This window comes from Castanea sativa, chromosome 6 (genome assembly GCF_040712315.1).
Source record: "Castanea sativa cultivar Marrone di Chiusa Pesio chromosome 6, ASM4071231v1".
Classification (NCBI taxonomy): Eukaryota; Viridiplantae; Streptophyta; class Magnoliopsida; order Fagales; family Fagaceae; genus Castanea; species Castanea sativa.
In genome coordinates, this window is record NC_134018.1 from 17781923 (window position 1) to 17854011 (window position 72089).

Below are 72089 nucleotides of genomic sequence, written 5' to 3' on the forward strand. Positions count from 1 at the left end.
AGATGTTAATTTCCCCAAATTAGAAGGTATGTGGACCCGGCATAACTAAGGTTTTGTTCAAAAAATATTGGGATATCAATTTCCACAATGTATGTGGTCCGAGGACCATCCATGACCAAGTTTCTGTTTGATACTTATTAATATATCAATTTCCACAAGGTATGTCGTCTGAGGACCATGCATGACCAAGTTTCTGTTTGACACTTAATAATATATCAATTTCCACAACGTATGCGGTCCGAGGACCATGCATCACCAAGTTTCTGTTTGATACTTAATAATAGCAACTTAAGATGTTAATTTCCCCAAAGTAGAAGGTCTGTGGACCCGGCATAACAAAGGTTCTGTTTAACAAATAATGAGATATCAATTTTCACAAGGTATGTGGTCTGAGGACCATCCATGACCAAGTTTCTATTTGATACTTAATAATATATCAATGTTCACAAGGTATGTGGTCCGAGGACCATGCATAACCAACTTTACGTTTGATCTTGAATAATATATCAATTTCCACAAGGTACATGGTCCGACGACCATGCATCACCAAGTTTCTGTTTGATACTTAATAATATATCAATTTCCACAAGGTATGTGGTCCGAGGACTTTGCATTACCAAGTTTCGGTTTGATACTTAGTAATAGTAACTTAAGATGTTAATTTCCCCAAAGTAGAAGGTCTGTGGTCCCGGCATAACTAAGGTTCTGTTTAACAAATAATGGGATATCAATTTCCGCAAGGTATGTAGTTCGAGGACCATGCATGACCAAGTTTCTGTTTGATACTTAATAATATATCAATTTCCACAAGGTATGTGGTCCGAGGACCATGCATGACCAAGTTTCTGTTTGATACTTAATAATATATCAATTTCCACAAGGTATGTGGTCCGAGGACAAGGCATAACCAAGTTTCTGTTTCATACTTAATAATAGTAACTTAAGATGTTAATTTCCGCAAAGTAGAAGGTTTGTGGACAAGGCATAACCAAGGTTCTGTTTAACAAATAATGAGATATCAAGTTCCACAAGTTATGTGGCCCGAGAACCATCCTTGACCAAGTTTCTATTTGATACATAATAATATATCAATTTCCACAAGGTATGTAGTCAGAGGACCATGCATCACCAAGTTTCTTTTTGATACTTAATAATAGTAACTTATGATTTAATTTCCCCAAAGTAGAAGGTTTGTGGACCCGGCATAACTAAGGTTCTGTTTAACAAAGAATGAGATATCAAGTTCCACAAGGTATGTGGCCCGAGGACCATTCATAACCAAGTTTCTATATGATGCATAATAATATATCAATTTCCACAAGGTATGTGGTCCGAGGACCATGCATCACCAAGTTTCTGTTTGATACTTAATAATATATCAATTTCCATAAGGTATGTGGTCCGAGGACCATGCATGACCAAGTTTCTGTTTGATACTTAATAATATATCAATTTCCACAAGGTATGTGGTCCGAGGACCATGCATCACCAAGTTTCTGTTTGATACTTAATAATATATCAATTTCCACAAGGTATGTGGTCCGAGGACCATGCATCACCAAGTTTCTTTTTGATACCTAATAATAGTAAATTAAGTTGTTAATTTCCCCAAAGTAGAAGGTTTGTGGACCCGGCATAACTAAGGTTCTGTTTAACAAAGAATGAGATATCAAGTTCCACAAGGTATGTGGCCCGAGGACCATTCATAACCAAGCTTCTATTTGATGCATAATAATATATCAATTTCCACAAGGTATGTGGTCCGAGGACCATGCATCACCAAGTTTCTGTTTGATACTTAATAATATATCAATTTTCACAAGGTATGTGGTCCGAGGACCATGCCTCACCAAGTTTCTGTTTGATACTTAATAATAGTAACTTAAGATGTTAATTTCCCCAAAGTAGAAGGTCATTGGACACGGCATAACTAAGATTCTGTTTAACAAATAATGAGATATCAATTTCCACAATGTATGTGGTCCGAGGACCATCCATGACCAAGTTTCTGTTTGATACTTAATAAAATATCAATTTCCACAAGGTATGTGGTCCGAGGACCATGCATGACCAAGTTTCTGTCTGATACTTACTATTATATTAATTTCCACAAGGTATTTGGTCCGAGGACCATGCATCACCAAGTTTCTGTTTGATACTTAATAATAGTAACTTAAGATGTTAATTTCCCCAAAGTAGAAGGTCTGTGGACCCGGCATAACTAAGGTTCTGTTTAACAAACAATAAGATATCAATTTCCACAAGGTATGTGGTCTGAGGACCATCCATGACCAAGTTTCTATTTGATACTTAATAATATATCAATTTTCACAAGGTATGTGGTCTGAGGACCATGCATGACCAAGTTTCTGTTTAATACTTAATAATATATCAATTTCCACAAGGTATGTGGTCCGAGGACCATGCGTGACCAAGTTTCTGTTTGATACTTAATAATATATCAATTTCCACAAAGTATGTGGTCGGAGGACAATGCATCACTAAGTTTCTGTTTGATACTTAATAATAGTAACTTAAGATGTTAATTTCCCCAAAGTCGAAGGTATGTGGACCCGGAATAACTAAGGTTCTGTTTCACAAACAATAAGATATCAATTTCCACAAGGTATGTGGTCTGAGGACCATCCATGACCAAGTTTCTATTTGATACTTAATAATATATCAATTTTCACAAGGTATGTGGTCTGAGGACCATGCATGACCAAGTTTCTGTTTGATACTTAATAATATATCAATTTCCACAAGGTATGTGGTCCGAGGACCATGCATGACCAAGTTTCTGTTTGATACTTAATAATATATCAATTTCCACAAGGTATGTGGTCCGAGGACAATGCATCACCAAGTTTCTGTTTGATACTTAACAATAGTAACTTAAGATGTTAATTTTCGCAAAGTAGAAGGTTTGTGGACCCGGCATAACTAAGGTTCTGTTTAACAAATAATGAGATATCAAGTTCCACAAGGTATGTGGCCCGAGGACCATTCATAACCAAGTTTCTATTTGTTACATAATAATATATCAATTTCCACAAGGTATGTGGTCCGAGGACCATGCATCACCAAGTTTCTGTTCGATACTTAATAATATATCAATTTTCACAAGGTATGTGGTTCGAGGACCATGCATCACCAAGTTTCTGTTTGATACTTAATAATAGTAACTTAAGATGTTAATTTCCCCAAAATAGAAGGTATGTGGACCCGGCATAACTAAGGTTTTGTTCAAAAAATAATGGGATATCAATTTCCACAATGTATGTGGTCCGAGGACCATCCATGACCAAGTTTCTGTTTGATACTTATTAATATCTCAATTTCCATAAGGTATGTGGTCCGAGGACCATGCATGACCAAGTTTCTGTTTGATACTTAATAATATATCAATTTCCACAACGTATGCGGTCCGAGGACCATGCATCACCAAGTTTCTGTTTGATACTTAATAATAGTAACTTAAGATGTTAATTTCCCCAAAGTAGAAGGTCTGTGGACCCGGCATAACTAAGATTCTGTTTAACAAATAGTGAGATATCAATTTCCACAAGGTATGTGATTTGAGGACCATCCATGACCAAATTTCTGTTTGATACTTAATAATATATTAATTTCCACAAGGTATGTGGTCCGAGGACCATGCATGACCAAGTTTCTGTTTGATACTTAATAATATATCAATGTTCACAAGGTATGTGGTCCGAGGACCATGCATAACCAACTTTCTGTTTGATGCTGAATAATATATCAATTTCCACAAGGTACATGGTCCGACGACCATGCATCACCAAGTTTCTGTTTGATACTTAATAATATATCAATTTCCACAAGGTATGTGGTCCGAGGACCTTGCATTACCAAGTTTCGGTTTGATACTTAATAATAGTAACTTAAGATGTTAGTTTCCCCAAAGTAGAAGGTCTGTGGTCCCGGCATAACTAAGGTTCTGTTTAACAAATAATGGGATATCAATTTCCGCAAGGTATGTAGTTCGAGGACCATGCATGACCAAGTTTCTGTTTGATACTTAATAATATATCAATTTCCACAAGGTATGTGGTCCGAGGACCATGCATGACCAAGTTTCTGTTTGATACTTAATAATATATCAATTTCCACAAGGTATGTGGTCCGAGGACAAGGCATAACCAAGTTTCTGTTTCATACTTAATAATAGTAACTTAAGATGTTAATTTCCGCAAAGTAGAAGGTTTGTGGTCAAGGCATAACCAAGGTTCTGTTTAACAAATAATGAGATATCAAGTTCCACAAGTTATGTGGCCCGAGAACCATCCTTGACCAAGTTTCTATTTGATACATAATAATATATCAATTTCCGCAAGGTATGTAGTCCGAGGACCATGCATCACCAAGTTTCTTTTTGATACTTAATAATAGTAACTTAAGATTTAATTTCCCCAAAGTAGAAGGTTTGTGGACCCGGCATAACTAAGGTTCTGTTTAACAAAGAATGAGATATCAAGTTCCACAAGGTATGTGGCCCGAGGACCATTCATAACCAAGTTTCTATATGATGCATAATAATATATCAATTTCCACAAGGTATGTGATCCGAGGACCATGCATCACCAAGTTTCTGTTTGATCCTTAATAATATATCAATTTTCACAAGGTATGTGGTCCGAGGACCATGCATCACCAAGTTTCTGTTTGATACTTAATAATATATCAATTTCCATAAGGTATGTGGTCCGAGGACCATGCATGACCAAGTTTCTGTTTGATACTTAATAATATATCAATTTCCACAAGGTATGTGGTCCGAGGACCATGCATCACCAAGTTTCTGTTTGATACTTAATAATATATCAATTTCCACAAGGTATGTGGTCCGAGGACCATGCATCACCAAGTTTCTTTTTGATACCTAATAATAGTAAATTAAGTTGTTAATTTCCCCAAAGTAGAAGGTTTGTGGACCCGGCATAACTAAGGTTCTGTTTAACAAAGAATGAGATATCAAGTTCCACAAGGTATGTGGCCCGAGGACCATTCATAACCAAGCTTCTATTTGATGCATAATAATATATCAATTTCCACAAGGTATGTGGTCCGAGGACCATGCATCACCAAGTTTCTGTTTGATACTTAATAATATATCAATTTTCACAAGGTATGTGGTCCGAGGACCATGCATCACCAAGTTTCTGTTTGATACTTAATAATAGTAACTTAAGATGTTAATTTCCCCAAAGTAGAAGCTATGTGGACCCGGCATAACTAAGGTTTTGCTTAACAAATAATGAGATATCAATTTCCACAAGGTATGTGGTCCGAGGACCACCCATAACCAAGTTTCTGTCTGATACTTATTAATATATCAATTTCCACAAGGTACGTGGTCCGAGGACCATGCATGACCATGTTTCTGTTTGATACTTAATAATATATCAATTTCCACAAGGTATGCAGTCCGAGGACCATGCATCACCAAGTTTCTGTTTGATACTTAATAATAGTAACTTAAGATGTTAATTTCCCCAAAGTAGAAGGTCTGTGGACCCGGCATAACTAAGGTTCTGTTTAACAAATAATGAGATATCAATTTCCACAAGGTATGTGGTCTGAGGACCATGCATAACCAAGTTTCTGTTTGATACTTAATAATATATCAATTTCTACAAGGTATGTGGTCCGAGGACCTTGCATTACCAAGTTTCGGTTTGATACTTAATAATAGTAACTTAAAATGTTAATTTCCCCAAAGTAGAAGGTCTGTGGACCCGGCATAACTAAGGTTCTGTTTAACAAATAATGGGATATCAATTTCCGCAAGGTATGTAGTACGAGGACCATGCATGACCAAGTTTCTGTTTGATACTTAATAATATAGCAATTTCCACAAGGTATGTGGTCCGAGGACCATGCATGACCAAGTTTCTGTTTGATACTTAATAATATATCAATTTCCACAAGGTATGTGGTCCGAGGACAATGCATCCCCAAGTTTCTGTTTGATACTGAATAATAGTAACTTAAGATGTTAATTTCCCCAAAGTAGAAGGTTTGTGGATCCGGCATAATCGAGGTTCTGTTTAACAAATAATGAGATTTCAATTTCCACAAAGTATGTGGCCCGAGGACCATCCATGACCAAGTTTCTATTTTATACATAATAATATATCAATTTCCACAAGGTATGTGGTCCGAGGACCATGCATCACCAAGTTTCTGTTTGATACTTAATAATAGTAACTTAAGATGTTAATTTCCCCAAAGTAGAAGGTTTGTTGACCCGGCATAATTAAGGTTCTGTTTGACAAATAATGAGATATCAATTTCCACACGGTATGTGGTCCGAGGACCATCCATGACCGAGTTTCTGTTTGATACTTAAAAATATATCAATTTCCACAAGGTATGTGGTTTGAGGACCATGCATGACTGAGTTTCTATTTGATACTTAATAAGATATCAATTTTCACAAGGTATGTGGTCCGAGGACCATGCATCACTAAGTTTCTGTTTGATACTTAATAAAATATCAATTTCCACAAGGTATGTGGTCCGAGGACCATGCATCACCAAGTTTCTGTTTGATACTTAATAATATATCAATTTCCACAAGGTATGTGGTCCGAGGACCATGCATCACCAAGTTTCTTTTTGATACCTAATAATAGTAAATTAAGTTGTTAATTTCCCCAAAGTAGAAGGTTTGTGGACCCGGCATAACTAAGGTTCTGTTTAACAAAGAATGAGATATCAAGTTCCACAAGGTATGTGGCCCGAGGACCATTCATAACCAAGCTTCTATTTGATGCATAATAATATATCAATTTCCACAAGGTATGTGGTCCGAGGACCATGCATCACCAAGTTTCTGTTTGATACTTAATAATATATCAATTTTCACAAGGTATGTGGTCCGAGGACCATGCATCACCAAGTTTCTGTTTGATACTTAATAATAGTAACTTAAGATGTTAATTTCCCCAAAGTAGAAGCTATGTGGACCCGGCATAACTAAGGTTTTGCTTAACAAATAATGAGATATCAATTTCCACAAGGTATGTGGTCCGAGGACCACCCATAACCAAGTTTCTGTCTGATACTTATTAATATATCAATTTCCACAAGGTACGTGGTCCGAGGACCATGCATGACCATGTTTCTGTTTGATACTTAATAATATATCAATTTCCACAAGGTATGCAGTCCGAGGACCATGCATCACCAAGTTTCTGTTTGATACTTAATAATAGTAACTTAAGATGTTAATTTCCCCAAAGTAGAAGGTCTGTGGACCCGGCATAACTAAGGTTCTGTTTAACAAATAATGAGATATCAATTTCCACAAGGTATGTGGTCTGAGGACCATGCATAACCAAGTTTCTGTTTGATACTTAATAATATATCAATTTCTACAAGGTATGTGGTCCGAGGACCTTGCATTACCAAGTTTCGGTTTGATACTTAATAATAGTAACTTAAAATGTTAATTTCCCCAAAGTAGAAGGTCTGTGGACCCGGCATAACTAAGGTTCTGTTTAACAAATAATGGGATATCAATTTCCGCAAGGTATGTAGTACGAGGACCATGCATGACCAAGTTTCTGTTTGATACTTAATAATATAGCAATTTCCACAAGGTATGTGGTCCGAGGACCATGCATGACCAAGTTTCTGTTTGATACTTAATAATATATCAATTTCCACAAGGTATGTGGTCCGAGGACAATGCATCCCCAAGTTTCTGTTTGATACTGAATAATAGTAACTTAAGATGTTAATTTCCCCAAAGTAGAAGGTTTGTGGATCCGGCATAACTGAGGTTCTGTTTAACAAATAATGAGATTTCAATTTCCACAAAGTATGTGGCCCGAGGACCATCCATGACCAAGTTTCTATTTTATACATAATAATATATCAATTTCCACAAGGTATGTGGTCCGAGGACCATGCATCACCAAGTTTCTGTTTGATACTTAATAATAGTAACTTAAGATGTTAATTTCCCCAAAGTAGAAGGTTTGTTGACCCGGCATAATTAAGGTTCTGTTTGACAAATAATGAGATATCAATTTCCACACGGTATGTGGTCCGAGGACCATCCATGACCGAGTTTCTGTTTGATACTTAAAAATATATCAATTTCCACAAGGTATGTGGTTTGAGGACCATGCATGACTGAGTTTCTATTTGATACTTAATAAGATATCAATTTTCACAAGGTATGTGGTCCGAGGACCATGCATCACTAAGTTTCTGTTTGATACTTAATAAAATATCAATTTCCACAAGGTATGTGGTCCGAGGACCATGCATCACCAAGTTTCTGTTTGATACTTAATAATATATCAATTTTCACAAGGTATGTGGTCCGAGGACCATGCATCACCAAGTTTCTGTTTGATACTTAATAATATATCAATTTCCACAAGGTATGTGGTCCGAGGACCATGCATGACCAAGTTTCTGTTTGATACTTAATAATATATCAATTTCCACAAGGTATGTGGTCCGAGGACCATGCATCACCAAGTTTCTGTTTGATACTTAATAATATATCAATTTCCACAAGGTATGTGGTCCGAGGACCATGCATCACCAAGTTTCTTTTTGATACCTAATAATAGTAAATTAAGTTGTTAATTTCCCCAAAGTAGAAGGTTTGTGGACCCGGCATAACTAAGGTTCTGTTTAACAAAGAATGAGATATCAAGTTCCACAAGGTATGTGGTCCGGGGACCATGCATCACTAAGTTTCTGTTTGATACTTAATAAAATATCAATTTCCACAAGGTATGTGGTCCGAGGACCATGCATCACCAAGTTTCTGTTTGATACTTAATAATATATCAATTTTCACAAGGTATGTGGTCCGAGGACCATGCATCACCAAGTTTCTGTTTGATACTTAATAATATATCAATTTTCACAAGGTATGTGGTCCGAGGACCATGCATCACCAAGTTTCTGTTTGATACTTAATAATATATCAATTTCCATAAGGTATGTGGTCCGAGGACCATGCATGACCAAGTTTCTGTTTAATACTTAATAATATATCAATTTCCACAAGGTATGTGGTCCGAGGACAAGGCATCACCAAGTTTCTGTTTCATACTTAATAATAGTAACTTAAGATGTTAATTTCCGCAAAGTAGAAGGTTTGTGGACAAGGCATAACCAAGGTTCTGTTTAACAAATAATGAGATATCAAGTTCCACAAGTTATGTGGCCCGAGAACCATCCTTGACCAAGTTTCTATTTGATACATAATAATATATCAATTTCCACAAGGTATGTAGTCCGAGGACCATGCATCACCAAGTTTCTTTTTGATACTTAATAATAGTAACTTAAGATTTAATTTCCCCAAAGTAGAAGGTTTGTGGACCCGGCATAAGTAAGGTTCTGTTTAACAAAGAATGAGATATCAAGTTCCACAAGGTATGTGGCCCGAGGACCATTCATAACCAACTTTCTATATGATGCATAATAATATATCAATTTCCACAAGGTATGTGGTCCGAGGACCATGCATCACCAAGTTTCTGTTTGATACTTAATAATATATCAATTTTCACAAGGTATGTGGTCCGAGGACCATGCATCACCAAGTTTCTGTTTGATACTTAATAATAGTAACTTAAGATGTTAATTTCCCCAAAGTAGAAGCTATGTGGACCCGGCATAACTAAGGTTTTGTTTAACAAATAATGAGATATCAATTTCCACAAGGTATGTGGTCCGAGGACCACCCATAACCAAGTTTCTGTCTGATACTTATTAATATATCAATTTCCACAAGGTACGTGGTCCGAGGACCATGCATGACCATGTTTCTGTTTGATACTTAATAATATATCAATTTCCACAAGGTATGCAGTCCGAGGACCATGCATCACCAAGTTTCTGTTTGATACTTAATAATAGTAACTTAAGATGTTAATTTCCCCAAAGTAGAAGGTCTGTGGACCCGGCATAACTAAGGTTCTGTTTAACAAATAATGAGATATCAATTTCCACAAGGTATGTGGTCTGAGGACCATGCATAACCAAGTTTCTGTTTGATACTTAATAATATATCAATTTCTACAAGGTATGTGGTCCGAGGACCTTGCATTACCAAGTTTCGGTTTGATACTTAATAATAGTAACTTAAAATGTTAATTTCCCCAAAGTAGAAGGTCTGTGGACCCGGCATAACTAAGGTTCTGTTTAACAAATAATGGGATATCAATTTCCGCAAGGTATGTAGTACGAGGACCATGCATGACCAAGTTTCTGTTTGATACTTAATAATATAGCAATTTCCACAAGGTATGTGGTCCGAGGACCATGCATGACCAAGTTTCTGTTTGATACTTAATAATATATCAATTTCCACAAGGTATGTGGTCCGAGGACAATGCATCCCCAAGTTTCTGTTTGATACTGAATAATAGTAACTTAAGATGTTAATTTCCCCAAAGTAGAAGGTTTGTGGATCCGGCATAACTGAGGTTCTGTTTAACAAATAATGAGATTTCAATTTCCACAAAGTATGTGGCCCGAGGACCATCCATGACCAAGTTTCTATTTTATACATAATAATATATCAATTTCCACAAGGTATGTGGTCCGAGGACCATGCATTACCAAGTTTCTGTTTGATACTTAATAATAGTAACTTAAGATGTTAATTTCCCCAAAGTAGAAGGTTTGTTGACCCGGCATAATTAAGGTTCTGTTTGACAAATAATGAGATATCAATTTCCACACGGTATGTGGTCCGAGGACCATCCATGACCGAGTTTCTGTTTGATACTTAAAAATATATCAATTTCCACAAGGTATGTGGTTTGAGGACCATGCATGACTGAGTTTCTATTTGATACTTAATAAGATATCAATTTTCACAAGGTATGTGGTCCGAGGACCATGCATCACTAAGTTTCTGTTTGATACTTAATAAAATATCAATTTCCACAAGGTATGTGGTCCGAGGACCATGCATCACCAAGTTTCTGTTTGATACTTAATAATATATCAATTTTCCCAAGGTATGTGGTCCGAGGACCATGCATCACCAAGTTTCTGTTTGATACTTAATAATATATCAATTTCCATAAGGTATGTGGTCCGAGGACCATGCATGACCAAGTTTCTGTTTGATACTTAATAATATATCAATTTCCACAAGGTATGTGGTCCGAGGACCATGCATCACCAAGTTTCTGTTTGATACTTAATAATATATCAATTTCCACAAGGTATGTGGTCCGAGGACCATGCATCACCAAGTTTCTTTTTGATACCTAATAATAGTAAATTAAGTTGTTAATTTCCCCAAAGTAGAAGGTTTGTGGACCCGGCATAACTAAGGTTCTGTTTAACAAAGAATGAGATATCAAGTTCCACAAGGTATGTGGTCCGGGGACCATGCATCACTAAGTTTCTGTTTGATACTTAATAAAATATCAATTTCCACAAGGTATGTGGTCCGAGGACCATGCATCACCAAGTTTCTGTTTGATACTTAATAATATATCAATTTTCACAAGGTATGTGGTCCGAGGACCATGCATCACCAAGTTTCTGTTTGATACTTAATAATATATCAATTTTCACAAGGTATGTGGTCCGAGGACCATGCATCACCAAGTTTCTGTTTGATACTTAATAATATATCAATTTCCATAAGGTATGTGGTCCGAGGACCATGCATGACCAAGTTTCTGTTTAATACTTAATAATATATCAATTTCCACAAGGTATGTGGTCCGAGGACAAGGCATCACCAAGTTTCTGTTTCATACTTAATAATAGTAACTTAAGATGTTAATTTCCGCAAAGTAGAAGGTTTGTGGACAAGGCATAACCAAGGTTCTGTTTAACAAATAATGAGATATCAAGTTCCACAAGTTATGTGGCCCGAGAACCATCCTTGACCAAGTTTCTATTTGATACATAATAATATATCAATTTCCACAAGGTATGTAGTCCGAGGACCATGCATCACCAAGTTTCTTTTTGATACTTAATAATAGTAACTTAAGATTTAATTTCCCCAAAGTAGAAGGTTTGTGGACCCGGCATAAGTAAGGTTCTGTTTAACAAAGAATGAGATATCAAGTTCCACAAGGTATGTGGCCCGAGGACCATTCATAACCAACTTTCTATATGATGCATAATAATATATCAATTTCCACAAGGTATGTGGTCCGAGGACCATGCATCACCAAGTTTCTGTTTGATACTTAATAATATATCAATTTTCACAAGGTATGTGGTCCGAGGACCATGCATCACCAAGTTTCTGTTTGATACTTAATAATATATCAATTTCCATAAGGTATGTGGTCTGAGGACCATGCATGACCAAGTTTCTGTTTGATACTTAATAATATATCAATTTCCACAAGGTATGTGGTCCGAGGACCATGCATCACCAAGTTTCTGTTTGATACTTAATAATATATCAATTTCCACAAGGTATGTGGTCCGAGGACCATGCATCACCAAGTTTCTTTTTGATACCTAATAATAGTAAATTAAGTTGTTAATTTCCCCAAAGTAGAAGGTTTGTGGACCCGGCATAACTAAGGTTCTGTTTAACAAAGAATGAGATATCAAGTTCCACAAGGTATGTGGCCCGAGGACCATTCATAACCAAGCTTCTATTTGATGCATAATAATATATCAATTTCCACAAGGTATGTGGTCCGAGGACCATGCATCACCAAGTTTCTGTTTGATACTTAATAATATATCAATTTTCACAAGGTATGTGGTCCGAGGACCATGTATCACCAAGTTTCTGTTTGATACTTAATAATAGTAACTTAAGATGTTAATTTCCCCAAAGTAGAAGCTATGTGGACCCGGCATAACTAAGGTTTTGTTTAACAAATAATGAGATATCAATTTCCACAAGGTATGTGGTCCGAGGACCACCCATGACCAAGTTTCTGTCTGATACTTATTAATATATCAATTTCCACAAGGTACGTGGTCCGAGGACCATGCATGACCATGTTTCTGTTTGATACTTAATAATATATCAATTTCCACAAGGTATGCGGTCCGAGGACCATGCATCACCAAGTTTCTGTTTGATACTTAATAATAGTAACTTAAGATGTTAATTTCCCCAAAGTAGAAGGTCTGTGGACCCGGCATAACTAAGGTTCTGTTTAACAAATAATGAGATATCAATTTCCACAAGGTATGTGGTCTGAGGACCATCCATGACCAAGTTTCTATTTGATAGTTAATAATATATCAATGTTCACAAGGTATGTGGTCCGAGGACCATGCATGACCAACTTTCTGTTTGATGCTGAATAATATATCAATTTCCACAAGGTACATGGTCCGAGGACCATGCATCACCAAGTTTCTGTTTGATACTTAATAATATATCAATTTCTACAAGGTATGTGGTCCGAGGACCTTGCATTACCAAGTTTCGGTTTGATACTTAATAATAGTAACTTAAGATGTTAATTTCCCCAAAGTAGAAGGTCTGTGGACCCGGCATAACTAAGGTTCTGTTTAACAAATAATGGGATATCAATTTCCGCAAGGTATGTAGTACGAGGACCATGCATGACCAAGTTTCTGTTTGATACTTAATAATATAGCAATTTCCACAAGGTATGTGGTCCGAGAACCATGCATGACCAAGTTTCTGTTTGATACTTAATAATATATCAATTTCCACAAGGTATGTGGTCCGAGGACAATGCATCCCCAAGTTTCTGTTTAATACTGAATAATAGTAACTTAAGATGTTAATTTCCCCAAAGTAGAAGGTTTGTGGATCCGGCATAACTGAGGTTCTGTTTAACAAATAATGAGATTTCAATTTCCACAAAGTATGTGGCCCGAGGACCATCCATGACCAAGTTTCTATTTGATACATAATAATATATCAATTTCCACAAGGTATGTCGTCCGAGGACCATGCATCACCAAGTTTCTGTTTGATACTTAATAATAGTAACTTAAGATGTTAATTTCCCCAAAGTAGAAGGTTTGTTGACCCGGCATAATTAAGGTTCTGTTTGACAAATAATGAGATATCAATTTCCACACGGTATGTGGTCCGAGGACCATCCATGACCGAGTTTCTGTTTGATACTTAAAAATATATCAATTTCCACAAGGTATGTGGTTTGAGGACCATGCATGACTGAGTTTCTGTTTGATACTTAATAAGATATCAATTTTCACAAGGTATGTGGTCCGAGGACCATGCATCACTAAGTTTCTGTTTGATACTTAATAAAATATCAATTTCCACAAGGTATGTGGTCCGAGGACCATGCATCACCAAGTTTCTGTTTGATACTTAATAATAATAACTTAAGATGTTAATTTCCTCAAAGTAAAAGGTCTGTGGACCCGGCATAACTAAGGTTCTGTTTAACAAATAGTAAGATATCAATTTCCACAAGGTATGTGGTCTGAGGACCATCCATGACCAAGTTTCTGTTTGATACTTAATAATATATCAATTTCCACAAGGTATGTGGTTCGAGGACCATGCATGACCAAGTTTCTGTTTGATACTTAATAATATATCTATTTCCTCAAGGTATGTGATCCGACGACCATGCATCACCAAGTTTCTGTTTGATACTTAATAATATATCAATTTCCGCAAGGTATGTGGTCCGAGGACCATGCATCACCAAGTTTCTATTTGATACTTAATAATATATCAATTTCCACAAGGTATGTGGTCCGAGGACCATTTATCACCAAGTTTCTGTTTGATACTTAATAATAGTAAGTTAAGATGTTAATTTCCCCAAAGTAGAAGGGCTGTGGACCCGGCATAACTGAGGTTCTGTTTAACAAATAATGAGATATCAATTTCCACAAGGTGTGTGGTCCGAGGACCATCCATGACCAAGTTTCTGTTTGATACTTAATAATATATAAATTTTCACAAGGTATGTGGTCCGAGGACCATGCATGACCAAGTTTCTTTTTGATACTTAATAATATATCAATTTCCACAAGGTATGTGGTCCGAGGACCATGCATCACCAAGTTTCTGTTTGATACTTAATAATATATCAATTTCCATAAGGTATGTGGTCCGAGGACCATGCATCGCCAAGTTTCTGTTTGATACTTAATAATAGTAACTTAAGATGTTAATTTGTCCCAAGTAGAAGGCCTGTGGACCCGGCATTACTAAGGTTCTATTTAACAAATAATAAGATATCAATTTTCACAAGGTATGTGGTCCAAGGACCATGCATGACCAAGTTTCTGTTTGATACTTAATAATATATCAATTTTCACAAGGTATGTGGTCCGGGGACCACGCATCACCAAGTTTCTGTTTGATACTGAATAATATATCAATTTCCACGCATCACTAAGAATGTAGTTGCTGATCTAACTAAGGGAGAAAAACTAGATGGAACCAACTATGATACGTGGCATAGAAAAATTCAATATTTGCTTAATGAACAATAGGTCCTTGAAAGCCTAACCAATGTGATGATGCGACCTGAAAATGGGAATACTGCCCAACATCGCTGTGACTTAGAGGCCTATGAGTCTTGGGTTAAGAAAGATCATTGTGCACGCTTCACTATGTTGAGTAGCATGCACAATGATCTTATTGGGGAGTTTGAGAACTACCCAAATGCCCAAGAGATGTGAAACCAGCTTAAGATTGCCTATGGAGGGACTTCAGCAACTAGGTTACGAGCTCTTACTTTGAAGTTTGAGCAATATGTTATGGATTCAAAACATAGCATAGCTAAACATCTAAGAACAATGTCAGCATTGATCCATGACCTAAAGGCTGCTGGCAATAATCTCTCTGATGAACAACAAGTCACAGTCGTCATACGTTCACTGCCTGAACCTACTTGGGGGCAAATGTAGCTTGTTTTGACACATAGTGAGAATATCAAGACTTTTGCTGATATTTCTCGTCATCTCGAGCTTGAGGCAGAGTGCATTAGGGCGCACCAAAACACCCTCCTTGTCTCCCAATCTGGGCAGCAGAAGGCATTCAGGCCTAAACGCAAAAGACAAGGGAGGAATGCCAAAGGAGCTAGTAACCTTGGGCCTAAAGAAGGCAAGATAGCAAAACGCCAAAAGGGCAAGCGTGCTAAGAAGGACAAGGCAAAGATCAAGTGTTACAACTGTGGTAAGAAGGGTCACTTCGCTCGTGAGTGCACTGAGCCGAAGAATGTATCCTTTCTTAACAACTCTGCTATTACTTATTTTTGTACACATGTTTTTGTTGCTCATACTATTCCTGGGTGGATTGTAGATTCAGGAGCAACCAAACATATAGCCAGAGATAGAGTTGGGTGTGTGGATTACAAAAAGATACCAACAGGCACACAGAACGTTATTTTGGGTAACGGAACTCAAGAAGAAGTCATTGGAGTTGGAACCTACCAGCTCAAATTGCGTCTGGGACGTACATTACATCTTCATGATGTACTTCATGCACCTGGTGTCCAATGTAATCTATTTTCGATACTTACTATGCTTAGACTTGGATTTAGTTTCCATTTCGATGGTCCTCAGTTGGATTTTTATTTAAATAAAACCTTGTATGGACATGGTTATTTATCTAATAATTTCTTTATGTTGGATTTAGATTATTTCTCTTTTTCTTTTATTGCTCATAATGATGATGTTTCTGATTCAGTAATGTGGCATGCTAGACTTGGACACATAGGAAAAGATAGATTGGCTAGACTAGCTAGAGAAGGCCTATTAGGGTCTATCACTAATGTAAGCCTTCTTATGTGTGAACCTTGTCTAGCTGAAAAGGCCTATAGGAAGCCTTTTGGTAAGGCTCCAAGGGCAACTCATCCTTTGGAATTAGTCCATTCGGACATATGTGGACCTATGAATGTGAAGGCACGCCATGACGCCTCTTATTTTCTCACATTTATAGATGACTATTCACGTCTTAGTTATGTCTATCTAATCTCCCATCGCTTTGAAGCATTAGATTGCTTTAAGTGCTTTGTGGCAGAGGTTGAGAATTAGAAAGAAAGGAACCTAAAGGTTTTTAAAACTAATAGGGGTCGTGAATATTTGTCTAAACAGTTTCAGGAACTGTGTGAGGAAAAAGGGATACGCAGGCAATTGACGATTCCTGACACTCCACAACAAAACGGTGTTGCAAAGAGAAGGAATCGTACTTTATTAGAGATAGTTAGATCGATGATGGCGCAAGCTAACCTTCCAATTTCGTTTTGGGGGGATGCATTGTTGACTGCTGCCTACATCCTTAACCGTGTGCCTTCTAAGTCAGTTCCCACAACACCTGGTGCAAAATCCAATTTGGAAAACTTGCAGCCTTGGGGCTGTGTAGGTTTTGTTCACAGTACTTCCCACAAGTATAGGAAATTGGGCCCTAGAGCAAGTAAGAAAATCTTTATAAGATATTCATAAAGCTCAAAGGCGTATGTAATGTATGGTGAACATTCTGATAGTGGAATGACTGAGATAGAGTCTCGTGATGTCAACTTCATTGAAGATGATTTTCCAAGCATCAGTGAAGCAAAACAAGATCTTCAGCTTTATGAGCTGCAAGAACTTGAAGGTGTCATACCATCTTTGGGTGAGGGTGGAGAATCACAACTTCATCCTGAAATCACCAAAGATAGTGGGAGTGATTTGGCTCCTAGTGGGAGCAAATTGCTAGATAGTGACACACAAGGATCCAAGGTACGTAGAAGTGAATGTGGAACTATTCCTCGTCGTCATTTTGAGATTAAGGGGGAATTTTTTATATGTGATTCACTGGACCTTGATGAGCCTACTTCCTATGAGGAAGCATTAGCTTCACCTGCTTCACATGAATGGATAGTTGCTATGAGGGATGAGATGGATTCTATGGCAAAGAATCAAGTTTGGGAGTTGGTTGACCTTCCGCCTAGGTGCAAGACCATTGGAAACAAGTGGGTCTTAAAAATAAAGCGCAAGGCAGATGGATCAATTGACAAATATAAGGCTCGTCTCGTGGTGAAAGGCTATACCCAAAGAGAAGGGATAGACTATGAAGAGACTTTCTCCCCGGTAGTGAGATTTGTCTCTATTCGCCTTATTCTAGCTATTGTTGCACATTTGGATTCGGAACTCTTCCAAATGGATGTGAAGACTGCATTTCTCAATGGAGAACTAGACGAGGAGATCCATATGGATCAACCTATTGGCTTTGAGGTCAAGGAACAAGGGCGCAAAGTGTGCTGCCTTAAGCATCCCGTTTATGGCCTAAAGCAAGTGTCTAGACAATGGTATTTCAAATTTCATAAGGCTATTATTTCGATTGGCTTCGAAATGATGGAAGAAGACCATTGTGTGTATGTCAAACAATCAGGAAAGAGTTTACTTATCCTATCTTTGTATGTGGACGACATTTTGTTGGCTGGAAATGATATGGAGATGATTGTCACCACCAAAAGGTGGTTGTCCTCTATTTTTGAAATGAAGGACAGAGGTGACGCTAATTATGTGCTTGGAGTTAAGATCTTCAAGGATCGCTTAAAGAAGCTTCTTGGTTTGTCTCAAGAAACTTACATAAAGATGATCTTAGAGCTATTCCATATGCATAATTCCAAACCCATAGACACTCCAATTGAGAAGGAACATACATTAAGCTTTGAAAATTTCCCTAAATCAGAAAAGGAAAAGAGAGAAATGGAAAGAGTTCCCTATGCAAGTGCAGTTGGAAGTCTGATGTATGTTATGTTGTGTACTCGACCAGACATCTGTTTTGCAGTTGGTATGGTTAGTCGTTATCAAAGTAATCCAGGACCTGTTCATTGGTAAGCAGTTATGAGGATTTTTTATACCTTCGTGGGACATCGGATCTCATTCTTTGCTATTAGGGTGGAGATTTGAGATTGAGAGGTTATTCTGATGCTAACTAGGCCAGTGATAAAGATGAGCACAAGTCCACTACAGGTTATGCATTTCTACTTAGTGGTGCAGCTATCTCTTGGTGTAGTAAGAAACAGTCTTGCATTGCTTTATCCACAATGGAGTCTAAGTATGTTGCTTGTTTAGCAGCAGCACAAGAAGCAGTTTGGTTAAAGAGATTTTTCCAAAGCCTAAAGGTGACATCTCTTGCAGATGAAGCTGTAAATATGTATTGTGATAGTATGGCAGCCTTGGCTCATGCTAAAGATCCTAAGTATCATAGCAAAAGCAAACACATACAGACTCGTTAGAACTACATTCGTCTTGCTATTACACAAGGAGAGGTGATCCTCCAACATATCTCCACTAGCAAGATGGTGGCTGATCCATTTACTAAAGCCATTGCTAGATATGTCTTTCAGGCTCATGTTAGGAGTTTGGGACTTTGTAGGATTTGATATGTTTTTTGGATATCTTATGGACATTTATGTTTATTCATACTTTATGCAATAATGATGTTATTCATTTTGATTCATCTTGCGATGTGATTGATATTGCATACTGCGCACACATTATTTGAGAATATGTCACCAGGCTTAGATCGGTCTACTCACATAGACGATCACCCTAGCGCTTAAGTAGCGAGCAGGATGAGACATAGTGATCACTTTGTTTTTCTGTATATCAAGTAAGTGATCATCTTGACGCTTAGGAAGGCGTTCAAGATAATATAATGAATGTCGCCTTCGCTAGGCTAAGATGAGACTTATGGGAGTCGCACTTGAAGTGTATCCACAACTTCATGAAGCCTGAATAAAGCCAAATGTGAGATCTTGGACAGGAACTTGTGTGTAACTGTGCTGAGAAACTCAGGTTGGTTACCTTTTGTGGCAATTGGACTAAAATTTGTACGGTGTTTGAGTGTGACAAGCCTAGTTGAGTGGGAGCTCCACCGTAGCACACAAATTATACTGTATGTGCTATAGTCGACCAATTAAGGGAGTGATTGGATAGATCCCTACTCCGTCACTATGTGAGCCCTAGTCGACCATTATATGGTCCATTCTGTGCCCTTTTTTGACCTAGAACTATGTCAAGAAGTGAATGCTTGATGTCGCTACTTTAGCATGTCATCTCAGGGCCATGATATATACGGTCTTACGCAGCATGTCTAGGAAAGTGGTCAAGTGTGAATGAATTGACATGAGTGTCTGGGAAAGATTATTTAGAACACACCATTTATTTTATGGCTCATAGCCCGGGCGATTATGAGGAATTTGTTTTTCAACATAATCATAAGCATATTATATGGTATAGAATCAAGTGTTGCTTTGAGTTTTTTGAACTCATGAGGGATTAAAGAAACTTGATTAGGTGTGATCAAATAATCTGGGGCATAGACGAGATATTATGAGTGATGTACTATGTTAGTTTAGATGGTGACTTAATATAGTACTCCTGCCCTACACCTTCTTGTTAGGTCACACACTCCATTTTTTTGTATAAAGAAAGGATTGGACAAGAGATTGAGAGAAGCCATTTTTTACTGTAGTGCCCAGTGTGGACGAGTGCAAGATGTTAGAAATTGGGCTGTTTTTTACCCAACCCATAAACCATGGCCCATGGATCGTCCACATGGGTTATCTGATAAGTTTAAATTTAAACTAACTGATATTGATATGAGTTATCAATATCAGTAGTGGTGTAATTTAAACTTAATAGATATTGATATGAGTTATCAATATCAGTAGAAGAGTAATTTAAATTTATCAGATGAGATCTTTTAGGGATCACATATATCTGATAGTAAGTGAATCTCTACTAGTATTTAAAATACTCCTATATCAGTTAGAAAAGAGATGATAGACACAGTGAGTGAACATACGTATAGTTTTGAGTACTCTCTCAAAATAAGCTATCTCTCTAGGACACCATCAATTGTTCCCTAGAATTTGGAACATGGAAATTAGGAGAAACTCTAGTCTCCTCTCTTGCGACTTGGAGGTGTTCCACAAAGGAGATCGTGAGGAGTTCGTAAAGTAAGCAAAGGATAAGATCTGAGTATTTGGTGATCTATTCCACCAAAGGTATGTGTCTATATGGCCTCTAGGAAAGTATATAATTATTCAACAGGTTGAGATAATTGAATGTCAAAAGCTGAAGAGACTCCCTCTCTCTCTCTGCCGCTTCTTAATGGACAACTATCTCCTTCCCCTTTTCTTAAAGAGATTGAAGCAGATAAAGAATGGTGGGAGTCGTTGGACTGTCAGGACACTAAGAATGTCCGTCAACCCTTCTTCTGGGATCCGAAGGAACGGGATAAACAAATGATAGCATATTTAGAGGTATGTCTTTCTCTTCATTCTCACATGTTTTTTTTTTTAAATCTTTTATGGACTCATCTTTAATCTTTCTTTTATTTTCTCTAATCCATTTTCTAAAATCCTTTAAATAACCCTTTTTGGATTGGGCCAACCAATTATTTATCACATCTTCCCTGTAAGTATATGCTTTATAGTTACTGTAAAATGGTTTCGCGAGTGGCTTCTTTTGCTGTTTTGGTCTTCTAAAGGATTTATGGCTAAGGAATTTTTGTGTGATTTTATTCTTTTTTTTTTTTTTTTTCATATTTGCTAATTAATATGAACTTTGCTGTGTTATTAACGCGTGCTCCTCTTTGACTAAGTGTGACAATCTTCTGTAGTAATTGATCCTCTGGCCGAACCTGACGTAATTCTTGTGATTTTGTTCTTATTTGCTAATTATAAACTCTTTTATGTTATGAAGTTGTGTTCCTCTTTGACTAACTGCCACAATCTTCTGTAATAATTTATCTCTTCTGCCTAATTTCTTTTGATACCCACTTTCTATCTGTTTTCAACATTTACTTGTATCCTTTTCTTCTTCTTCCTTTTCTTCTCTGTTCGCCGGTGGAGGAGAACACAAAAATAGGGAATTGTTTTATGTTGTGTACATTTCGGTTCTAATAAATCTTTTTACATTAAATATGGTGAATTTACTCGAGCATCTTTGGATACCTTGAAACATTGATTTTGCAGTGATTATAATTCCAATTATTTATTTATTTATTTTCGCTGAATATCAGATCTTGTGAGTCCTCTATAATTGGGAAAAGGTAGCACTGTAGCAGCATGTACCTTGTCGTCAATGTACAAAATTGTTAAATTGGTGCACATCTTGCGAACATCCATTCCATTGTAACTTTTGCTGTCAACATGCTCTATATGGGTAGTTTCATTATCTAGGAACAAGTATGCTTATGATACAAGCATCTTGGTCATCAATATGGCATACTTTTTGCTTCATGTGATAACCAGCTTTCCTTTTGGGTGTTTGTATTCGTCATTGAATATATAATTTGTTCCCATTCCTTTCCCTTTCTTTCTTGTCCTTTTCTACTTTCTCTATTCCTCCCTCTAATAGAGATGGATTTGTGAATTACATGATATTGAATTTGGTTTATCTCAAGCTAATGGATGTAAAATCATTCTCAAAACATCCAATGCAAACTTTGTAGAAGTTGGTATTCTTCAATGTGGATATTTTATTATTGCCATAAAAAATTTCGTCTGCGTTCAATTCAAGAATAAATCAGCAATCCATTACTCAACCCAAGAGACAACATATCAATCTTGAAATAATCAGAACTCATTTTAGATGAAAGGCTATAAAAATGAGTCACCTCATTTGAGAAATGCAGCATTGTTCATTTCAATAATATTAGTTGAACTATTTTTAGTTATTGATAATTTTATTTATTTTTTTTTTAAAAAAAAAAAAAGGTGAAAGGGAGAAATGATTACAAAAATGATTACGTTAGTAAATTTTGTGCTTTATTTTTTGATGCATGTATTTTTGCTCCTCATATAGTCACAAAATTTCTCTCCACTATTTATGTGGAGAACAAGAAGCTTAAAGAAGATGAAGATAGTAATATTCGAGATTTGCATAATTTTAACACAGAAAATTTGCTTTTCAAGTTGATATGACCTGTTTTACTAGAACCTATGCTTCATTGTTATGCACATGATCAGGCTTTGAAAAATATTTTCTATTGAGTACCAAAATGTGTTAAGCAGGGATATAACAATCAAATAAAATATTAACTTGTTTTTCCTATTAACGACGTGAGTAAATATTAAAGAGAAAAATCAAATAGATTGTTAATTTTCCTTATATTTTGCTACTTTTTCCATTATTTGAAAAACAAGCTTTCAGGAAAGGCTACTTGAATGTTCTGTGAACTTTCATTAAGTTTTTAGTATCATTTTCAGTTCTTTGTAAGTTAAATATTGCTGCTTGGTTCACATTTCTCACAGTGCAACATGCTTCATACGCTATGAAAATGCTTAATCATTTAGGAGGCCTTTCATTTAGAATTATTTTATTGCTCATCTGAATCAATAGATGCACCTTGCATACCCTAGTATTGTCCTTTGCAAACTTGTAACTCTAGAATACTTAAGAATTTAAAGGACCCTCATGTGTTTGTGAACCTGTTGTATCATTTCTCAACCTGTAACTCTAGAGTGCTTAAATATTTATGGTTTGTTTGGATTGAGGAGAAGGGAGAGGGAATAGAGTAGAATTAGCTCAAAATTAACTTATTTTCCACTAACCTTTTCCCTCAATCCAAACGAGCCCTTAAAGAAATCTTGTGTGTTTGTGAACCTCTTGTATCATTTTTTTTTATGAACGAACCTCTTGTATCATTTTTGAAAGTCTTGGTTTTGGGAGGATTTGTAAGGTCTTTAAAATGCGTTAATGATCAATCTTATGCTAGAGTTTCTCTTCATATGTGCCAGAGTCATGAATCATGGTTTTAAGCAGTAAATAAGTTATATCTGGTGTACATTTTTTTTCCTACATTTTGAATTGATATAAATTTTTTTTTTTTTTCGGTTGTTTTTGTTGCAGATCCACAGATGAAGGATTTCTCTATCCCTCTAAAGGCGTGGTCTATTCCTCGTGCATAATTTACAAAGTGTTGGACACTTCTGGCATGTTGATGTTTGATGGTTGTAAATATCTTTTGTTGCCATTCGGCAATTCCTATCGACATGCACTGTATGTATTGTTTGATAATCTGGGAACGAGTATGCTAATGAAACAAGCTTTCCTGATCATCAATTTGGGGTTAATTAGTTGAGAATCATCCAACAAGAAGTCACCACAATTTTCTCCCTTTATCTTTGTTCATTGTGTGTTAAAAAGCAGCCTTCCTTTAGGCCTTGAGTTCGAGGACAGGACTATTGTCTCGGTTGGGCCATATTTTACAGGATGTAATTTGTATGCTCAATAGACTTAGCTGCCTGCAGGTTCTATTTGTCAAAAGGAGTGCTAATAATGTTGCCCATGTTTTAGCTAGATATGCTAAGGACCTAGTAGAGGATGTTGTTTGGATTGAAGATTCTCCTCCCCTAGCTGAGGAGGCTCTGTATTTTGATTCTATGGCTATTTAATGAATTTGAGGATGTTTTCCTCTTCAAAGAAAAAAAAAAAAAAACCAGCCTTCCTTTTGGCTGTGTAACGTATTCATCAAGATATAACGCATGTCATCCAGACATTATACATCTTTAAATAGCATTATCTTTATATTTTAATCCATTCTGTTTTTTAATTATTTTTTTTAATATCTTACTCTATGATTCAAATTTGGTATAATCACAATTCACAACTTGGTTGGTTGTATAATCTATTAAGATCTAGACCATGGCCCAGTTGGTATTAGATCTCAATCTCGCAACTATTGGGCCTTTGAAGACCCAGACCATGGGACTCCGGGACTTGTGAACGCACAGATTTCCTAATGGCCTAAGATTCGATCCAAGCATAGTCCAACAACAACTAAGGCACTTACCAAAACGGTGCACCGTGCACCAAAAGGGCAATCAAATTGACACGTCAAACACTCACCATTTTCCCTAAATTTTGCCTGTGATTTGAACTATGTTTCTTTCTTTCTTTCTTTTCCTTGATCTTTGAACCAGTTAAAATGACCAAATACCATCTTTGGATGAAATATTTAGAAATCTATCGCTGTTTGTAAAATATTTAGCAATTTATCACTGTTTTGAAACTCGAGTTCTATAGGACTCGAGTTTATGAAAATCGAGTTTTAGAAAAATGTGACGTGGTGGCTGAAGTTGATCTGGTATTTTATAATTTAAATGTCCACGTGGAACTCGAGTTTTAAAAAATTTGAGTTCCCTCTAATATGAAACTTAAGCTCTTGAAGCTCGAGTTCCTTTAAAAATTTATCTGGCCTTATACTTGTGGGACATGCTGAAGTGAAGAAAAGAATTAGACTAAAGAAAGCACAAGTGTGGGACACGATGAACTCGAGTTCCAATAAGAGTGAAAGAGAAAGCAAGGATGATGCCCATACCCTTCAAGGTATAATTAAATTGTACCCTTCAGGTGTGTGCAAGTGTAGTGAAGGACAGGTGAAGTGTAGTAAAGAAAGCAAGGATGATGCCCATGCCGCGTGACTTGTGAATTGAAGGACAAGTGAAGTGTAGTAAAGAAAGCAAGGATATCGCCCATGCCGCGTGACTTGTGAAATGAAGCGTCTCACAGGTGAAGTGAAGTGTGTAACTAAAAAGCACAAGTCAGTCATAGTGTGTACCTCTAGAAGTAAGGTGTTGTAAAAGTTGTCTAGAAGTAAAGTGTTGTAAAAGTTTTGTTCAGTTTTGTTTTATGGTACTCAAGTTTTATAAACTCGAGTAACACATTACAAGTAACTTAAGATTCGCAAGCTTGAGTTCTACATAACATTTTTTAATTAAAATAATCCATGTTAGCGGGTGCCACCATGGTAGTTTTTATGAAACTCGAGTTTTTGAAACTCGAGTTACATTTCAAACTCGAGTTTTATGAACTCGAATTTTTAAAAGGTGGTAGATTGCTAAATATTTCACAAATAGTGGTAGATTACTAAATATTTCAGCCAAAGATTGTATTTGGCCATTTTGGCCTCTTTGAACCCACACCCATAAATAGAATTTAATAGATTATTCAACCGAATTCAAACATATATGATTGTATTGACCATATAAAGTACAAATAATTTTATATTTTTCCAAGATAATTAAATTTAATATTATGCTGTGTTTGAATTTAATTAAGAGACCGAATGTTATTTACCTAAGGAATCATACCTATTTTTTAACCCTAAAATAGAAAAGAGTCCACCTATTTTTTAACCCTAAAAGAGAAAAGAGTCCATGGACAGTATTTTGCAAATATAAGCTCTACAATGTAAAAAGCAAAACCAATAGTAGTAGAAACAAAATTTCTTAGTATTCTCAAAAGAAAAAACAATGGGTTAATCCCACATGGGGAAATAAATGTGAGTTATAGAGGTTTAAAGCTTGTGTTGTATATCCAAGAATTAAACCCTTTTGGATATACACCACTATTAGTTTCTTTAAAACATTCTCATCTCTCCTCTTGTGTGTTTGTTAAAATAATTTGTATTCTAAAAAAAAAAAAAAGTAGTAGAAACAAAATTTCTTAGTGCATAAAAAATAAAAAATAAAAAAGTCTTTATTTGATTTTCACGTCCAAGTTTTGCTTGAGAGGAAAATATTGAATTTTTCTCATTTCAATGCTTTGGTAGGTATAAAAATTTTATTTTCCTTTTGTGTTTGATAGTAAAAAAGATTGAAATTTCCTTATTCCAAAACGTAAAACTAACCCTCTAACTTTTACATTTTTTTTTATTTCAATCCTCTAACTTTCAGTTTTGTCATTTCAGTCCTCTAACTTAATTTTTGTCAATGCAGGATTCCGTTAGAACTCAGTTAGTGGCTACCGTTAGAACTCCTGAAACGACGCCGTTTTGCATTTTTTTTTTTTTAAATTCGAAATAAAAAGAAAATAAGAAAAATCTATAAAATAAAAATAAAAAAAACATTTGGGGGTCAGTTTGAGAGAGAGAGAGTGGGCTGGTTTGAGAGAGAGAGAAAGACTGAGTTGAGGACTGAAATCACCAGCTACCTTATCAGTAGTATTCAAAGAAGGAACACTGGCCCACGTTGCAAGCTTCTGCAAATGCTCAATTAAGCTTTAACATGGACTTGGAATTGATAGAGTTGCCTCCTTTTGTTTGCTTTTTTCTAGTGATCTCTTCTCTCAATGAGATTGGATTGTGAAACCCATTCGAAGATGACAACTTTTGCGCTGATTTCTTGTTCCTGGAACCTCCTCCTCCTCTCTTGCCCATGTTGCCTTGTCTTGTGTTCTGTTCTTTCTTTCTCTTAGGAATTTTGACAAACATATGCAATGCAATTATGCAACTCCCGTCTCCTTCTTTTTATGCTACTACTTCCCTAGCTTGCAATTTATGTAAGCCGTTGTTCTTCAAATCTTTGTTTTGATTTCAAGGGAAGGGGAATGACGTCAATGTTTTTTTTTTTTTCAGATTTTTATTATTTTCTTTTAATTTCGAAAAAAAAATGCAAAACGGCGTTGTTTCAGGAGTTCTAATGGTAGCTATTAACTGAGTTCTAACGGAGTCCTGCATTGACAAAAATTGAAAGTTAGAGGACTGAAATGACAAAACTGAAAGTTAGAGGACTGAAATGAAAAAAAGGTGAAAGTTATAGGATCAGTTTCGCATTTTTGCCTATTTTTAATCTCACAAGGATTCTTGTCTCATGAAATTCCTTCTTTTGAACACACATACTCTCGTTGACGTACACCATTCTTTGAGTATATTATTTTATTTTTCCTTATACTAAACCCTGTTTGCATGGCATATTCATTATATAACTTATAAGCCTCCCTTTTCACTGTTCACAACCATTCCAAGTTAATTTTCACTTTGACCTTCATGATTTACTATCATAGAATTGTCTCTCATGCTAGTTTTTGTAGTGTCATCTTCTTTATTTTCAATAGCAACTACATGTTAAATATTTCACAAATATGAACATACTTAGAAAAAAAACTGAATATAAGAAATAAAAACAACTAACTATTTACATTTTTTATAACAAGATATTATCATAATAAAATATTATAGCCTTGAAATAACTACTAGATCTTATCAACATCTCCAAAAAAAATTACATGTGATACCTAGCTTGCGCCATCTACAAACATAACATCATTTTGATTTGTAGTGTTGATTAGATATGAGGTTGTTAAGGGTCTGTTTGAGTACCGCTTATTGCTGAAAATTGAAAACTGAAAACATTATAACAAAATAATTTTTAAATGTGTGAATAGTACCTGGAATCCAATTTTAAAGTTTTTTTTGCTGAATAAAGTACTTGTGGATCTCGTGAACAATGCACGGGACCCACTGAAAAACGCACAACGCAGTTGAAAACACTTTTCAACTCTATCCAAATGTTCACTAGATAAGGCAGTGTATGATCCTATGTAAATTAAATCTATAGGCTCTATTCTCAACCAAACAAGAAAACTAAAGAGAATTTATGTCCCTACGTTGTACAAATTGTACAAGATGAATTTTAAGGATAAAATGGGAAAATGTCCATTTCGTGCAAAAAAAAGGGCAAATACCCCTCTTTTGAAACTCGATTTTCTCAAAATTGAGTTAAAAAAAAAATTTCTGGAGCCTTATAGCGACATTTGAAGGACCTATAGCAGTGTTTTGTAACTCCAGCTCCATAAAATCGAGTTATAGGTTTTTTTTTTTTTTACCTATAACTCGATTTCATGAAGCTCGAGTTCTATAGGCTCCTTAAAACGTCACTATAGGGCTTAACTCGATTTTGAGAAAATCGAGTTTCAAAAGATGGGCATTTTTCTAATTAGTTTGAAAAATGGGGCAACATGCTAATTTTTTTCCCCGAAAAGGGCAAAAGCCCATTTTCTCCTGAATTTTAACCCCAAAAGTATTAGCAATAGCACTAGACAATCAAATAGTGGCAGACAAAGGAAAAACATATCTAGTCAAACGCTACAAATCAAAACTAGAATATAAACTAAAACGAAGGCATTTGAGTGTCCAGTGCAGTACGAAACCTACAAAGGCAATGTATGATCCTATGTAAATTAAAATTGAAATGACAACACCAAAGGAAAAGCATACCTTCATCAGCCATTGACAAAAGTGTACCTCCATCAGTTATTTGAGTGTCTATTGGTGCAGTGTAGTAATAACTAATAATCAAGAACTGTATTCACTGTTATGATAAAATGAACAAACAACTTTTCACCTTAACAACAGCCCTTAAAAAAGAAGGAAGTTTTCCCTTCTTCTTTTTTTTGGGAGCACTTAAACAAGGAAGTTTTTCCTCTTAATTTTTTATTGTTTACACGATTCTCTTTTAATTTTGATTTTAAATAGATAGTTTTTAAACGTGTTTATCTTTTACTTTAATTTTTATCATAAAATGAGTCAGCAAAATTTTAAACAAGTGAGAGTCTTTTAGTAGAATGGTGGACCACTAGAAAAAAATGATGTGATCCACCATGAGGACCTTATAATTTCTCAATAACCGAAATTATTACAAAAACTAATGCACTGAAACGATTCTTCTCTTATGGAGTGTTTTTAAATTACCACTTAATTTTTGTGGGATCATTTTGCTTGATTGATGTTCTGATTAAACGGGTTTACGATTTTAAGGAGGATTCGAGCAAAATAAAATATGGATCTAAGATGTCATCGGATTAAATTGAGTGCATGTGTGTAATCGAATGGACCTATAAATTGGACTGCCCCCACTTGAAAAAAAAAATAGTACGAACATTAAGAATAACAATCTTTTATTGTCATAATTTTCTTTTTAAAAAAAAATTGGATAAATTTGTTTGAAGACATGGATTAGTAGGAAAGTATCCTATTTTGTAGGCATTTTAAGTGAAGTTAAAGATATATTTTCACCGGATTACTCTCAAGTTTTTTCTTTGTTAAACGTAGGGTTTAGAGATATTTTTGAAGCACATAAAAATCGAATCTGAAAAGGGAAATCCTATAATAGATAATATAGATTTAAAGATTTAATTTTATATTAGCCCATTTCATATGCTAAAGTTATATTAATTTTTCTATATATATTAATAGGTGAAATAGTAATGACATTTCTTATCAATTTGATGTGCAATTTTGAAATATAAATATTTTAAATATCAAATCTACTTTTTAAAGTTTAGAGAAAATGTTATATCCACAATATTTTCACAACATTAACACAAAAAATCCTAGGTGGTGGGTTGTTATTGGTTGCTATAAGTGGGAAAAAAAGTAATTTAAGTTGTAAATTTAAATTAGAACCTATAACAACTTACCAACTATGATTTGTTATGAAAATGTTGCAAACGTAACTCTCCTCTTAATTTTATTATAGATTTTTCCTAATTATTTTTATTATTAGAGCTTTATACATATAAAAAAGTGTCAATCTACTAATAGGTGAAATAGCAATGTCATTCTTTACTAGTAATTGTACTTGATTTTGTTAGAAACCCTATCTTAGTAAATGACATTACTTGTGACATTATTTTTTCATCGGATTGAATTGAGTGTATGTGTGTGTTAATGACATTACTTGGATCTAAAAAGGTATGTTAATGACATTACTTGTGATGTACAATTTTGAAATATAAAGAATTTCAATGTCAATCTATTTTGTAATTTTTTTTTTTTTTTGAGAAGATACATTGTAAGTTCAATGCAAAAGTTTTTATAATTATTTATTTTATTATCAAAGTTTTATATATATAATGAGTTTTGTGGGTGTTTAAAGAATTCAGTAATATATCGGTGGATTTCCTTGGATTCTAAAGTTAAGGACCGATTTTCTTTTGGATCATTGTTCTTGTTAGGGTTGACCTACATGGACTACCATTGCCTAATTTATGTGTGAGGTAGTCCTTAAATGTTTTTGAGACAAGTTCTATTGCTTAGAAGTTTGAGGTCATCAATTTCTTTTCTATGGAATTGGACGATTGTTTAATATCCTAAGGAAGAAGTTTTGATGCAAGAAATGTAATTCTTTGATTTTAACTGATATGAGTTAATGGATTGACTCAATAGAACACGAAGTGTGTAGAACGCAATGTTGTGGTATACTAGTATTATAAAATTGGATTAGTAAACCATGTTTTGATTGGATATTGATGGATTTGGGTGGCAAGAGAGTTTACTTTGAAGACTATTACATTTTGAATTATAGTCAATTGTGGTTCCTTTTGTTTTATTTAGGCAGATGGTTATAATTATTAAGTTGCATTATACTCTAAGTTCTAGGCTGCTAGGATAATATTATCTACAAGGTGAAAAAAAGAAAAAGAAAAAGGGGTTTGAGATATTTCATGGAATTCCCTCCTAGCCAATGTAAACTTAGAGATTATGGTTTCATAATAAGCTGTATATTTATGAGGAATTCAACTCTTCAACGAGTTCAAACCAAGCATCATCCGGAGGTTAAAGGTGAAACAAATTTTGCTTAATTGCAAAGATAATTTATATAATTAAGATAGACATTCTATAATATACCCTATATAAATGCTCAATTGTTTTTTATGGAGACTTTAGAAATTTATATTTTACAATTTTGAGGAAGGAAAAGTCTACACATATGTTGTGAAATAGTTTTGAACTTATATTAATATTTTGGTAATTTTTGGTAATTTTTGTGTTGTCCACTTGTTTATGGAACTTGTGTTGTATTGTGATAGCAGGGAACTTGTTTCTTTTCATAAGTTGTATTGTGTTGGAAACTTGTGATAGCAAGAAACTTGTGTTGTGTTGTGATATACAGTAGTTCCTTGTGTTGTGTTGGAAACTTGTGATAAGTTGTGTTGGAAACTTGTGTATGGAGGGAAGTTTACTTTGATAAGTTGTGTTGGAAACTTGTGTACGGAGGGAAGTTGTTTATTTTGATAAGTTGTGTGCATTATTTGGAAACTTGTGATAAGTTGTGTTGGAAATTTGTGATAAGTTTTGTTTGAAACTTGTGATAGCAGGGAACTTGTGTTGTGTTGTGTTGTGATATACAGCAAGGAATTTGTTTATTTAGATAAGTTGAGTTGGAAACTTGTTGAAGTAGGGAATTTGTTTATTTTGATAAGTTGTGTCATGACAATGATTTGGAAACAATTTGAAGTTGTGTTGGAAACTTGTGATAGCAGGAATAAATCTCATTCAATGAAGCTGTGATAACAGGGAAAAGAAAGAAAAAAAACAGGGAAGAGGAAAAAAAAAAAAAAAAGAGAAGCTATAGCCGCGTTTTTAAAAAACGCGGCTATAGCTTTTTTTTACCTTCTTACCTGACAGAGGGCTATAGCCGCATTTTTTATAAACGCGGCTATAGTTCCGAGCTTCTGAGCTGACAGAGGGCTATAGCCGCGTTTTTTAAAAACGCGGCTATAGCCCTCAGCCTATAACCGCGTTAGGAAACGCGGCTCAAGCGGGTCTATAGCCGCGTTTTTCTGAAACGCGGCTTCAGGCTTGGGCTTTAGCCGCGGTTATAAAAACGCGGCTACAGACCCTTGGGGTCTGTTGTTGCGCCACTTAGGCGTGGGTTGTAAACACGGCCATAGAAAATGCAGCTATAGGTTATAGCCGCGTTTTTGGGGTCTATAGCCGCGTTTTTTAAACGCGGCTACAGGTCCCCCTATAGCTACGTTTTTCCACCCTATAAGCTGAGATTTATAGCTGCGTTTTGTAGAAAACGCGGGTAAGACCAGCTTACACAAGGTTATAGCCTGGACCTGTAGCTGCGTTTTATAAAACGCGGCTATAGGCTAAGACCTGTAACCCAGTGAAACCCAGTGACAAAAAAGTGAATCTAAATATAAACTAGCAAGAAACAACAAATAGCAGTAATGTAGATATGTCAAGGTTTAAACTTTTCTTCAAAATAATTAACATGTCATACCCTTCTCAGAAGAACATCCCTATCTCATTGTGTACAGGGACACTGATAAAAAATTTCACGTTAATTTACATAGAAAATTATGGGGAGAAACCCTTTGTTCAGAAATTTTGGTTCTCTCCTCATAACACAAGTATCATTATCTAACAAGCATAAGCATATACACATAAAATATTAAATTAAGATAAATTAACAAGACTATGAATATTAAATTAAGATCAATTGAATTAAGCTAGCAGTACTACAATGTTTTTTTTTTCCTATGATAGCTTCACAACTACTTTTTCTTTTTTTTGGGGGGGGGGGGGGGGGAGAAAGAAAATAAAATATTATTAACAAAAAAATTCAAGGAAAAGATACAATGCATAAAACACTTCAATCTCATATGAAGAACAACTGCTTTTTCTTACATGTTTGGGCTCATGACAATCACCATATTTGATGCTCCTGAGAGAAAGAGGTTGTTGGGCTGCAAAACAAGAAATGTTCAGTCCAACTCCTAATGCACTAATCTTTTAAAAAACAAAAATCGATGTTGAAAAAGAAAAAGGATGAAAATTTCCTACATGAGAAAGAATTTAATACAAGCAATCAAATCAATAAAAATAGAACATTACCATATGGCATCCTCCCGTATGGCATCTAAAAGTGCTGCATGTCATAAATTACCATAAATAACTTTATATCCACAAAACATTACAACAACTGAAACATATAGGAATAATACCAAGGGCATAAAGAGTTTTAAAAGAGAGGTACATAAGTTTAAAGACTTTGTTTTAAATATTTTCTCAAATCTTCAAAAAATTTAATGTATAAACGCCAATGGTAAAACATATATCCCAAGTCCACAGATTAATGGATTTGTAAAATCGGCATAGGATTGCAATAAGCTTTTGATGGTGTTTACAGTGCATTCATAAGATGCTAATTGCACAAATAAAGGAGTGTTTAAAAACATATAAACCTCACTATATGGCCAAATAAAAAATAAAAATAACTTGTAAATAAATCATATGCATTACAAAGGACATGAAAAACTAGTGATCTAATAACCTACTGCATATGAGAACATAGTATCAAAAAGTTACCAGTGTTTTGACACAAAAAGGTCTGGAAAGCTTAATGTAAAATCAATTTAAAGATACACATTAATATTATTATGGAGTTCAAATATTATTAATATTAGCTAATTCTAATAACACTCAATTCCCTAGAAATAAAATCTCTTGACACAAAATTTATGTTAAATTTTGATCATGTGGATTTTCCTTCATCATAATCTTGGAGGCTCTTTCACCATTTAGAATTATTGGAGATTATCTATTGAAGAAATATCATTTTTAATGGGTTTACTTGAACATGTAGGTTTTGAAAATTTTATTCGCTGTGGAGGTAGTTTGTAGAGCAGTTTGGGTCAAAGTGATAGGTATCTGAAAGAGATTTTTTTTTTTCGTAGTTTAATTGCTCTTGAAATATAGTGATGAGTGACAAATTTGTATAAACTGATACAATTGTGGCTTTAAAGTAGCCCAGTGAAAGTGTGATAAATTGGCTCAGCTTGGGATGAATTCAGAGGCTTGAATTCTTGTAAGTTAGGGAGATTGTGATATTCGGTTCAAAAAAAGATAAAAATGAGATTTTTTTTATAGGGGCAGCTTAGTAATTTTGCTATTAGGTGACAAAATTCCAAAATTTACTAAAATTAACAAAATTGAGTTAAATGCAAAATCATAAATTACTGACCGTAAGGCTCATCCCAAAACAGATGGGACCTTATTCTGACTTTTAAACTAAAAATAATAAGGAAAAAAAATATTATTATACATAGCAAAAACACTGTTTATAGGGCTTTAACAAAGGAATTTACCTAAATTAGGCGATGCTTATGGCATTGGTCTTTAGCCTAGATCAAAATGTCATTTCCCTTCAACCTATTAAATTTCATGCAATTTTGACATTGTTGCCCTAATGGCCACTACTAGCTCCCCCTTTGATTTTGCGTTGTGACTTTCGTGTCTCTACTGCTCCAGGAAGGCGTATGTTGTCTGTTCTACATCACCCTTGCTTGCATATAGATGACTTGTAATGACTATATGTTAGACAGTAGTTGATGAAACTATGTCACCTTCCATGGCTGCCTTACATCTGAATTTTCGTAATGGCCAGAGAGTAGCTGAAGCACTATAAAAAAAAACCATCCAAAACATATTGTTCAGCATATTACTAGTCAACCAGGTAGATACCCCGAAGCCTTAATGAGTTTGGGAACTTAGTTATCGACTAGGATTGTTAATAAATCACCAAACCACACAGCCCGAGCCAAAGAACATAGGCTTCAAATATGACCAAGAGTTTCCTCACAAGCCTTACATAGAGGACAGCCGTGAGAAACGACAATGTCCCTCGTAGGCACATCATTCACCAAATATTTTTCAAAGCTAAAGCAATAATCTTGTAGGGTATCTTACAAAATTCCACCCTAGCCTCGTAAGAACCTAACTTAGTATAAGGCCAGAATACTTCATCAGAGTTTGGCAAAGGTGTATCATACACGGATAATACTAGTTGCTGATTCCAAGACCAGAGGTCTTGTCCATCTGATCAGTCACCCAAGCAAGTTTCTCAGCCTCTGTGCCTTTGTTCCCAGCTCTGGAACTAGGCCAAAGAAATGGTCAATTGGAATGTTAGTACCATCCCCAAGATCCCACTTAACCTCAGTTAACTGTGTCCCTCTAGACCAAAGGATACTCCTCCTAGATTAATAAGAAATATAGGTAAATCTACACTCAAGTGGAGTGTTGAAATTAAAATATTTTTTGTTTAAGAACGTCATTCATGAAAAAAAAAAATTAGGCTTGGCAACAAGCGTCCAAAAGTGGTGTACATTTCTGAATCACTAAATATACAACATGAATCATGGTTTTATGCAAGTAAATAAGTTATATCTCAAAAAATAAAAATTAAAGTTCTGTTGTACATTCTGTTCTACTTTTTGATGCTAAATCTTGTGAAGAAGCTTGGTCTCCTCCCTAAAATTTTAAACATTCCTTTTGCGGAGACTATAAATCCAATTGATCTAATTTGTGTTTTTTGTCGCAGAATCATAGGGCAAGGACTTCTCTATCCCTGGAAAGACATGGTCTATATCTCTGGATATGGTGTTTAGTGATTGTAGATATCTTTTGTAGATATTCCTATCAACATGTCTGTTTGTATAGTTTGATAAATCTGAGAACTAGACTTCTAATGATACAATCTTCTCTAATCAATTTGGGTTACTTCATTGCTTCATAGTTTCAGTTCTTTTGGGATTAATTATTTGCTTCATAGTTTCATTTTAAACTATTTAATAATTTAAATTTTCTAGGCTACAAAAATAATGAGAGCATCATTTTATTGGACAAACTAAGCATGCATGGCAAGTTTGTGGTACTTAACAAAAAATATGGTTGTATGGGCAACTAATGCAAACATAACAGAGCTTCATTAGGTAAAATCTAAATTTTGAAACTTCATGATGTAGAATCCAAACACCCCCAAACTTTAGGGGTGTGGTTTGCAAATTTAGCCTCAAAGATTAGTATATTAACAACATAAATCATTCCTAATCACCCTATTCTGCCACATCGAAACAAAGGCCAAAGAGGTGGTTTAGGGGGAGGGGACAAAGAGAGAGAGAAAAGAATAATTACACAAAGTTGCAAAATCTGAGACATACAAATTCTTATTATCCAAATACTTAATAATAAATATATCACTCCAATACTTAACAGCATATATCATTCCTCATCACACCCAATTCTGCCACAACTCAAAACAAACACCAAAAGAGGGTGAGGAGGGGGGTTCCGCAATAATTACACAAAATCTAAGACATAAAATATTTATCATCCCAATAGTTAACAATTATTTCATCACTCCACCCATCTTGTCTCCTTGAAATGAAATTGTCTTCTACTTAGACTTCATCCTAATTATTCTGACGGTAGGAACTATCAAATCATCCAAAAATTGCCTACCTATAGATTCCTTCATCATAAAGACTCTGATTGCATCCTCTGGTTTTATATCCACATTTGGTTCGAAGGAAGAGCTCTTCTCTGGCTTGAAATCTGCAAAAGGCTTATCTATCTCTGCTCGTTCAATTAATTTCTTGTATTCTGTGAATTCTTCCTCCATTTTGCTTAGCTTAGCTTGCAATTCCTTTGTCTCTACTTCATTACCCCCATACTTCTTTTCGTCATGGAGAGATCGTGAAAGAATCTTATAAAATAACACTCCACCTACAAATACAGTAGAAACACAAGAAGATTATGACAAAAGAACAAAATGTAGGAGGATAATAAGGATTTGGTTCTCCTGAATCATATGTAAGCTTATTTTACTCACACAAAAGACTAAAATAATAATCTGTCCGTAGCACACAATTCCAATCTTGTTATGGATGGTGGTCAAATCGTTTTAATATGATTCAATTGCTACAAGGCTTGTAGCAAAGTATTCAATGCAATTCAAACTTAATGTGAATGCTGACATCTTGTATGAATATCTTGTGAGAGGGTTATAGTACATTTGTGTTAATGAATAATGTACTCCGAATATCTTCTCTACATATACATGTGAATCTCATCATTTACATTATTAATCAAGGTATTATGATAATGGCCATGAAGGACATTTTACTTAATGTCATAAGAATTCCAAAAACTAAGCATATAAGTATTTCATTTGAGATGCCAAGAGCTTTGTAACTCAATTGACAATTCCTGGTGTTTATAACGGAGACGTCTAGTGTTTAAATTTCCCCTCCCCCAACTTTTGAATTATCAAAACAAATAAAAATAATATTTCACTTGAGATATAATTGGTGTAGTTTATATAAATCCAATTGCTTTGATATTTGCGAACTTGATATTTATGATAAATAGGCCTTTTCACGAAAGTAGTTTTCTAAAATCAAAATTATTGGATTCATTTAAAGTACTCGCTTCATTATATACATACAATTAAGAATTGAAAGGGTGTAATACATTATCCTCCAAGTATTGAGAAGTTGAAATATGGGTGTATTGCATTCAAGAATGGAAACTGACATGTTCAACATGTAATTTTTTTAATGAAGGAACCCAAAAAATCCTATAAAAATAAACATGGTGGCTAAGCACTTTGTGAAAATAAAGAGTCTAGCCATGAAGCCAAAAAACCACTAGACATCCCATGTGTTAAACCTCACAATTCTAAACTATGAATTTTAAGCTCGGGAGATTTATATGGTTGTTAAAAGAGATAAATGACTTAATAAGAAGAGGAAGTGCATGTTTATGTGATGTTTTGATGGTATTGTAATAAAAGATTACAAGGTATTAATACATCCATGATAAGTAGAGACCATATCTTTCTCGTAAGCACCATGTAATTCCACGACAAGAATGGTAACATAAGTATATATGCTAATCAAGAAACCAAAAAGTAGCAAAAAGTAAGAAAGAAGAACCTAATGGATTTTCCCCCAAAAACCTTGTACTTTAGTGGCATTTCTTGATCTCCTTTCTGAGGAAAACCAAGGTTCAAGTCCCCCTCCTCCACTATCAACAATCAAATTATCAAATAACCTAATGGATTTTCACTTCAACAATGTTTATAAAGGTGCAAAATGCCTTACGGCATATAACTAAATGTATATACAGTATTGATGGTGATGAAAATAGGTTGTTTGACAAACTAATTACTATCTATTATTTGATGGACTAATCCTTTATATTGGAATGGGTAAAGAGTTCTCCCTTGCAGCTTGTCGTTCTCACATAAATAGTGTAGAGAAATTTCATGAATACAAAGTAAATGTACACGCATCAACAAATGCAAAATGCACCAACCTAGAAGTAATTTTTATCAAGTTTTATCAACAAGTGCAATATCAAATATTGTAACTATTGGCGAAATCCCACTGCATATCAAATATTTTCATGCGCACAACACCACTCTATATCGATTATCGAATATCTTACAACCGCACATTACCACTGCCCTATATCATGCCGTAGCAAGAATATGTAACTGTCTTTCCCAATTCCTCTTCTCAGCAACAAAAATTTTAATCTTGTTATCTCTAGAATTTTTTTAGTTGATTTCTTAATATATTTCAATTTTCATTCATATTTGAGTCTCTACAATATACATTCAAAATAATGTTCTTACTTCACTATATTAATGCTAAATTCTTGATTATATCTAATACTATTAAATCTAACTAAAGTACCAAGAAATAGGATTTATTTTTTATTATTTATTAATCATTATGATGATTAAACCTTTAAAAGTTAAGTATGGAGAAGTTAGAACTATCTATACATTGATCAAAACTAAACCTCTTTTTTTTTTTTTACGGAGCACAACAAAATTAGGGGGGGGGGGGGAAGTGTGATAGTGTAGGTAGTTGTAGTGATAGACCTGGGATGGTTTTGAGGCCCTCCTCGAAAGCAAGAAATGTAGCGCCTTTAGCAAAGTTGGTAGCAATCCGACCGATCTTGGAATGGGCTTCCTCGTCTTGCATGAACTGGATCACCTTCATCCTGACGACGTCATCAACCTTGGCAACAGCAGCCCAGCCATAACCATAAGAGCTTGAACCCCACCCCTTCACAGTCGTTAGATCAGGTGCGCTTTGTATCACCGAATTGCTTGTAGAGGAAAGATAATCCCAAATCCCCATATGATATCACTCTCTCTCTCTCTCACTCACTTTTTTTTTTTTTTAGAAGAACCCTCTCTCTCACTCAAAACGCAGACTGTTTGATCTAGCGCTTCAAGCTAAAGTAAGGTCAAAAGATCTAGGCAATGAAAACCCGACCCGCGGGTACCCGGCCCGGCCCGATCTTAATGGGCCAAATTTTACCCGATTGATAAATAATAAGGCCAGATATAGATTTTTTTTTTAAACCCGGAACGGATCCGGGTCGGGTCTGGGTTTTATGCATACCCAGACCAAACTCGACCCGTATACAAAACCCTAGATATAAATACTCTCTCTCCCCTATCACATTTTATTTTCCAAACCCTAACCCTCACTTCTCAGCCGCCCCCCTCTCTCTTTCTCTCACTCTCTCACAGAGGCTCTCACACACTGCCGCCGGCCACCTACAAACCCTAACCCTCACCTCTCAGCCGCCCCTCTCTCTCTCACAGAGGCTACCACACACTGCCGCCGGCCACCTACTTTTGCTGATCTTCGAACAAACCTCAATACAAATCCAAATCCTTGCTGCCACCGTTATCTTTCATCGCCGTCGTCGTAGTCATCGTCTTCGAATCATTACCAACATTAGACCATCATCTTCATCGCAAATCTGACAGCGAGATTAAAACGACGCCGTCGCAGCATAGAGCCTCCAAATTCTTTTTTTTTTTTTTTTGAATTTTAGCCACGGGGTGATTATCCTTGTGAAGTAGCACTGTTTTAGTTCTATACTGTGTTGTGTAGTTCAGTTTGGATTCAGATCCCTGTACAATACATTTCTAATGCGAGGGCTCTTTTTCAATTGATGATTCCATTTCTTTTATTTGGTGTTCTGTTGGCTTTGTGTGATGAATGCAAACCAAAAGGGTCAATGGTTTAAGACGGCATACGCACATAGAGTAATGTTCTTTCTGGACAGATGACTGATAGCAAAACTTGATATATCATATTGAAGATTGAAAATAGTTTGTTTGTGATTTGTATTTTTTTTTTTTAATGATTGGATCGGATTGGGCTTCTGAATGGGGCCCGGTGGGGAGGGTTTGGAGCCCGCAAAAAATCCATTTAATAATCGGGCTAGGTTCGGGTCGTGAGTCCGAGCCCACAAGTCGGGTCTGAGTATTAAAAAATCCGACCCGAACCTGACCCGCCATGCAAGTAAAGTCTTATTAAAGAACGAATCTGGACTAACTTTATTACCACTCGCCAAAGTAAAGATTTTTTATTATTATTATATTCCCACTCACTAAAAAAGATAAAAATAAAACCCCACAGAAGTTTTCTTTTTGATAAAAATATTAAGTTAAAAAAGAAAAAGAAATCGGACAGAAGAATTCAAATTCGCCTGCCCAAAGTTCTAGTTGATTAGGGTTAAGATTAATCCCACATTGGATTTGTATGGGGATTTGGGATTATATTTCCTCTACAAGCAATTCGGTGAAGGGCTTGTGTGTGACCTCTTATGGTTACGGCAGTGCTGCTGTTGCCAAGGTTGATGCCACCAACTTTGCTAAAAGCGCTGCGGTTCTTGCTTGCAAAGAAGGCCTCAAAATCATCCCAGGTCTATCACTACAACTACATACAGTATCGCACTCCCGCCCCCCCAAATTTGTTATGCTCGTAAAATATTTTTCCGAATATGTTTTCTCATTTTTAAGTGTTTGTTTGCAGTTAAAATATAGTTAAATTTGTAAAATATTTTCGGTTTCCTTTATAATTTTATCTTTGAAAGTAGGTTTCCTGGTCCGAGTAGTGGTGTCTCTGACGATCGATGCTGCTGTCCAATGTCGTTTTTGTCATCCTAATAATAAACTCAAGAACTTACTTTGGTGGCCAAATTAATTATATTATAATTAAATTTATTTTTCTTTTTGTATACTATATATTATGTTATATATAATAGTAAAAAAAAACGAAAGAAAAAAAAAATATATATATATATATATAACTTAAACTTTAGTACTTTTAGAAAACTAAAATAATTAAGTATCAAATTTGAGTTAAAGTTTTCATTTCTCAACAATTTCTCACTTAATATAGTGTGTGTTTGGCTCAGCTTAAAAAATTAACTTATTTTACTATTTAGTTTCTTTTTGTTACTATTTATGGGTCCTATTACACTTTTTGGTACTATTCATGTGTCCCACTATACTATTTATGGGTCCTATTACACTTTTTGGTACTATTTAGCTAACTTTTACTTTTATCTACAGTATTTTCAGCAAAAAATTTTCAGTTTCAGCAAATTAAGTGGATTCCAAATTGGCAACCAAATTATCTATTAAAAAAAAAAATCATAGATTTGAAAGGACACTATTTGGGAATTGAAAATTCATTATTGGAATCCAAAGTTATATTGCTTTCTAAATTGTTTAGTTTTGACCAATGTATAAATAGTTCTAACTTGTCCATACTTAAGTTTTAAAAGTTAAATCATCATAATGATTAATAAAAAATATAAACAATCCTAGTTCTTGGTACATTAGTTAGATTTAATAGTATTAGATATAATCAAGAATTTAGCATTAATATAGTGAAGTAAGAACATTATTTTTAATGTATAGACTCAAATATGAATGAAAATTGATGTATATTAAAAAAAAATCAACTAAACAAATAATAGAGATAACAAGATTTTTTATTTTAATTTTTATTTTATGAGAAGAGGAATTGGGAAAGAAAGTTACATATTCTTGCTACAGCATGATATAGGACAGTGGTATTGTGCACTTGAATTAAAGATATTCAATATAGAGTGATATTGTGTGCATGAAAATATTTGACATGCAATGGGATTCTGCCAATAGTTACAATTTGCAAATGCAAATTGTAATAGAAAAAATAAACTATCCTTTTTTTTCCAGATTTTATTTGAATGGATAAATCCAGGTATTTTCACTTTTATCTCTTTATCTGATTTGATTGACAAATGTACGTTTCATGAGTCTTAGATTTGGTGTTTTTCTGTTTCCTTAGCACACACTGCCTGTGTGCTTGGGTTCTTTGTATTCCAACATTTTTTTTCCCAATGAAGTTTAATTATTTATAAGAAAAAATGTTGTAAACAAAAAATAGGGGATGGTTACGGATTGAGTTGGATCGGATTTGTGTACAACAGCCTCTCGACTTGATCCCTTTGGATGGCACACTCTTTCACCCACTACCGGAGTGAAGGGTTGAATGAAATTGTCCACACCTTACGTTTGGTTGGATGGTTAGCATAGGACGGGTGATCAGTTTTAAGATCTATGCACATGGGCAAAAAAACATTCAAAGTCCTCGGTCCTCCAATAAAAAGTAACACAAATCTAATACATCAGATTTCCTCAAATCTATATCCCAACAACCAAAACACAATTCTATGTTCATAAGTCTAGATTTAGACAAATCACAAATCTCAATCTCATGCAAAAAGATTTTTTTTTTTTTTAAATCTAACTAATCATTAGGTTTCCACATTTACATCTTCAACACTCCAAAGACAAAAATCTAGGTTTGTGCATTTTGCACTTGTTGATAAAATTTGATAAAAATTACTTCTAGTTTGGTGCATTTTGTGTTTGTTGATGCATGTACATTTACTTTGTATTCATTAAATTTCTCTCCACTATTTATGCAAGAATAACAAGCTTCAAGGGAGAACTCTTTACCCATCCCAATATAAATGATTAGTCAATCAAATAATAGATAGCAATTAGTTTGTCAATGTACGTCTTTAGACCTCTTATAACACAAGTTGTTTAACCTAGTTATTTAGCCAAGTGATTACTTAGGTAAATTATTCAAATTTAGGTTAACACAAGTAAATCATATCAAGTAAACAATGCGGAAAATAAAGAACATCACGATATGATAATATAGGAAAACCAAACTGGTAAAAAACCTGGGGAGGATTTAACCTAGCTATCCTCATGGTAAAACAAATCTACTATGAAATAATTGAAATTTTACAATAGCGACTTAGACTACTAACATCCTATTACTACCTGGAGTAGAAAACTTATTACCATGACCACGTGACAGTTCTGAGTCCACAGACTACTTCTTTCTCAGATCTACAGCATCCACAAGTATACCACTTGTTTTTCTTTAAGCTCTTTATGTAGCAACTGAAATGATTATTAAGCTCTTGACTTCAATTTCGATCTTGATAACCCTAAGTATTTATGAAGACAAACACCTTTAGATCTCACAAGAGATTCACACACATAGCATAAACAACAACCTCAAAACGTGGCTAGGGTTTTTCTATTTATATGAGACATAAAACATAAAACACTACACGTCATATGGGCTTAGGCTGAGTTGGAAATTCTGCAGAAAAAATATTCTGCACGAGTTTCGATCGACCGAGTCTAATTTTCATTCGATCAACCCTTGCAGAAATTGAACAGTAATTTTTTGCAATTACTTGATTCCAACTTTACACATACATCACTTTGAGCAGCCTAAATTTAGACTTTAAGTTTTGATCATGGTTTGCCAACATTACATACTGAAGTTCTAAAAACATTTAGATCCTAAATCCTTAGAACCTAACAGCCAAACAACCTATTTTCATCACCATCAATACTCTACGTACATTTGGTTATATGTTGTAAGGAATCTTGTACCTTTATAAACATTGTTGAAGTGAAAATTCATTAGGTTATTTGATAATTCGATTGTTGAAAGTGGGGAGGGGGACTTGAACCTTGGTTTTCCTCATAATGGAGATCGAGAAATGCCACTGAACTACAAGGTTTTTGGGTGAAATCCATTAGGTTATTCTTTCTTACCTTTTGTTACTTTTTGGTTTCTTGATAAGCATATATACTTATGTTACCCTTTTTCTCATGGAATTACATGGTGCTCTTTCGAGAAAGATATGGTCTCTCAATATCATGGATAAATTAATACCCTATATTCTTGTATTACAATATGATCAAAGTATCACATAAACATGCACTTCCTCTTCTCATTAAGTCACTTATCCCTCTCAACAACCATATAAATCTCACAATCCTGAACTTAGAATTCACATGTTAGAATTGTGAGGTGTAACACATGGGATGTCTAGTAGTTTTTTGGCTTCATGGCTGGAATTTTTACTTTCACAAAGTGCTTAGCCACAATGTTTATTTTTCTAGGATTTTTTGGGTTCCTTCATTAAAAAAATTACGTGTTGAACATGTTAGTTTCCATTCTTAAACACAATACACCCATATTTTAACTTCTCAATACTTGAAGGATATTGTGTTACACCATTTTAATTCTTAATTGCATGTATATAACGAAGCGAGAACTTTAAATGAATCCAATAATTTTGATTTTAGAAAACTAATTTCGTGAAAGGACTAATCTATATATTACTAAAAGCTGAAGCATGGAGTTTAATGTTGCTGCTCTCACACTGCGCCACGTCAGTTGCCATGTCATTTTCTTTATAAAAAAAAAAAATTTCCTTCAATTTTAAAATGGTTTTTACAATTTTCAGTCCTATAAATCTTAGCCCTATAAATACAGCCCACTACTTATTTATTTACTCCCACTATCACCCTATAATAAATTTGTATAATTAATCCAGCCCACCTTTTATTTATTTAGTTCCACTATCAAGCCCAACTCAAAGCCTTTTCAGTTCAGCTTAAAGGAAAAAGAAATTAAAAAATAGAAAACGTTCAAGCCGGTTTAAAAAAAAAAAAAAAGAAAAAAAAAAGAGAGGAAGCATTCAGGGTTTTACGTTCAAGCAGGTTTGGAAGAGAGAGAGAAAAAAAAAAAAAAAAAAAAAAAAAGAGGAAGCGTTAACATGAGCAAAGAGAGAGTTTGAAAGCTACTTACCTTCCTGTTCTACCGTTTCGCAGTAACCACTGCCTATCTGATTTCCTTCATCCCTTTATTCCTTTCCACACGGTGTATAAATACTGACAAAACCTCCCTGCTTTGGTTGAGGTATCTCCACATCTCAATTCTTTTTTTGGGGGCAAAACTTTTATGCTCTGTTTATATTAATATGAGACCTTTTTTTTTTATTTTTTATGTTTGTGTTTATATTAGACGAGCATCCTTGGCTTGCCTTTGATGTGTTTGTGAGATTGCCTGAATGTCGTTTCAAAAATAAAAGGACCTGTTTATGTTGCTCAACAGTGCTAGGATCAAAGCAAATTTTTTTGGGTGTTTCAATTTTTGCGGTAAGTTTTCTACATAATTTTACTGCATAACAGATCTATATGTACCTAAAGATTTGAAGCATGGTGGTAGTTGAGCTTATCTATAATGGAAATCTAGCACTGGGAGATATCATTGTCGCTAATGATGATAATAGGACATTTATAATTCATATATCAGATATTATCTACTATGTCTGTTCTACTTGATACCTTCCTTGATTTTCACTGGCCAACCCACAAAAGTAGTGGGGGAGAAGATAAATTTAAAGTCCAAAAAAAAAAAAAAAAAATCTGTATGACCAAATAAAGGAGAATTTCTGAGAATTTCTCTTGGGTCTAAAGTTCAGCTAATACAAACTGCTTATTAAAATGTTGTGATTTTGTTTTGGGAGACAAAGAAACTGGCTGATAGTTTCCTTCTATCTTTAATTTCTTTCTTCATGGCATAGGTAGCTTGTGTGTGTGACATAACATTGAGCAGGGCTCTTCAACACATGAAACATGTACTCGATTCTGGTCATTAGAATTTAGAACTCCTTGGTCGGCAATGAAGCATTTGCAACATCATTCAATGTCTTAATTTTGTTCCTCTTTTTTCTTGATTTTATTGCAGTCATTGGTTGGTTAAGACTGTCCAGTCACTATCTAATTCTGATGCTTAGTAATCTAAGTTGCTGCACTTGCTTTGTGATTTACAAATGGGTTTATTTGATTTTGATTGGCCCTTTTTCTATTTGCTCCTGAGAACATGTTGGAAAACCAACATCAAAAGAGAAAGAATTAGAATAGTTGATATATTTAATTCTTTTTTGTTCATGGTTATAAAACTTACTGCTGTATTTCAACTTTTTTTTAAAGGAAAAAAAATCATAATGTTTTTTTTTTTTTTTCTTGCTTGTGTAAGGTTGCTAGGAACACAACCCAGCAGGTGAGAGAATTAGTGGTTGTATTTACTTTAATTGTGAAACTTATATAATTATCTGTGTTATAGTGTTGGTGTTTGTATTGATCCCCCTCTTTTTGTTGTGTTTTATTTGTGTGTGTGATTTAGATTGGTAGTAGATTGAGTTTGAGAAGAAACTATGGGGTCAAAGATAATAAATTTGGGGTGGATGCCTAGGCTCTTATGCTAAAGGGTGTGAAGGAAGCTTACTTGTGTTATCAAGGTCACCTTACTTCATAGCTACTTAACCACAAAATTTCTTAATAAATATTTACACTCTTGCTATCTATATATACATCTCATATCTTAAAAATCTTTCATTTATAATAAATATATTTCCTTGGTGGAGCTTAATATATAAATATATTTAGTACCATTTAAACACATTTCATAATATATTTAGTTTTCTTTGCCTTATAAGAAAGATTAAATTCTTTATATATGTCATTAGATATCTATTTTTTAAAAGAAAAAAAGTATATAAAGTTATAAAGAATTTTGCCAACAAGAAAAAAAAATCTGTATAATTTTAGGATTTTATCTATATAATTTCATCTATACATTCGGCCTTATAAGATAAAATTACAATGTAATTTTAGGAGTTTCTCTCTTAACCTATTCTCTTTGTGAAGCACTTTGGTTTACTAATATTTTAAGATTATATTTTCTTTTAATTCAAAGTATTGTTTTGTCTTTAGCTTTTTTCAATTCAAAGTATTAGCTCTATTAAGAAGCTTGGCTATTCTTGGCTCTATTTAGATTATTGGCTCTATAGCTTTGTATTATAGATATTGTGGGGAGTGAAAGAACCTAAGTGGGTATTTGGGTCTTGGGCTTTATCAGTGGGCGCTAGTTCGTTCTTGACTAAAGGGCCTTAGGGCCATGAGTTTGCTCATGAGCCGAAGGTCCGAGGATTCATCCGAGGAAGAGTCACTCCTCGGACAGATCAGTGACTGCTTCGAAGCTTACTAGAAAGATCAGGGCAGAGTTCTGGAAAGATTGTAGGTTACGGAGGGAGTCCAAATACCCTCTAGACATTTCGTTGTAAGAGAAATATCTCAAGAAAAGGCTGCTGCCTCCACATTAAAGACCCTGCACCTACCTCCCTGGCCGCATTAATGGGGAAGTGACCCCTGAACAGTGGAGTTCAGCCTTCTGGCTAGTATTTAAAGATTTCAAGAAGGTGGTAGAAGAGGATTTTGGGGTGACACGTGGATAAAGAGAGAAGGAAAGGAAGTATATAAGGGGAAGAAGGAGGAACTTAAGAGGGAGGAGAAGTTGTAACCTTTATAACAAAAAAGAGAAATAATATACAAAGGGTCCTCGGCCTACGTCCGAGGAGGTTCATTTTTCTCTATTTGTCCATTGTTTATAAATATTGTAATATTTTGGCCCGTTCATCAAGTTTCGAGCACCATCGAATTAGATTGCGAACCTATACTCTACAGGTTGAATTGTTTAAGGCTCATTGGGCCTGAGCCCACGTATATTTTTGGGTCCAGGTGCAATTGTGCACTTACAATTGGCGCCGTCTGTGGGAAATCGAAGGGTGGAAGAACTCGAACGCCATGGCAGGCTTAGGTGCGCACCATGCAGAATCTCAGGGATCGCAACCTGAGAATCTTTTCGAGCGTCTTGAGCGCCGGAGGGATCGAGAGGGTAGTGTTCATACCGAGTATCCTAGAGCAAGTCATACTCACAGTGGAGGGGTCAGTACCGCCCATGAAGATGGTACTAAAGCCATGCAGAAGGAGATTGATCACCTTAAGAAGAAGTTGCGTCGCGTTAGGCGGAAGCGTGCCTCACCCTCATCCAGTACCTCTTCCGAGAAATCCCGGGGAAGTAGTTACAGTTCGAGGTCGTGGTCGCCCCCCAGCAGAACATCTTCTTGCGAAGAGGATAGTCTATCGGGTCATAGGAGCAGGAAGCTCCCCTTCAGGGGCTTAGGGAACGATGCCATGAGCCGGGCGTTGCACCAGCTCTCCAAATTGCCATTCTCGCGCAGGATTGAGAATGGGAGGCTCCCCAGGAGGTTCACCCAGCCCACCTTCACCATTTATAACGGCCGGACTGACCCGGTGGAACACGTGAGCCACTTTAACCAGAGAATGGCTGTGCATTCTCACAATGAGACCTTGATGTGCAAAGTCTTCCCTTCTAGCTTGGGACCTGTCGCTATGAGGTGGTTCAACGGTCTCAAATCAGGGTCCATAAGTTTGTTCGGGGAACTGACCAGAGCATTTGCGTCAAGATTTATTACATGCAGCAGAGTTCCTCGATCATTGGACTCACTGTTGTCTATGGCTATGAAGGAGGGCGAGACGTTGAAAGCATACTCCGACAGGTATTGGGAGATGTTTAACGAGATAGATGGTGATTTTGATGAGGTGGCGATCAATACTTTTAAGGTGGGCCTTCCAACTGATCATGACTTGAGGAAGTCCTTGACCAAAAAACCCGTACGGAGTGTACGTCGCCTCATGGACCGTATTGACGAATATAAAAGGGTCGAGGAAGACCAACAGCAAGGGAAGGGTAAGGCAAAGGTTATCCCGTAGGAGAGAAGGGATTTCAGGTCGGACAGGTATCACAACAACAAGCCGAGAAGAGATTATTCCGGGCAGTCTGGCTCGGTGGCACCTCAGACAGTTAATACTGCATTTCGAGAGCCGGTGCACCAGCTACTAGAGAAGGTCCGTAAGGAACCCTACTTCAGATGGCCCAGTAAGATGGCGGGGGATCCTGCCAAAAGGAATCAAAATCTCTTTTGTCAGTACCATCAAGACGTGGGTCATACTACCGAGAACTGTTGGACTCTCTGGAATCACTTAGAGCAGCTCGTTAGCGAAGGAAAGTTAAAGCAGCACCTGTACCAACCTAGCAGGCAGGGTAGTCAGTCTGGCTCGAATAATCAGAGGAATAACTCATCTCAGCCTCCTTTAGGAACAATCAACGTTATCTTTGCTGCGCCGGGCAGGACTGGCTCATGTCCTACTAGGGTGATGGCCGTTTCAGACTCCCAAGCCGAGGAGGGGGGCTCCAAGCCGAAGAGACTGAAGTTAAGTGCGCCCGTCTTGGGATTTTCAGAGGAGGATAAGGTTGGGACCATCCAACCCCATGACGACGCCCTAGTGGTTACTCTCAGGATAGGGAATTATAATGTGAGAAGGGTAATGATTGATCAAGGCAGCGGCGCGGATATCATGTATCCTGACTTATTTAAGGGGCTAAAGTTGAAATTGGAGGACCTCGCCCCTTATGACTCGCCGTTAATAAGTTTTGAAGGGAAAGCCGTTATACCAAAGGGACAGATTCGGTTGCCCGTGCAATCTGGCTCCGAGACGGTCGAGGTGGATTTTATCGTGGTTGATGCGTATTTCCCATACACAGCCATCCTTGCCCGGTCCTGGCTGCACGCTCTGGGAGCCGTTTCCTCCTCCTTGCATGTTAAGGTTAAGTTCCTTTCGGGGGAGTGCATCGAAGAGATTCTCGGCAGCCAGTTGATGGCCCGGCAATGCATATCGGCTGCAGTGCTGCATCAGACCGAAACGCAGTCCTCGACCTCGGCTGTGAAAGACTTATAGCAATTAACGACTCTGGATGCGCTCGACGTGGTGACAGCAGAGGAGGTCATATGCGAAGACCTTGAGAAGTTTTTGATATCGGATGATCCCGAAAGGTTCTTCCAGGTTGGGGTATGTTTACCACACCAGGAGAAGATGGAATTGGTGGAGTTTCTGAAGAGCAATGTCGATGTTTTTGCCTGGGACCCTTATGAGGCTCCGGAGATTGACCCAAGCTTCATTTGTCATCATTTGAATGTCAATCCTGCTATTCCTCCTAGAAGGCAGCCCCCTCGGCGTTCCTCCAAGGAGCATTCTGAAGCCGTTAAGAAAGAGGTGCTCAAGCTCAAGAGGGCTGGGGCTATTAAGGAAGTTTTCTATCCAGAGTGGTTGGCGCACACGGTCGTGGTCAAGAAGAAAAGTGGGAAATGGCGAGTATGTGTAGATTTCACAGATTTAAACAAAGCCTGCCCGAAGGACTCATTCCCAATGCCGCGCATCGATCAGCTAGTGGATGCAACCGTCGGACATCCTCGGATGAGCTTTTTGGATGCCTTCCAGGGTTATCACCAAATTCCACTGGCAGCAGAAGATCAGGAGAAAACTGCCTTTATTACCCCAACAGGGAATTATCACTATAAAGTGATGTCGTTCGGATTGAAGAATGCTGGGGCTACTTTCCAAAGGATGATGACTAGAATGTTCGAGTCGCAGCTTGGAAAGACTATTGAGATATACGTGGATGACATGGTAGTGAAGAGTAAGACGATATCTGCACACGTGAAGGATTTAGACGACACCTTCCAGGTACTTAGAAAGTACAAGTTGCGACTTAACGCTTTGTAGTGTTCTTTTGGCGTGAGTTCGGGGAAGTTCTTGGGTTATATGGTTACTCATAGAGGTATAGAGGTGAATCCAGCGCAAGTCAGAGCTATTCAGACCTTACAGCCACCTCGAAATCCTAAAGAAGTTTAGAAATTAACCGGAATGATCGCTGCTCTCAGCAGGTTCATCTCTCGGTCAGCTGACCGATGCAAGCCTTTCTTCCAACTTCTGAATAAGTGAAGGGGGTTCCAATGGTCTGAGGAGTGCGTTGTAGCCTTCCAACAACTTAAGGAATATCTTTCCCAGCCACCTATTATGTCTCGGCCTGAAGTAGATGAGGTCCTATTTGCATATCTGGCAGTGGCCGTTCATGCGGTCAGCCTAGTCCTCATAAGGGATGACGGTGGGGTGCAAAGACCGGTCTACTACGTCAGTAAAACTCTAAATGAGGCCGAGGTGCGTTACCTACTTTTGGAGAAAGCACTTTTAGCCGTAGTTCATGCCACGCGGAGGCTTCCTCATTATTTCCAGTCCCACACCGTTGTAGTTCTGACCCAACTGCCTCTCAAGTCAGTTTTGCGTAGCGCTAACTACTCTGGAAGGGTGGCTAAATGGGGAACTATCTTAGGAGCTTTTGACATCAAATACATGTTGCGCACCTCAGTAAAGGGCTAGGTTCTTGCGGATTTGACGGCGGAGTTCGCTGAACCGTTGCTGGAAGAAGCTGTAAAGGAATTACACATGGATGAAAAATCAGTGGGCGTGATCACTGGTATAGGAACCCCGACTTGGGAGGTGTATGTTGATGGGGCTGTTAACTAGAAAGGGTCCGGTATCGGACTTGTCCTGGTATCCCCCGAGGGAATTATCTTTGAAAAATCTCTGAGGTTGGCGTTCTCGGCTACCAATAATGAGGCCGAGTACGAAGCAGTCCTGGTCGGCATAAACATGGTGTATAAAATGGGTGGAAAGGGAGTTCATATGCGCTCGGATTCTCAGTTAGTGGTCGGTCAGGTAACTGGGACCATGGAGGCTAGGGACCCAAGAATGCAAGAATACTTGGCCCAAGTCAAACGTTTACAACCTAACTTCGATTCCTTTATCCTATCACACGTTTCTAGAAATGGAAATACACATGCAGACTCCTTGGCTACCTTAGCGACATCCTCGGTTCAGAATTTACCTAGGACTATCCTTGTTGAGGATTTGCTAGAGCCAGCTCTTACTCTGTTTCTGCAGTTTGGATCCACTTAATAAGGCCCGGACCTAGTTGGATTGACCCTATGGTATCTTTTCTGAAAAATGACGTTCTGCCCAACGACAAGTCTGAAGCGGACAAAATCCGTCGAAAGGCAACACGTTTCTGGTTGTCCGAGGATCAAAAGCTGTATAAACGATCGTTCTCCGGACCATATCTGTTATGCGTGCATCCTGAGTCAACAGAGGCGCTTTTGGAAGAACTGCACAAGGGGATTTGTGGAAGCCACACTAGAGGGAGGTCCTTAGCCCATAGGGCCCTGATTCAAGGGTATTGGTGGCCCCATATGCAGAAGGAAGCTCAGGATTATGCAAGGAAGTGTGATCAATGCCAAAGGTTCGCTCCCAACATTCATCAGCCTGGAGGAACCCTTAACCCTCTCTCCAGTCCGTGGCCTTTCGCTCAATGGGGATTGGACATAGTAGGACCATTTTCGAGGGCTGTAGGAAACAAAAGGTGGTTGCTTGTGGGGACCGACTACTTCACCAAATGGGTAGAGGCTGAGCCTTTGGCAAATATTAGGGACGTCGATTCTAAGGGGTTCATCTGGAAAAATATCGTCACTAGATTTGGTGTACCACATACGCTCATTTCGGACAATGGGGTTCAATTTGACAGTGGAGCTTTTAGGAAATATTGTAGTGACATGGGCATCACAAATAGGTACTCCACTCCAGCTTATCCTCAGGGAAATGGGCAGGCCGAGGCCGTCAACAAGGTTATAGTTTATGGACTCAAGAAAAGACTGGACAATACGAAGGGCAGATGGGTGGAGGAATTGCCGCATGTCTTATGGACGTATCGAACTACGCCGCGTAGATCCACAGGAGAAACACCATTCTCTATGACTTATGGGGCTGAGGCAGTGATCCCTTTAGAGTCTGGTTTCCCCACATTAAGGATGAGTACTTTTAGCCCAGAAAACAACAACAGCCTCTTGGAGAATGGCTTAGATCTAGTGGAGGAACGGCGAGAGATAGCTATGGTCCAAATGGCTTATTACCAGCAGAAGCTTAAACGGGGGTATGATGCCCGTGTGAAGCTCAGGCCCCTAGCACCAGGGGATCTGGTTCTGAGAAAAGTCGTGGGTACTGCAAGAAACCCAGCTTGGGGAAAATTAGGACCGAACTGGGAAGGACCATATCGGTTTATTTCTGTAGCAAGCATAGGGTCATATCGACTAGCTGATTTAGATGAAAAAGTTGTACAGCGTCCATGGAATGTAAATAACCTTCGAAGGTATTATTATTAATAAAAGGTACTTTTGTCATCTATCGTTTAATTTATAAAGGTATATGAACTTATCAATTACAACTCTCTAAGTATCAAACAGAAACTTGGTTATGCATGGTCCTCGGACTGCATACCTTGTGGAAATTGATATCTTATTATTTGTTAAACAGAACCTTAGTTATGCCGGGTCCTCGGGCCTTCTACTTTGGGGAAATTAACATCTTAAGTTATTATTACTAAGTATCAAACAGAAACTTGGTTTTGCATGGTCCTCGGACTGCATACCTTGTGGAAATTGATATCTTATTATTTGTTAAACATAACCTTAGTTATGCCGGGTCCTCAGGCCTTCTACTTTGGGGAAATTAACATCTTAAGTTATTATTACTAAGTATCAAACAGAAACTTGGTTATGCATGGTCCTCGGATTGCATACCTTGTGGAAATTGATGTCTTATTATTTGTTAAATGGAACCTTGGTTATGCCGGGTCCTCGGGCCTTCTACTTTGGGGAAATTAACATTTTAGGTTATTATTACTAAGTATCAAACAGAAGCTCGGTTATGCATGGTCCTCGGGCTACATACCTTGTGGAAATTGATGTCTTATTATTTGTTAAATGGAACCTTAGTTATGCCGGGTCCTCGGGCCTTCTACTTTGGGGAAATTAATATCTTAAGGTACTATTACTAAGTATCAAATAGAAACTTGGTTTTGTAAGGTCCTCTGACCACACGCCTTGTTAATATTGATTTTTGATTGTTTTGTCGAACAGAACTCTGGTTAAATTGAGACTTAAGTTATATATCTTTAAGTGTTGGGCAGAAATTTGATAAGGCAGAGTCCTCGGACTGCTGAAAGTGAACTTATTTATTTCACAAGTTTTAATTGTTCCAAACTGCTTAAAATGGACCTATTTATCTCGTTCTTTCTGTTCGCTGTGTGCTAATAAGAACTTTATGGTAAACATAAAGATGAAAAGATGAAACAAACATAACTTAAATGAAAATTAAATGAAATTGTCTTCCATTAATCATGTCAATATATATATCATTACATGGAAAATTTCAAGTATAGAGAAAAAGAAGCCCTAAGCTCGGCCCTAAGCTCGTGGAGGGGGGTCTTGTTGAGAAGTACTGCTAGCCTCGGTGCTTTTCAGTTCCAATTCAAAGGCAGACAGGACTTTTTTCCCTTTGTCTGTTGCAGTGATTGGAGTGACGATAGGCTCCATACGTTGGCTTAGGCCCTTCTCGGCATCCCCACCCCCTTCATTCTCTTTATTGGAACCTGAAGGTTCTGTAGGATCTGGAACGAGCTTTGGGACCATAGGAGGAAGAGCAGGAGGAGCTGCCTCAGGGGTAGGAGCAACAACATGAGCCTCTTCTATCTCCTGTATGTCAAGAGGAAGCCAAACGTTCTCGGACCTCCTCAGCTCGGAGGCTGAAGGAACCCCTGCTACGTTTAGAGCTTTCCCCCCAGACCTGCTGACAGTATTCTCGGCACAAGGCCGCGAAAGCTTTTGTCAGCTGGTCTTCTGTTGCAGCTACCCCTTCCTCATAACTCGCCTGCTTGGCGACCTCCAGGGAGCGCTTGAATGTGCCGGCTTCCTCCTTCATTCGTGCGAGCTCCTTCTCTAAGTCCGAGCGTTCCTTCTGGGCTTGGGAGAGCTCATCATTCTTTTGGTGGAGAAGCTTGCGCTGCCCTTCTACTTGGGTCCTCATAGTCCTCAGGCTGGCCTCGGCACCGTCTCTTTCTCTTTTCAGATCAGCTAGCTGAGAGGTGAGTTTCTCATTTTCTGCAAGGGCTTGGCCTAGGGACTTCTCAGTCTCCATTCGAATGTCAGCCTCCATTCTGGCCTTCTTCCGAGAGTCCTCTACAAACTTCTCGGCTACAAAGACTTCTTGAATAGCCTACGACAAAGTGTTAGAAAATTAGATATAGCAGAACACTCATTAATAATCCGATATTATGAAAAATGAAATATTCATAAAAAGTTAAACTTACAAGGGCTAATTCCCTTTTTAAAGACAGGAACAGCTGAGGTTGGCTCATTTTTTCCAAGGTTTCCATATCCTTGGGCAGCAGAAGAAGGCGTTCCAACGCGTCGGCCAAGTGGTGGGCGTGGCCTTGTTGGATTGCCCTAATGCTGGACTGGCAAGAAATTGGTGCTCCGTCTAGTCTTAAGTCAAGAGACCAAGTAGCCGGTGCTCGGCGCACTTCGGCCATGTCTCTGATCTCCCCACTCTCAACTGAACGAGCCCGTCCTTTGCCCTTGTCTAGCTTCTGCTGCTGAGCTGGCTGTGGCTGTTGTCGTGGCTTCTTTTGTTTTTCGCCACCAGTCTCCTCGGCCTCCCCCTTTCTTTTCTTTTCTTTTTAGGCTCCTCAGCTGGAAGTTTGGGTTCGGCTGGAGAAGGGGGAGGTGGCAAAGATGGAGGAACTTGGGACCCTCCCGCCCTCTCCTGGGCAACTTTCTCGCCTCTCTTGGTTAGAAGGCCGTGAAGCTTGTCCATGTCCTCCTCCTCGGAATCGTCTTCTGGATGGACAACAACTAACCCTGCAACTCCGGAGGCCTCGGTGGGCTCTTCTTCCTCGTCAGAAAGCACAACGAATTGGTTTCCTCGGGGTCTTTCGACGTCCTCGAGCTGAAACTTATCTATCTCGTCGTCCAATGTGTGCGAAAAGGACACTTGCTCCTCCGGGACAGCAGTTGCTTGAGAGTGTGTCGAGAGAGGGATCGCCGCAATAGGACACATGTACAGAATGGTGTTGGGGTCGTCGGGGATGTCGTAGTCAGCAAGAAATTTTGGTCTTGCCACGTTTATTCTTTTGCGCCTCCTATCTCCCTCGATAATCGCGTTCTCTATCTCCTAGAAGTCCGAGGATATTGGGTCGAACCCTAGTATTAGGTGAGCCGCTTTCAGCTGTAAATCTTCACTCACGAAAACTTCTGAGCGCAGCACACGGTTCAGGTCAACGACGTTGCAGTGGCTCAGGCGTGGGCGCACGAGTTGCTTATCTGAGGAAAAAAACACCCAAAAAGGCAAATGTGGTCAGATTAGTAATGCATATGACAAATCGGAGTTACACAGTTTGTGAAAGTAAATAAGCATTTAAGGATTTTTAGATGGAATTACGGGGTTGGGAAATTAGATCCTAAGGAGTCACACCTGGATCTCCCCATACGACAGGGCAGTATGGGCCGTCATGCCAGTTGCCTGAGGCGATGAGGTAGTCGTCCTTCATGCCTTTATTAGACTTGGGCAAACAGGAAATTAATCTAACTACACTAGACCGGAATTTAATATAATAACCTATGCTCTTAAGTTTGTGGCATTCGTACATAAAGACAACGTCATGCCAAGTGAGATTCAAGCCCATCTGCTCATTTAAGGCGTCGACGCTTCCTAAGACCCTAAATACGTTGGGGGCACACTAGTTAGGGCACAACCGGTGATTATGAAGGTATTCCCTAGTTACGCTTCTCATATGGAGGGTCATCCCACCTTCTATGAAGGCAATCATAGGGATAATGACCTCTCCCGTATTCCTAGAACTACCTACGGCCTCCGCCGGACAGTATCTCAAGCCTACATCGCTGGGAATCTGGTATTTGGCCCTAAAACCTTGCATCCCAGCGGCGGTGTCAACTAAACACTTAAATCTACCCATCTATGAGAAAGGAAAGGGAAGTTTTAAGAAGGAAAGGGGTTAGGAAGGGAGCCGAGGATAGAATCCGAGGAGAAAGAAGTAGAAGAAAAAGTAGGAACTTACGAGTTCGTAGTTATGCGAGTTTCCACGGATTTCTTGAGAGAAAAAGCAATGACTGATGTTTTAGTATGATTAAGTTCTGAAGAAATAAATGAAGGCGCATATTTCCAAAGCGTTATGACGTGCGTAAAGCGGCCTCGAAATTGGGTTCATCCCGCCAAATTTTCAGGGGGCAATATGGACCATTGGATGTTCATCTCACCGTTGAACGTGGAAAATAAGGTGTAACTTGCGGTCATAAATACGCATGTTTTTGAAATTCAAAGCGCTAGACAGCATTTTCTGGGAAGTGAAACGATTTCCACATACGTGGTGAGGTATGAAACATGTGGGGGAAGTACAGGTCGGATCAAAACTCCATTTTTCTCCTCGGATAGGGAAAAATAAAGTTTTGAGGGGCTATTGTGGGGAGTGAAAGAACCTAAGTGGGTATTTGGGCCTTGGGCTTTATTAGTGGGCGCTAGTTCGTTCTTGACTAAAGGGCCTTAGGGCCATGAGTTTGCTCATGAGCCGAGGGTCCGAGGATTCATCCGAGGAAGAGTCACTCCTCGGACAGATCAGTGACTGCTTGGAGGCTCACTAGAAAGATTAGGGCAGAGTTCTGGAAAGATTGTAGGTTACGGAGGGAGTCCAAATACCCTCTAGACATTTCGTTGTAAGAGAAATATCTCAGGAAAAGGCTGTTGCCTCCACATTAAAGACCCTGCACCTACTTCCCTGGCCGCATTAATGGGGAAGTGACCCCTGAACAGTGGAGTTCAGCCTTCTGGCTAGTATTTAAAGATTTCAAGAAGGTGGTAGAAGAGGATTTTGGGGTGACACGTGGATAAAGAGAGAAGGAAAGGAAGTATATAAGGGGAAGAAGGAGGAACTTAAGAGGGAGGAGAAGCTGTAACCTTTATAACAAAAAAAGAGAAATAATATACAAAGGGTCCTCGGCCTACGTCCGAGGAGGTTCATTTTTCTCTATTTGTCCATTGTTTATAAATATTGTAATATTTTGGCCCGTTCATCAAGTTTCGAGCACCATCGAATTAGATTGCGAACCCACACTCTACAAGTTGAATTGTTTAAGGCTCATTGGGCCTGAGCCCACGTATATTTTTGGGTCTAGGTGCAATTGTGCACTTACAGATATCATTCTTTTGGTTATTTGTTGTGCTTGCTTTTTAGATAAAATAGAAAAAGTTATTTAGTATGCACTAAATCTAGATTACGGGAACTATATTATTATTTAAATTTTTTTAATCCATAACTCTTTTGATTGATATAAATTATTACTGCACAATGAATCATTGGATGCTATTAAAAGAGAATTGGATGTCAAATTATAGAATAAAAGGGATTGATTTTGTCTTCTGATTCACTGGATTGGCTATCTAATTCAATGATATATAAGTAATTGAAGAAGGTTAATGATTAGGTATTTCATAATATCAATTTGTTTGTTGATTTTTTGCTTTGTGTTTTGGGATTAATGGCAGATAAAGCATAATTGGTGTAGTTTTGCTAAAGGACTTTAAGGTTGAACTAGAAGCATTTCATATATATATATATATATATATATATATATATATATATATATATATATATATATATATATATATATATATATATAATCTGCATGCATATTTTGGAGGTGGATTTTTGTGTCTTAGATCCTAACTTGATATTGCTAAGATATCTTCAATCAAAGGGGAAAGTGTATGGTTCAAATGGAAGCACCAAAACCCCAAGGGAGAATCTAAAGAGAAATTTCCTCAACAAGTTGCAATGTACCACACACGATAATTAAGATGTGAGAAAGTTTCAAGTTATCTACTTAGATAAAGATTCAAATATGTGATTCTCTTTTGAAAATCATTTTATTTTTTCTAATTATTTGTTTTGTGTTTTTTTACAAGGTGAAAATGTACCATCAACTTATGTTCAAAATGAAATACCAGCTTTCTAATTATTTGTTCATGAGAGTAAATTACAAACACAGATGTTCTAACTTTGTATTAGTTTGAACTACATTACATGTTTGAGTGTTTCAGCTATATAATATTTCTTGCAATTTATGGATGCTATTATACCATGAAAAAAAAATTATGGACACCAAATCATTCTATAAGCTTGAACTCACATTTTCATAGCAAAACTACTCAAATAAGAGATAATTTACAAATCCGTGCATCGCACGGGTTAGCGACTAGTTATCATAAAGATTAAGTTTGCAAGTATCAAATCAATTGGATTTATATAAAGTACACCAATTATATCTCAAGTGAAATACTATTTTTATTTGTTTTGATAATTCAAAAGTTTGGGGGAAGAGAGGGGGGGGGGGGAGAAATTTAAACATGTCTCTGTTATAAACACTAGGAATTGTCAATTGAGCTACAAAGCTTTTGGCATCTCAAATGAAATACTTATATGCTTAGTTTTTGGAATTCTTATGTCATTAAGTAAAATGCCCTTCATGGCCGTTATCATAGAACTAGACTTTAAATCATTATTCCTTGATTAATAATGTAAATGATGAGATTCACATGTATATGTATAGAAGATATTTGGAGTACATTATTCATTCACACAAATGTACTATAACCCTCTCACCAGAACATTCACATCAAGTCTGAATTGCATTAAATACTTTGCTACAAGCCTTGTAGCAACTGAATCATATTAAAACGATTTGACCACCATTCATATCAAGATTGGAATTGTGTGCTATTGGACATTTTATTATTTTAGTCTTTTGTACGAGTAAAATAAGTTTACATATGATCCAGGAGAACCAAATCCTTATTATTCTCCCACATTTTGTTCTTTTGTCATAATCTTCTTGTGTTTCTTCTGTATTTGTAGGTGGAACTTCATTTTATAACATTGTATCGCAATCTCTCTGTAACGAAAAGAAGTCTTGGGGTAATGAAGTGGATCAAAAGGCATTGCAAGTTAAGATAAGCAAACTGGAGGAAGAAATCAAAGAATGCAAGAAATTAATTGAATGAGCAGAGATACATAAGCCTTTTGCAGATTTCAAGCCCGAGAAGATCTTTTCCTTCTAATCAAATGTGGATATAAAACCAGAAGATGTGATCAGAGTCTTCATGATGAACAAATCTATAGGTAGGCAATTTTTGGATGTTTTGATAGTTCCTACCGTCAGTATAACTTGGAAGAATTCTAAATAGAAGGCAATATCATTTCAAGTAGACAAGATGGGTGGAGTGATGAAACAATAGTTTAACTATTGGATGATAAGAATTTGTATGTCTCAGATTTTGTGTAATTATTGTGGAACCACCCCCCTCCTCCCCCTCTTTTAGAGTTTGTTTTGAGTTGTGGCAGAATTGGGTGTGATTAGGTGTTTGGTTTGAGTTGTGGCAGAATTGTGTGTGTGATTAGGAATGACATATGTCGTTCAATATTGGAGTGATGAATTTATTATTAAGTATTTGGATAATAAGGATTTGTATGTCTCAAATTTTGCAATTTTGTGTAATTATTGTGGAACCTCCTCTCTCTCTCTCTCTCAAAACACCTCTTTGGCCTTTGTTTCGATGTGGCAGAATCGGGTGATTAGGAATGATTTATGTTGTTAATATACTAATCTTTAAAGCTAAATTGCAAACTACACCCCTAAATTTTGGAGGTATTTGGATTCTACACCCTGAATTTCAGAATTTGGATTTTACCTCTTGAAACTCTATTCCGTTTGCATTAGCTACCCTTCCATCCATGTTTTTTGTTAAGTGTCATATAAACTTGTCAAGCGTATGTAGTTTGTCCAATAAAATGATAACCCCCATCATTTTTGAAGCCTAAAAAATTTTAATTATTAAAAAATTTTAAATGACATGGTATAATATAAAAAGACTTCATTCTTTTTCAAATACATGTATTGCCAACAAAATTTTATCGACAACACTTGTTATGATTGTTTCTATAGGAAGGAAATTTTCAAAATTAAAATTGATAAAATCTTACTTAAGATTGATCACGACACATGAAAATTTAATGGATTTACCATATTATCGTTAAAAAGGATATGTTAGCAAAATTTAAATACAAAAAATTAGTTAATAATTTGCATCTAAATAAAAAAATGCATGTTAAATAAAAATTATAATATAAAATGTTACATAAATATTACTTAACTGTTTTTTTTTTTTTTTTTGAGAAACAAACTCACACAAATACTCTAACACAAAGGCACACCACAATCTCCACTCAAAAGTTATGGTAACTTTTAAGGGAGGGTGAAGTAAGTTATACTACACAAATAATAATACAACACATTTTTTAAAGCAATTTGAGACAATAGATATTATATATAAAAAAACTCCGCTTAAAATTGTTGTCTCAATTTTTACAATTGTATTGTGCCCAAAATCAAAATGAGTGGAAGGGGAATAGTAAAATTGGGTTTAATTTTTATAAATTGCTTTGTATGTGTGTGTGTGTGTGTGTGTGTGTGTGTCTCTCTCTCTCCCCCCCCCCCCCCCTTAACCACCTCTTTGGCCTTTGTTTGGATGTGGCTGAATTGGGTGATTAGGAATGATTTATGTTGTTTATATACTAATCTTTAAGGCTAAATTTGCAAAACTACACCCCTAAATTTTGGGGTGTTTGGATTCTACACCCTGAAATTTCAGAATTTAAATTTTACCTCTTGAAACTCTGTTATGTTTGCATCAGTTGGCGCCTATCCATCCATATCTTTTGTTAAGTACTATGTAAACTTGCCACACCTGCTTAATTTGTCCCATAAAATTATGCTCCCATTATTTTTGTAGCCTAAAAAATTTAAATTATTAAATAATTTCAAATGACATGGTATAATAAAAATGATCTCGTCATTTTATTAGAAGAACTAAATATGCGTAATAAATTTATGGGATGGGGCATTTAACAGAAAATATGAATGGAGGGGCTACTAATGCAAACATAACAAAATTTTAAGAGGTAAATTTCAAATTCTGAAATTTCAGAATGTAAAATCTAATACCTCCAAACTTTAGGAGAGTAGTTTGCAACATGAATATGAATAACTTTTTTTAAAAAAAATAGAAAAATTACTACAATCTCATTGAAGAATATCTCTTGATAAGTTTTGTTGCAAGCAATGTCATAAAATTAGATGAATATTTTGCAAATGAACAAAAAACAATAATTACAATGAAGTTCAAACATGTAATATAGGAATTCTTGATTATATAAAAGATTAGATTCATTTTTAAATACATGTATTGTCCACAAAATTTTATTGACAAAGCATGTTATGTTTATGTAGAAAGAAAATTTGCTAATCTAAAATTTGATAAAATTTTACTTAAGATTGATTATGACACAAAATGAATTAGTGGATTAACCATATTATCATCAATAATAATAATAATAATAATAATAATAATCTATATATATATAATAGACGAAGCTAAGAGAAAGTTGATTCCTACATTTAAGGGCGTGTTGACAAATAAGATAACTGCCTATTTAAAATTCAGACACGTATACAGTTTTTAAAAAAATAGTCGTACGTTACAATGCTTAGCTTTTTAAACCTTGCCACGTATTAAATAAAAAGCGATCAACTATATTGTTTCATAATGCTAAAACACCGTTTAAAAGCCCTCTCATTATAAATAAAACAATTAACCGGCTAAAATTAGAGAGGGGATAAAATAGGGAGAGGGGATGAGAACATGGAGAACGAAGCAGAGAAAGAGAGAGGTGTTGAAATAGAGAGAGGATCAGGCCTGGACACGGAGAAAGAAACAGAGGAAGAGGCAGAACAGATGACGTCTCTCAAATTCTTTTCTCTTTGTTTCCACTAAATCTAATATCAGAATTCAGAGACGTTTTTCATTCTATTTTTTTCCGAAATAAGGAGGAAGGAAGATGAAGCGGCCTTCAGCATAAGGATGAAAAAGCCTTTCCCAGGAACTCTCGATATCAGACCGTTCTTTCTCGGTAATTTTCAACTAATCTCTTATCCTTTTGTCTTCAATTATGTTTTCTGTCAATTTAGGGATTTCGTTGAAATCAGGGAAACAATCTAGAAGATCAAATTCTATTTGAATTGTTATTAGGAATCTATTTTTGGGTTTCGCATCAAATTGTAACTGAATTGTTATTAGGAATTTTCAGTTTCTAGGTTTTGTTCCTTTGCGTTCATATTTTTCAATTTCTTTTTTTTTTTTTTGGGCTTGCTATATTTTTAAGGCAGAGAGAGAGAGAGAGAGAGAGAGGGATCACCACCATTGTCATACCAGCACATTCAGGCCGACATCCACCAAAATAACCTTGGCACTGCTATCAGTCAAGGTTTTTTTAATATTTAAAAAATTTGAAGTTAGGTATGCTAGGTACAAGTTTACTTGATGTTTCCCTGTGCTGTTATATTTTTTCATCATGAGAGGTTGATTTGATTTATCTTTAATATTTCTATCTTAGTTGCATTAGAGTATAGAGTTTACTATCATTTTTCCTGCCTTAATCTTTTAGGCTATAGAACTCTTTATACCTTCAAGTTTCTTTGGTGCTTTTGTTTTAATCTTAATTAGTAGTTATTGCATATTCAATTTTAGTTTTATTCTTTTTCATAGTGACACTATTTAATCTATATATTCCAATTCAAAATTGCTAAAGCTTATAGTTTTAATTGGTAATGATTGAACACTGATACTATTGTGGTTCAAAATTTCAAATTAGTTATCTTTTTAAGAATGTTATTGGAATTCTTATATCTCTATAATATTATTGGAATTATATTCACTTCAGTATTTAAAATCATTTAAACTGAACAAAACATTAAACAGTTTATGACTTAACCTAGGAACTATTTACTCTTTTCTTATAAATAAAACTCAGAAGGCTCATTTAATGGTTTTTATGTTATGAAATTGTTTAGTAAATTTTCCTCCTGCTATCATAAACTTTTGTCAAGCTTGAACTTCAATCCAATTAAGATGAAAATTGTCAACCCCATTTGTAATCATAAAACTTTAGTTCTTCACATAAGTGAGTTTATGTTGTCCACATTTGTTTTCAGGTCAACGCAAACCTTCTTTTGTTCATTAATTAATTATTTTTCTTATGTATGATGAAGGAAAAATAATTATTCTTAGTTTTCTTTTTTGCAGTTGTAAGTTACATATTGATGAAATTAAAAACAACCACTCAAGGAGCTACATGGAGGTGTATATACAACTCTGCTATATTGAAGGTACTGGTAGTGGCAAGCATGGGATCCCTCATGAGTTTAGGTTACCGAAGTGACATGTATTCATCTTAGTATCAGCTATTTGATAATTATGACTTTGTGTGTTTTAAATCCCAAGTCCAAGCATCTCACCCTCACCTCAGTTTATCTAAGCAATGGTAGGCATATAAATTTGTATCAATGAGTAGTATTTTAATGAATGATTTATGAATTTTTCTTTGCCTTTCAATGTTGCACCACAAAACTTCATTTTGGACTAAAACTTCAAACTACAAGTTTGCTTACTTTCCCTTTCTCTTTCTTTTCCTTCCATATTTTTATTTACCTTTATCCCCTTTTTCTTCTTACATGATGTTTAGTCTATTTGGAACCGGAATTCCCAACTTGGCAGTTGTTTATGGCAAAGTCACTAAGAACGTGCAAGACAGGTAACTTAATGCATATAATATATTCTAATTTTTGTATTCTAGAACTGTTTTTGGGATTGCGCCTTAGCAAAATTTGGGAGCATTAAGAATCCTGTGAATTTTTCACTTCAAAACATATGTATCCAGTTACAAAACGATATGAGTAATTTTTTTTTAATTGCCTCTTCTTGCATATATGGTAGTTGGGAATGATTTTGTAATGTAGTCTCTGATCATTTTTCCTTTCATAACAAATGTTTATATGCATATTACCATGTTGATTCACTAAAATCATAGTTTAGATGTGACAAAACTCCTGTTTGTATGGTTTTTTAATAGGTCAACATTGGGTATATTTGCAATTAAAGGAATAAGGTAAACATATTGTAGGCTACTGTGTACAGAATGAAAAATATGCTGAACTTTTCTGCTTTATTTTTGGAGCTAGGAGTCAAGAAATTCTCTTCAGGTATGCTCTAAGTTGTCAATTTCAAGGCATGGCATATAGGTAGAACCAAGTTAGTTCTTTTAATACTTCACAAGTTGAGCAGTTGCATTGATAAATTATAATATGTTCTAATTCTTTGCATTTTTTAAAAACAATATATGTTTTGCTGGTTTAAAACCCCATGAACAAGCTTTAGTTTTATTAAGTAGCAGCAGTAGAAGCACAAAGTTTATTTAAATAGATTTTTTATATTACACTATTTTTTGAAACTTGCTTTATTAGCCTCACTAAGAATTACAAATTTTTTTTTTTAAAAAAATGATATGAACAAATCATATATACATTTAAAAAAAAAAAAAAAAAAAACTTCTAATATGCAGTATCCATTGATCACAATCTACGTTCTTGGCAAAGAATGCAACATAATCTACATACACATAACATATTTGCAATGTTATGTAAGTAAGACACATCAAGAAGTTCTGTATGTTAAAGACCCATTGCTTTCATGTGACAATGATAGAGGATGCTTAGCATATCTTGCCTGGAGTTTCTCAAATTATAGTTTTTTAATGCTTATGTTGCAATTGTTTTATATAAAAAGCATGATTTGATAAGCTTTTCCCGTCATGAATTAAGCTTTTAGACTATTTTTTTCAAGCTGGATTTTGTAGAATCTAAGTGCACAACAGCCATGAACTAAGCTTTTCCTGTCATGAATTAAGCTTCTGGACTATTTGCAGTTTTATCTTAGCTTCATTTGATCAATGTCTTTGGATGAAGAAGTATTAACATCAACGACGTGCAAATGACAACAGCCATGCTTCTCTATCAAAGGATATTCTTACCATTTCCTTTAGCTAGGCTTTTTTTAATTGATAAAAAAAATATTTTCTCCATCACATATGATGTTAAAGTTCACTATAGTTGCTTACAATATGTTTAAAATATATTATTTGTAAGAAATATATTGTTACATGTATCGTATGATGATTCTGGACTCATGTAATCTATATAATTTGATTATTTTTGTTAATTGAAAACAAATGTCCTTAAGACTAAATTACAAATATATATAATTAATTAAGAATGCTCATCTATCTTTCAACCACGCCTACATATGAAAAGAGAAAACTAAGAAAAGTCGCACGTCTAAATACTCAAAACCAAATTCAACACCAGTTTGGTATTAAATTATTTGACTTTTGGTTTATTTTAGGATTATAAATGTTATTTTGAGCTATGAATCTAAATTTTTATGTTGTTATGAAGAAATGTATTTGTTTTTCCACTATCTTAAGTTTAATTTTTTTCCCTTATTCAAAGTTTGTTAATATATGTTACTATGATGAAGTATGATTTGATTTACTTCTGATGATGTTATCTAAAAAAGAAAAATACTTTTGAGATGCTATAAAAATGCAATAACAAAATTATAAAAAAAATTTATATAAAATTTCCGTGCATTTGCACGGGTTACAAGCTAGTAATAATAATAGGTGAAGATGAGAGAAACTCAAATTAGAATTCTACATTAGAGTTTCAATTTTGCGCCATATGTCCTAAATTATTTATTTTTAAGGAGTTTTATTTCTTAATTTTAGAATCAAATATGAGACCACATCATAAATATTCATCCAAGTGAGTTAGAGCATCCACATCAGTGGATGTAAAAGTTTCTAAAATAAACATAACTACCAATTTTACACATTTTGAGCAAAAAAACACCCACATCAGTGGGTTTAAAAATGTCTAAAATTTTGTAAATTCATCTCCAAGCTATAGTAACCGTGTATATTAACATGGTTACTGTTGCTCGTTTATACCATTATTTTATCATTTCCGTTCGCTCCTTTTTTTTCTCTCTCCTTTCCGTGCTCAACCAACCCAGCTAAAACTCAACTCCTCATCCTCTTCTTTTTCCTCAGATGCACACAAACACACCCACACACAAACACATCCACACAGAAAATCAACACAGACACACTTGCTCAAAAAAAAAAAAACATAGATACATAAACACAGATCGGCGCTTGATCGGAGCTTGATCGGTACTTGACTGGATCGGAGTTTGGATCGGAGTGGTCGGAGCTTGGATCGGAGCGGATCGGAGCTAGGGAGAGTAGATCAGAGCTCGGATCGGAGCTAGGGAGAGTAGATCGGAGTGTATCGGAGTGGATCGGAGCTCGGAGCGAGTGGATCGGAGCTGATCGGGGCAGATCGGAGAGTTGATCGAGAGGGAGAGTGGAGCGTGTCGGAGTGGATCGGAGCTCGGAGCGAGTGTATCGGAGCGGATCGGGGCAGACCAGAGAGTTGATCGAGGGAGAGTTGATCTAGGTAGAGAGAGAGAGAGAGAGAGAGAGAGAGAGAGAGAGAGAGAGAGAATCAGAAATGAAGAGAAGGAGAGAGAGAGAGAGAAATGAACAGAAATGAGAGAAATGAATCAGAGGTGCGCGTATATGTGTGGTAGTTGAGCGAAATAATAAAAAAGTGAGGAAATTGATTATTTAATTAATAGAGGTGGTATGATAGATGAACTGATGTGAGTGTTTTGTAAAAGTGAATGTGTAAAATTTTAAAAGTAGGTTTTTTGTGTAAAATAGACGGAATCTTTTAAACGAGCTGATGTGGTTACTCTTATTAAGTACAAAAACCAAAAAGTCTAAAATAAATGAATCCGAAAAAAAATTATTTCACAATAATTTTTTTTTTTAAATGGACAATTTACATTTTATACCTAATAATATCCTTAAAATTTTTTTTAAAGAGTTAACAAAATATAAAAATGACTATCAATAGTATCTAAACTATATATATATATATATATATATATGAATTATATTATGCATCTTATTGTATATTTAAGTGTATTCATGCATATGCATGGAGTTACAAGCTAGTTAAAATAAATGAGATGTTAGAAAAATTTAAATGCAAAAAATAAATTCATATTTTGCATCTAAATAAAAATAAATTTTAAAATAAAAATTATAATATAAAAAGTTAAATAAATATCATTTAATTAATATTTAAATATAAAAAAACTTCACTGAAAATTGTTTTCTTAAGTTTTACAATTGTATTGACTCTTGAGCCCCAAAATGAGTGGAAGGGGAATAGAAAAATTGGGTTTAAAATTTATAAATTACTTTTGAGAGGTGAATCGGTTAGGACGGTTGGACAAAAATAATGAAAAATTGCGAAAAAGTGGATATGAAATACCATTGTGAAAAAAAAAAATTTTATATATATATATATATATATATGAGAGGAAAAAAAAAACCCAATTTTAAGGACTAAAACTGTACTTTAATCCATTTTTTAAAGTAATTTTCACTAATTGCATCACGCGTTGGGTTTATCACTAAGGGTCCATTTGGGTACAATTGAAAATTGAAAACACTGTAGCAAAATAATTTTAAATGTGTAAATAGTATCGTGGGTCCCATTTTTAATAAAAAAAATTGGCTGAAACAATGATGAGTAGTGTGCCATTATGCGTGAACAGGGCGGTTACTGTTTACGCACAGTGGTGAACAGTACTCTTGTCCCTGTTGAAAACCGTGTGTAGGACAAAAAAAAAAAAAGATCAGAAACGTGAAAAGCAAATCGTGGATGCAAAACTCACTATCCAAACCCACCATAACTATCCATTTGGATACAAATTATTACGTTTACGTTTATTGCGTTCATGTTTCAGTTTTTTTTTTTTTTTTTTTTTTTCTTCCTGCTCAGCTATTCAGCTTTTAAGGGACTTTTGACCAATTCAATCGTGAACAGTGCACTGTGTACTGTTTATGGGTCCTACAAACTTCACTTTTCAGCCACTTTTTTATTAAAAATAGATCTCACAGCACTATTTATACATTTAAAAATTATTTTACTACAGTGTTTTCAGTTTTCAATTTTCAGTTTTTAATAATAAGTTCTATCCAAACGACCCGATGTGCAGATTGCTGTGCAAAAAGAGGAGAGAAACTGAGAAAGACAGGTTACAAAAGAGGCTGAAAATGAAGCAAATACATGAACTGAAAGCGGAACATCAATGAAGCTTTGAGGAAAGAATTAGTCATGCACGACTCACGAGGCAGTTACTTAACGCACTGATCAATCGTAATAGGGAATGAAGGAAAGATATATAGGAGTATAAAAAATAAAAATCTCATGTTAATTTCTACCATGTAGATCATTGTCCAGAAAGTCGGATAAATATTAATATTTGATTAGTTACTTTTATAAAACACAAGCACGTCATCTAATTTTTGACCTCCACAGATCAACACTACCCCACCATGGCAATTAATTTCCCAGCATCTTCCGCTAAAGTAGGTGACTCCAGTTATGTCTCCCCTTGTCCTGCATTGCATTGACCTGAAAAGCAAGTCCACACAATTTCTTCCTTACTTGCTTCTACATTTCTTAGTTTCTTCCAACCGAAAGTTTAGCATTTTTAGCAAGAACGGTTGCTTCGTGTTATCTTCTTGGCTACTCGTGTTTTTTTTTTTTTTCGCATGTTATTAAGAGCAGTAGCATGACTACAGTCAATCAGTCTAAATCCTAAACATTTGTTGCTAATTTGGGGATTTGGCTTTGTTTTTGGAGAGAGAGGACTGGTACGACCTTGGATAGGATTTTGCATATGAAATTTGTATTCTTTTTATTTGGTTTTAGATATTTATGTGATTAGATTAGACGACTCATGCTTTTTTATTAATTAGTTTGTAATTTATTTATGAAGGACGAATATATTCTCTATTTATTACCAAGATGAGTTTCCTCACAAGCCTTACACAGAGGACAGCTGTGAGAAACAACAATGTCCCTCATAGGCACAACATTCACCAATGATTTTTAATGCTAAAACTATAATCTTGTAGGGGATCTTAAAGCTTTCAAGTTCTATACCAGGCCTTGGGATGTAACAAAATCCCACCCTAGCCTCGTAAGAACCTAACTTAGTATAAGGCCAGAATACTTCAATAGAGTTTGGCAAAGGTGTGTCATGCACGGATAATACTAGTTGCTGATTCCAAGATCAGAGGTCTTGTCCATCTGATCAGTCACACAAGCAAGTTTCTCAGCCTCTGTGCCTTCGTTCCCAGCTCGGGAACTGGGCAAAAGAAATGGTCAATTGGAATGTTAGTACCATCCCCAAGTCCCCACTTAACCTCAGTTAACTCTGTCCCTCTAGACCAAAGGATACTCCTCCTAGATTAAGAAGAAATATTGGTAAATCTACACTCAAGTAGAGTGTTGTAATTAAAATATTTTCTGTTTAAGAGCATCATTCATGGAAAAAAAAAAGTAGGCTTGGCAACAAGCGTCCAAAAGTGGTGTAGATTTCTGAACTACTAAATATATAACATGGATCATGGTTTTATGCAGTAATTAAGTTATATCTCAAAAAACTAAAAAAGTTCCGGTGTACCCTGGAAAGATGCGGTCTATATCTCTGGATCTAATGTTTAGTGATTGTAGGTATCTTTTGTAGATATTCCTATCACTAAGATGTCACCACAATTTTCTCCCTGCTTCTATGTTCTTTCTGTGTTACAACCAGCCTTCCTTTTGGGTGAGTATTCATCAGGATGTTAGGCATAATTAAATTGGATTATGTTTATATTTTTATGTATTCATTATTTTTTTTTCTTGTTCTATCTTAACATATGATTCAAATTTGATAGGCCAAAAACATATTGACTCCTTGTGATAGATTAATTGATTAATTAGCCAAGTTTAATTAATTAACCAATTTAACATGCAAATGCGTGGTAGCACAAACAAATCACCAATAAACTAAAGTGCAGCGGAAAATAAATTTGACACGGTGATTTGTTTACGAATGAGGAAAACCTTCAAGGCAAAAACCCCACCAAGTGATTTTAAGGTCACCACTCCCGAGAATCCACTATTATCACAATAAACAATTACAAGTAAAAGAATCCCAGTACCTTATACCAACCTACAGTTGAACCCTTACCCCAATACCCAATTGAACTTGTTCTGTAGTGACAATCTCTCATTTTCAATGCACGGCTCTCAGTACGTGACTAACCAATTGCTCAGATCCCAGTACGCGACTTACTCCCTTGCACGAATCCCAGTACGTGACTAACTCCACAGCAACCCTTTGATTGTTGTAGTTGATTTGCAGCAACTTCATATAGAAACACTAATAAGATCTTCAATGTTGGTGCAAAAGACTTTGCTTGGTTATAGAACCCAAAGGCGTACAAGAAACGCAGCAAGAACTCTTCTTCTGTAGGAGGAGGCTAGGGTTTCAAAAAGAAAACCTTATGAAACTCTCTAGGGTTAGGTTTTTTTTCTTCCACCTCCTTTAAATAGGAGCTTAATTGGCTCTCCTATTCCAAATAGGTTTATACAAACCTTGGGCTTTCCTAGTCCAATAAGAATTATACAAACCCATAAATAAATAGCCTTTTAGATTTAAAAATGTTGCTGGCTATAGACTGAATCCCGTAAGCTTGATCGATCGAGACATCTGTTGAGCTTTAATGAATCTCGACAGATCGAGCTTCTATCGAGGAGGTATTGAGACCTGGAGTTTGCACTTTTTTTAAGCAATTCTTGAGTAATCTTCATGTCTTTAATTTAACCACTTGTAATGATCATCTTAAACCTACTTAGATTTACCCAAATACAAGTAAAATGCGATTTGTCAAAGGATATGCCAATTACATAAAAATATGTCCCCAACAAACTCTTGTTTTTCCATCACCAACCAACAAACTCTTGTTTTTGTTGATATTTT

The 72089-nt window shown here is 36.0% G+C and overlaps 2 protein-coding genes and 2 long non-coding RNA genes across 6 annotated transcripts; 3 read left to right on the forward strand and 1 right to left on the reverse strand.

Moving 5' to 3' along the window:
- Positions 1-15492: 15492 nt before the first annotated feature.
- LOC142639561 (uncharacterized) lies at positions 15493-17418 on the forward strand. The gene is made up of 5 exons (XM_075813720.1): positions 15493-15650; positions 15750-15831; positions 15883-16474; positions 16613-16749; positions 17071-17418. Exons 1-5 carry the CDS (start codon positions 15493-15495, stop codon positions 17416-17418), a joined length of 1317 nt encoding a protein of 438 aa, XP_075669835.1.
- Positions 17419-20951: 3533 nt separating this feature from the next.
- Positions 20952-24094, forward strand: LOC142641386 (uncharacterized). The gene is made up of 2 exons (XR_012845394.1): positions 20952-21233; positions 23835-24094. It is a non-coding gene; the product is annotated as an uncharacterized LOC142641386 (long non-coding RNA).
- A 12375-nt stretch (positions 24095-36469) lies between these two features.
- LOC142640336 (uncharacterized) lies at positions 36470-40467 on the reverse strand. Its single transcript, XM_075814395.1, has 2 exons — positions 39222-40467; positions 36470-37054 (listed from the first exon to the last, which is right to left on the reverse strand). The coding sequence occupies exons 1-2, from the start codon at positions 39481-39483 to the stop codon at positions 36726-36728; spliced, it is 591 nt and encodes a 196-aa protein (XP_075670510.1). The 5' UTR covers positions 39484-40467; the 3' UTR covers positions 36470-36725.
- Positions 40468-40567: 100 nt separating this feature from the next.
- On the forward strand, positions 40568-60148 carry LOC142640338 (uncharacterized). 3 transcript variants are annotated; one of them, XR_012845183.1, is made up of 4 exons: positions 45272-45438; positions 46708-46822; positions 58943-59044; positions 60100-60148. It is a non-coding gene; the product is annotated as an uncharacterized LOC142640338 (long non-coding RNA). The 3 variants fall into 3 exon arrangements; XR_012845181.1 differs by lacking the exons at positions 45272-45438; positions 58943-59044 and adding an exon at positions 40568-41068; XR_012845182.1 differs by lacking the exon at positions 58943-59044 and having other exon boundaries at positions 45254-45438.
- The last annotated feature ends 11941 nt before the right edge of the window (positions 60149-72089 follow it).

Bases quoted from the DNA above. Each gene is read 5' to 3' on its own strand.
- LOC142639561 (XM_075813720.1), top strand. From the start codon at position 15,493: ATGCGACCTGAAAATGGGAATACTGCCCAACATCGCTGTGACTTAGAG. The intron at 15,651-15,749 runs GTGAAACCAGCT...TTCAAAACATAG, and splicing joins TACCCAAATGCCCAAGAGAT to CATAGCTAAACATCTAAGAA. The intron at 15,832-15,882 runs GTCACAGTCGTC...GGGCAAATGTAG, and splicing joins ATCTCTCTGATGAACAACAA to CTTGTTTTGACACATAGTGA.
- LOC142640336 (XM_075814395.1), bottom strand. From the start codon at position 39,483: ATGGGGATTTGGGATTATCTTTCCTCTACAAGCAATTCGGTGATACAA. The intron at 37,055-39,221 runs GTCTATCACTAC...CTGTATTTGTAG, and splicing joins GGGCCTCAAAACCATCCCAG to GTGGAGTGTTATTTTATAAG.